The 71753-nt window shown below is 41.2% G+C and overlaps 1 protein-coding gene and 1 long non-coding RNA gene across 10 annotated transcripts in view; both read left to right on the top strand.

Annotated features, from left to right (window-relative positions):
• Positions 1–33467, top strand: part of LOC147011970 (syntaxin-binding protein 6-like) — a 77588-nt gene extending 44121 nt beyond the window's left edge. For 6 of the 7 annotated variants that reach the window (XM_085857856.1, XM_085857857.1, XM_085857855.1 and 3 more), the window contains 3 exons: positions 12050–12201; positions 17266–17313; positions 31756–33467. In XM_085857856.1, the coding sequence (XP_085713982.1) occupies positions 12050–12201; positions 17266–17313; positions 31756–31779 (224 nt within the window). In that variant the 3' untranslated portion in view covers positions 31780–33467. The remainder of the gene's footprint in view (positions 1–12049; positions 12202–17265; positions 17314–31755) is intronic. The other variant, XM_085857853.1, reaches the window with a different exon arrangement.
• A 7943-nt stretch (positions 33468–41410) lies between these two features.
• On the top strand, positions 41411–67237 carry LOC147011969 (uncharacterized). 3 transcript variants are annotated; one of them, XR_015051855.1, is made up of 6 exons: positions 41411–41847; positions 57683–58024; positions 58127–59203; positions 59398–59511; positions 61319–61390; positions 66435–67237. It is a non-coding gene; the product is annotated as an uncharacterized LOC147011969 (long non-coding RNA). The 3 variants fall into 3 exon arrangements; XR_015051856.1 differs by having other exon boundaries at positions 57683–58942; positions 59043–59203; XR_015051854.1 differs by having other exon boundaries at positions 57683–59203.
• Positions 67238–71753: the final 4516 nt, after the last annotated feature.

The raw sequence follows: 71753 nt of genomic DNA, 5'->3' as shown, positions 1-71753 counted from the left end.
CACAGGCATCATCCCAACTGACTGGAAGAGGGGATTGTTGTTGAAGTATTGTCTTCAATACTTCCCTTGTTGTCCCTCTCTGGAAAGGAAAGGGTGATCTTCAAGACTGCAACAGCTACCGAGGGGTGACGCTGCTCTCAGTGCCGGGCAAGGTCTTTGATCGGATAATTATTGATGGGAGTCGCCATCATCTGCTTGAGCACCAGCGCCCAGAGCAGTCAGGCTTTATACCAAGGAGGTCAACAATTGATCATTCTTTTTCTTCGGGTCCTCACCGAACGCAGACATAAGTTTCGGCAGGGGCTGCTTGCAGCCTATGTTGATGTTTATCTCTGTGAAGCATTTGATTCAGTGAATTGGGATGCCCTCCGGAGAATTCTTGGTCTTCGTGGGGTGCCACCAGAACTGATCTGTCTGATTTCTGAACACTACTCTGGAACTGAGAGTGCTGTGAGTTGTGGTGGTACCATCTCTTATATCCAGTTGATGCTGGAGTTCGTCAGGCGTGTGTACTGGCCCCCACACTTTTCAGCGCTTGTATGGACTGGATTCTGGGAAGTATGTCAGAGAGATCAAGCTGCAGTGCATCGTTTGGGAATGTCAAGATCTCTGACCTTGATTTTGCAGATGATGCAGTCATCTTTGCGGAGACTCTAGATATCCCTTTGGGGGCCCTCGAGGTGCTGAATGAGTTGGAGCCGCTGGGATTACTGGTTTCCTGGGTCAAAACTAAGATCCAGGCTTTCAATGACATTTTGTCTGTACCTGTTTGTGGTGAGGATGTTGAGGTCATGGAGAGATTCACTTACCTTGGCATTGATATTCATGTCTCTGCTGGCTGTGAGCCAGAGGTCAACAGATGTCTGGGTCGGGCCTGGGGAGTCTTGGATTCACTGGAACATGGGGTGTGGCGCTGCCGGTACCTGTGTGGAGGACGAAAATCCGAGTCTTCAGGTCCTTGGTGCTTCCAGTCTTGCTCTATGGATGTGAGACTTTGACTCTGACCAGGGATCTGAAATGGAGACTTAATTCCTTTGGGACCAGGTCTCTTCAGAGAAACCTTGGCTATCGCTGGTCGGTTTTTGTGTCCAACGAGCGGTTGCTGAGAGAGACTCAAATGATATTTGTTACTCGCATAGTCCGTGAGCGTCAGCTGCAGCTGCATGGACATGTGGCTCACTTTCCTGATTCTGATCCTGCTCACCAGATTCTTGCACCAGAGGGAGCCTTGTGAGTGGAGGAGGCCAATTGGCCGACCATGTTCCTCGTGGTTGCAGCAGGTTGATCAGCTTCTCAAGGAGATGGGGATGGGAGATGGCCAGACGGAGGCCCCTGGAGTAATGGCGGAAAGTGGATGCAGCTACGCGCTGCTCTGGCACATGCTCCCATATCTGACCTAATCTTCGATCAAGTTTACTCTTACGGCTACGTCCAGGGAGGTTGACTACAGTGCCATGTGCTTTAAACTTCCTGATAACATTGTGTTCAGTGAACACAGGAACATCAAGGTCTCTGGAGATGGACTTGTCTTGAGATTATCCATGCTTGGCTTCAAACTTGTGCTTGACCTCCCCAGAGAATTCTCTTGTTTTCTTTCTTTTCTCCATGCTCATTGCGGTCCACAGTGACACAAAACAGCAGAATGACTCCTCTTCTCTATTCAAACTGGTTAAATGAGTGATTTTTATATTGCAAGCACCTGCAACTCACCACAGGTAAGTTCAATTTCAAAGTAAAGGAGAATCACCTGCCTGAAATCTAATTCTTTCTAACAACTTCTAAAAGGTGCCAATAATATTGTCCGGGCCATTTTAGGGTTTCTGTGTGGAATAAGCTAAGATTTAATTATATTTTTCAGCTTTTTTTATTTTAATATTTTTTTCAGCAAACCAAAGAAATTCAGATGTGGATACCAAAGTATTTTTTAATTTCAAAAACTTTCTGTTAGCAATGGTGCATTATTTGAAAAAAGTGCAAGGGTGCCAATATTTTTGGCCACGACAGTAAATATATTGTTACGAATTTGGAATTCGATTGCACACAACATGCAGGTTCCTTTAGTCAGCTATGTCGATAAGTGCTTGTTCCCGAGATAGCTCACCTTCCATTGTTTAAACGTTCATAAATTGATTAGATGCGCTGCGGATCGATTTAATAGTTAGGGAACGAACAATGGAGACGTCCCTCCCCCTCTTCTGCAAAGAGGAAGAAGAACCCTGCCGTCCCGTGATTCATGATGTCAACAACTCCCTCCCACCCGTGGTTGAGCGGGGTATGGATCACGAGGTCATGAGTCACGCCGGGCATGGGGAGGGGTCGGAGAAGGATAAAGAGGAGATCCTTTCTTGGTTCGTGTTCTGAGTTGGAGAAAGGAGTGGCTGGGAAGTCGTTCAGCAGACCTTCGGGTCCTGTTTGGCTTGGGTTAGGGTTGAGGCTTTCGGAAGCTTTTTGCTTCTGTAGAGGAGTTGTTCAGCAGAGCTTCGGGTCCTGCTTGGCTCGGTAGGCTTTTTGGAGACCTGCTTTGTTTGGAAGAAAGTTGAGCCGGTTGCTCGGCTCAAGCTGCGAATGGTGGCTTCTTCTTCCTCTTCTTCTTCCTCTTCCTCTTCCTCTTCCTCTTCCTCTTCCTCTTCCTCTTCCTCTTCCTCTTCCTCTTCCTCTTCCTCTTCCTCTTCCTCTTCCTCTTCCTCTTCCTCTTCCTCTTCCTCTTCCTCTTCCTCTTCCTCTTCCTCTTCCTCTTTGTTCTCCGTTTGGTTCCCAGCTTGGTGCGTCTTATCGACCTCTTCTTGGAGGTGGTTCCTCGGGGAAGCGGCGCATCGACGGGAAGCATCGGCGCCTCATCTCACCAGCACGTGTTGAGAAGCGCGGGAGGATTCGCGAGAGCTCGGGAAGGATCGCGGCTCACGGCGATTGGATCCAGCTCGCTCTCGCTGGAGCCCGGGTCCGAACAACTTGAAGACCACACGAGGTGGAGAGGTTCGAGATAGGCTCTGGGTTTCAGCTCACCTGGCCTCCGAGCTGGAGCTCGTTATTAAAGGCCTCAGCCACCATTTCTTGGGTGTGTGTTTGTGTTTGTGAATGTGTGTCCGTGGGCCCGTCTTATAAGTAGGAAATTGTTAAGTGCTTTGTGTGCTGTAAATCTTTGCATTGCATTTCGTATAGTCGGAATAGTTCTGCTCTTTCGTGCTCCCTAGTTTCCCATTATTATTAATAAATACCCCAATTGTGAAATGTTTTCAGCTCGTCGCGTCAATTCTTTCATTGACTGAGCATTTCGTGTGTTGGGAGTGAGAAAGCCGTTGGTTTGCCGTAAAAGGGGGACATTTGGACCGACGGTTCTCGGCGATTAAGCCGCTCTGAATCGCGCACGGGACAGGCTCGCCTCAGCGGTTTGTTCCGTACGAATTCCGTCGAGGGTGGAATACCCCGGTAGTTGGATCACGTGGGTAGTTAGGTACATTGAAGATTGGCAATCGACCCTACCCCATGTGATCTGCCCATTGGTGTATTTCAGTTCTTGTACAAGGACCCGTCGCTCGGACCTATCCGGGTGGCGATATATATTCCGGGCGATTGGTCGGGCCGACTCGACCTGCGGCTCCGTTCAGAGCGGTCGGTTGGCGGTCGACGCACCGGCGACCGTAACAATATGATAGTTTTAACTATTGTGGCATTTTCCAGGAACCATACCCCCACTATATTAAAGAGATTACTGTCTTCTTCTTCTTCTTTTGGCTGTTCCCGTTCGGGGTCGCCACAGCGGATCATCCGTATGATCCGCATTGTGATTTGGCACATGTTTTACGCCGGATGCCCTTCCTGACGCAACCCTGGTCGCCTCTTACGACACAGGGATATGGTACACCTATTTTAACCGGGGTATACACCGGCCCAGTATACTGGTACTCATTTCGCCGACCTCGGAAGGATGACAGGCTGAGTCAACCCTCTGGTGTATTAATTCGGTGGCCCAACGGGGCTTGAACTCAGGACCTTTTGGATCCCAAGCCGCTGCCCTAACCACTGCGCCAACACCAGGCTCATTAAAGAGATTACTGTATATAATGTTTTTGTCTCTGTCTCATTGGTGAAGAATCGCTTTAAAAAAAAAAATATATATATATATATATATATATATATATATATATATAAATAATATAATAATTACCTTCTTGTATCTGGATATTTACAAAAAATCGAATCAATTTGTTCCTGTCACACACACACACCTGACCTGTGCATTAAGTTTTGTCAGCAAGTTTGAAGGATAACCTTTCATGGAGGTATTCTATTAATTATCTTCAAAAGGGGTGTTTAAAATGACCCAAATACCCAGTTTTCATTCATGTACTCCCTTTGAGTTCCCTTTGTGTGCATGCAAAGTTTGGGGCCACGCGGTTTCATGATTTTGCAGTTATGGAGGTGGCACACATTGACATTTATTATTGTCGTTATATTTTAAACATTAACAGAGCAGTGTTCTCAGCTCTGGAATGCAAGTTGAGGATCAGTCATCTGAGTTCTGCCTAAGAGCTGACTGAAGCAGAAGAAAAAGCTTCATATAGTCTCTCGTTTCGTCCAAACTTTCTTGAGGCGTGCCATTCTCCACAAGTCGCGATATATATATATATATATATATATATATATATATATATATATATATATATATATATATATATATATATATATATTTCTTTTCAACTGATGATCTTGCCCCCTGGTGTAATGTCATTACTTGAAGCTCTTTTCAAGTGTGCCTTTGCTACAATGCCCTGGTTTCCTTTGTTTTAGTTCCTAATTTGCCAACTCTTAAGATATTTGGGTTATTACCCTCGCCAGAGGAGAGGGTGTTGCACTTGCGTCTGTTTGTCTGCACAGAACTTTTGTGTTTTTCTCCAAAACTGCTTGTCGGATTGAGAAGAAATTTTCACCGTATGTGCGACTACTCATGTGGAATGTTTTAATGATTGACATCATAGGTCACGTGGTGTGGCAACCATGTTGGAAAAACTTTGGACCTCTTTCTCTGAACCCGCACCAAGGAAAAAAATTAAAAATTGAAACTTGGCACACAGCAAGTACTCTTCATGGGGAATAAGTGTTTTTTGGGTAGTCGATCTAGTTGAAAAAAAAAAAAATTCCAAAAATTTTTTTATGAGATTTGTTCTACCCTTATTATCAGTATTTAAAACGGCGATTTCAGTTAATGCAATGGTGATTTTGATGAAACTTGGTTGGTAGGTTCATACCATGACCTAGTTGTGTGCAAATGAGAACCGTTGCTATGGACACCACTGTTGCCTAGCAACGGGACTTTGAAATTTTTGAAAAATCATAAAAAAATTATTTTTTCAAAAATCGGGCCACGAGCGACTGTGGGCAGTACATTCAGCCATATTGTCAAAAATTTCCAGCCGGATCCTATGAAAACTGTCGGAGAAGATAGACTTTGAATGAACCCTGGTCGAAAACAATAAAAAAACGAAGGTCGTTATATCTCAGAAGACTATCAGTCAGATATACATGAAACTGGTATGGTAGGTTCATGGTATACGCTAGTTATGTGTGAGAAAGAACCGTTGCTATGGACCCCTCCGTTGCCTAGCAACGGCCAAAAAACCTCAATGTGGGGATATTTTAACGAAAAAACAATCTGCAGCATTAACCCTTGAAGCTAGAATCATGAATTTTCTTGTGCTTAATCCTCAGGTCATTCCCCCATCGAACGGGCCCATCGCGTCAGGTTATATTGGGTAGGCGACTACCCATGTCCACGTACCGGCTTGTTCCTATTTTTTTTTTTTTTTCTTCTTTCATGACATCATCGGTGCCTTCATTACGACGTCATGCATATGTAGAACACTACATCTGATCAGTATGAAAATTTTTGAGGGTCATTTTGGGATAAAATGGTCCACAGAAAAAAAAAATGACGTCGTTGGTAACGTGATTCGGCAGCCATATTGTTTTAAAAAAAAAACTTCTCTGAAGTGACTGAACAGATCAAGGCAAAACTTTACACGTATAACTGCCTATCCATGAGGAAGGAAAGGTTTACACATGCATCATATGTCACATGCTTTGGCAGTCAATAATGGATTTACCCTAAGACCTATAAAAATCAGATTCTCCAGAACGGCTGGACAGATCAAGGGGAAACTTCACACGAATGTTCCCCAAGACATGGATGCCCAACTTTGTTGAGGAATAATTGATAGGTCACATAGTTTGGCAGCCATATTGGATTGAAGAAAAATTTTAAATATGGTGTTCTCTGGAACTGCTTAATCAATCGATGTCAAACTTCACAATTATGATCTAGTGGTGATGGGGAATACATGTTTTAAATTTCAACTTGATTGGATGCATGGTTGAGCAGGCAGAATTATTTTGTTGATGTGGGTTGTTTTTTTGGTTTTTATTTGTTTACTTATTTTTTAATAAGGCTCACTTGGCTGTGCTTGAATGTATTTCAGAGTAGAGGAGTAGCAGCTGAAATGCTAATCCTATCCAGGTTCCTCCTGATGTCTTTATCTTTGCTTTTTGCTTGTTTGGGTTCTTTCTGATGACTCCAATGCAGGACTGTACCTATTTGGTCTCACATTCGATTTAGATTGAATTTATTTTTATCCCATTCCAAATTCAATTGAATAATAATAAACGTCATGGGTCTGGGTTAGGTGTCCGATCAAAGCAGGACGTCTTTGTATCACTGGTCATCACTGCCAGCAGTTATAAAGTGGCAGTTCTAATTATGTCTCATTTATTACGTAACACACCAGAACATAAATGCCACACAAAATACGTGACACAAACACCACACAAAACCAGTCCTGGCAAGGGTCTGCAATCTCTGCTCTTTTTCTTGTTTTATTTATTTTTGCTTACGTTTGTTATTTTCTTATCCTGAAGTTGACATTTGGCCGCCTTCTATTTCCTCTTTGTTGTTTTTATAGTTTCGTCCTTTTGTCCCTCGTAGATCTCCTGAGTTAGCGCCTGAGGGATAAGCTGTTCACTCATGATGCATGAATAAATAAAATGTAAATCAATCATTCATTGTACGGCAGCTGAAATTCCTCATGCATAGAAAAAGTAAATCTGTTCTTCTCTCTGCCTCGCACTGACACACGCATGCACACCCACGAGACGTTCACGCATAAACTTCTGCAAAGTAATTTACTTTGCATAATCTCTTGTTTAAAATTTCCATCTTGAGCCAAATAATTATAAAGTTGATGAATATGTTTGTTTGTTTGAGAGTAAATTGGTGTATGCATTGAACTCATCCTGCTATTTTGCCTTCCAGAGAATAGTTCTTGTGGAGATAGATTTGTACTATTTTCCAAAGTTGTCTATAATCTTTTGTTTTTTTGTAATCCTTGTTATTTGTGCTAATATACCCCTGTGCTCACAAAATAAGCAGCTTGTGTTTGGAGTTGGCGAAGCCTTTTGTTTTGTTGCCCTCATTGGTGTGGGTTTGATTATTGTTGCTCGTGCTCATGGTGAAAACTTCTGGACTTTGTGATGGATTGGCAACCTGCTCTCAAGATTACTGCTTATGAGGGACATTCAAAATGTATTCAGATCTGCCATATCTGGTTATTTGGCATTCTGAAATCATGTTTTGGTTCTTGGTGTTGATTCTGAAATTTATTGTACTTTTCTTCTACATGTCCTTTGATTCATTAATCTGTTGATTATTTTGAATTTTAATCCATAAGTTTACTGTCTGACAGTGAGGGATCTTGTTACTACTAGGCATTGAGGCATCATCAAATTTGTATACAAAGAGGTGCAGGCTCCAAATATATAAATAAAATGCATGGTGGCCATTTATAGCAAAGTTCCACCTTATATTGTACAGGGAGCCAAAATGGCGAGCTGACAACGTAGACACGAGTCCCTTGAAGGTAAACCCCACGTCAGGATGGCTGGCAGATGTTACCGACCCACAAGTTGTGGCCCAGGTCGAGGCATTAATCATCGAGGATCTTCACATTAAAGTAGCCAAAATAAATATCAATATAACCTGGAATTTTTCAAGGAAGCATTTTCACCATTATCCAGCAACACTGACTTGTCCTGTGTCTCAGCAACATGGCTTCCCCCAAAACTTCAGCACTCACGGTCAACAGCAATGGCTGGCATTATGTTGCAAGTGTGGTGGAATTACTCGAACCTCCCGGAGCGGAATCTTAATTGGGCCACAGACAAACAAACAAAAAACCATAGAGCTAATATTTTAAAAGACATTTTCCACCACACAAGTTTCTTAAACTATTTAACACAGATCCTTGCTGACAACATTATCAGTTGTTTGGTCATTGTTGACCCGCTGGCTTCATTGTGGATCCTGAAACCAAATTTGAGTGCAATATACAAAATTGTGATGCACAAGAGACCGCTGTCACCCAAAACATTTTGTACCCAACCCTCAGCTGGCAAGATTGTGGCCTATTCTCTGGGTTAACAAGGAAATGAGGAAATACAGTTGATTGACTGCCTCACAAAGCAACTATTACAGGGGACTCTTCCACCAACATCATGCAAAATTTTGGGCATGTCGTAAAGGATAAATGCCGCTCGGAATGTTGACCAAAGGTGTGATCTTCCTGCATGATGCTATCGATGCCTGTGCACAATACCCATCTTGTGCAGACTGCCAGCCACGACTGTGGCTTTGAACAGCGGAATCCTCCCTTGTACAGTGTGAACCTGTCGACAGAGACCATTATCTGTGTGGCCACTGATTCTCCACTCACAAGGAACTGACTCGAACAACCGAGATGGAGAAATCTGAAAACTTCCCCTGTCTTGGACAGTTTTTGGTGGATGGTTGGAGGGGAAAAAAAAATGCAGTATGTGCATTTGAGGTTGAGTTACACCATATCGAGAAATATAAAGTAGGCATATCATGAACTATTCAAAGTATCTCTTTCCAACAACCTTTTGAATGACCCTCATAGTTACTGAAACCAGGACTTTGGCGGCACAACATTGCGCTGTCAAGACAATTAGCCTCTACCACCACCACTCATGGCGTGCACATCCAATAGTGATAATTGGTAAGCAACTGGCATGCTGTTCATTTAAAGTTAACCAAGTAATTAAAAAAAAAACATTTTTAAAATGTAAAAGGATGTTGGATGGGATGCCAAAAAGTATGTGAACAAGGTCGGGATGGTCACGATAACTTATCACGCTACTCTATCCCTACATCTTTGAATAATGGTTGTGCCTTCAAATTACACTATCCTGTACATCACTCTTTATTTTGGTTCAAACACCACAAGCTTGAGCTGAAATGTGTGCATGCAATGTCAAGGGCATGGACGTATGCATGTGCATATTAACCGTTTAATATTTCACTGATCAAATTTGTGCATGGAATAATCAACATATGCTATTATTGCAAGTAGATGCAGGGATGAACAGGCATCAACCATTATTCAAACAAAGATGGTTTTACATGATGATTTATTGTGACCATCTCTAACATGTTTACATACATATTTTTTGGCATACCATCTCGACATCCTTTTACATTTTTTACTCACCAACTTTATTTACTGGCGACGAACAGTGCATGCCTGCAACCTTTACAGACAGAGCAAAGTTCCTGCAATAATTAGAATATTTGTACAATATAATTATTGTACGGCTGGCAATGGTTGTTGGGCTGCATGTGATATTCCACCTTTACCACACCTGTCTTTAGAAGTGGGTTTCTGTTGCCACCACTGTCGGACTGTACGTCATACTCCACCGTCAACCACACACGCATTTAGGAGTGATTGGCCCTCATCTCATTGCGGGATTTTCAAAATCATGTAATCTGCCTCAGAATGCTTGGTGCACATGCACTAAACCCTTCAGGCATGTTGATCGTGGTATGCTCACGTATATCATTTGTGTGAGATCAGGATTGTTTCTTAAAATGGCTCTCAGAGCTTCGAAAAGAAGCCTAAAATGCTTTGAAAAGTACTTGAGAGAAAGGGGTGTGCCTCTGCATAATGAACAAGTTGGAGGATTTTCTCAGCTCACCCAAACGGCTGAGATCTTCCAGCTGCACTTGTTCCAAAAATTCCTGAAGATGTGGGCCGGTGCAAGGCTCGAACTGTGCATGGGGTGTATTGTACCCAAACCCCGATGGATTGTTACTGGATTTTGAACCTTGTGGGAGTGCCTCCTGTGAACGTGCCAAGCTTGGTGATCTATCGAATAGACATCTGCAATTGGAAAGACTATGCTCTGTGTCATTACCAACAAAATAATGGAAACCAACTTTTTGACAAAAGACATCTTCATTGCGTGAAAATACAGAAAACTTGTGCCAGTTATTATGTATCTCAGAGTGAGATGTTCCATGTAGCTCTGATGTACCAGTCACGAGAAATTTTGAGATTTCTGCATATATTGCTAAAAGGTGTGTGTGTGTGTGTGTGTGTGTGTGTGTGTGTGTGTGTGTGTGTGTGTGTGTGTGTGTGTGTGTGTGTGTGTGTGTGTGTGTGTGTGTGTGTGTGTGTGTGTGTCGCCCACTTAATTGGATTAACAGGAAATGGGAGGAACTTGACACCTCGCATCCACGGATATTTCTCGTATTTCCTATATTTCTCGTGAGTCCAATTTGCATCCAGGAATCCTATTATGGTTAACCATTTTGAAATTGCCAACTCTTTCAATTAAATGTTGAAAATTTCAAGACTATTTTACACCAGCAATGGCAGGTTAAAAGTGCCCGCACTAGCAGAAGTGAGTTGCTGGAACCTCGCGTGCGCACACACACACACACACACACACACACACACACACACACACACACACACACCGCATGTGCGAAAGGCCTCATATATCGTTCATACTTCATTTTGAAAGTCCTGTATTGTCACCATGGGACGCCCCCCATCAATGCTGATTGACAGGTGTGGTCCCACCCATCCCTCTTGGCCTTTCATTGCCCTAAGTGTAGGTATGCTGCTCTGTTTACTTTGAAATGCTTATTTTGTAGAATCTTATCAAGTTATTAAAACTGAGTAATCATGGTCCTTCCCAGTGTAAAATGCAGAAAGAATATAATTGATAATTGCAGTACGAAATTGGATCGGCACTCGGTAGAGAACTTAAGTCTGCCATGCTGAACCGTTTACATTTTGTATCCCACTGATGGGCCGGATCTGATCTGATCCAAAATTGAATTTTCTTGTTCTTGACATCTATCCAACTCATTCACCAATTTTGTCATCCTGACCCAACTTTGAGATATTGTGCTGTATATCGTTTTTGACCCTGTCTTTCAATGGTGAAGAATTTCTTTTGAAATTAAATAATTCTCGTGTCCCGGTCCGGATTTGGATCTTCACCAAAATCGAATCAATTCGTCCTTGTCACACACACACACAACCTGTCCAGCAAGTTTGGTCCAAATCTGTCCAGAAGTTTGGAAGATATCCTGCTCACAGACAAACAAGCAACAGACAGACGGGTGAAAACATAACCTCAGTCCACCTTCGGTGGCGGAGTAATGAGCAATCTGCATGCAATTGATTGGCAACCTCCTGGATGCTTCCTTAAGCGATTTCCTGGACTTATTTTTCTTTCTTTTTTTTTGTTAATCTCCTTTTGGGAAAAGCCAGCTGGACTCTTAGCCTCAGCATCTGGAATGGAATTGACAAATTAACAAAACAAAAAAAACTTGAAAGTTATACTGTACCATTAACTTGAATGTAAGACTGTGAACTTGTTTCCGGCTTGTGACCCACTGACACCTGGGACACGGCAAAAACATAAAATTTTTCAGCAATTATCTTTCTCCCTGTGACTATCTCTTACCACTGTTCTCCCTAAATGTACAAACTCACAAATTATACTTTAAATTTTAAAAAAGTATAATTTGTGAGTTGGGACCTTTCTTCATAGCTATCAGCAAAAATAAAAATAAAAATTCCATATTTGTTATTCTGGTTTTTGTTTTTTTTTTTGTCAATGTTCAGCAATGTGAATCTTGTTTAACAATTGATGATTGGATATATGCTCATTACTTTTCTCACGATAGGAGCAGCCTTGCCTGCAACTGCTGGGGTGGGCAAGGCAATCAGTGATGCACGCAGAGCCCTGGATGAGCGTGGGGCGATGCTGGGTACGGTGGAGTGCAATACCCAAGAGATGCAACTGAGTGCTCAGAACTTCGCCCGTACAGCGCACAAGGTTGGAATGCTCATTGTCATGTTCTCCAGCAGTCGATCCTCCAAATATCATGGACCTCGCTGGTCTTCAGATGAATATTAAGCAGGCTCTCCTGCCTATGATGAGATTTGTGTGCAAAGGCTTCTATCATAAGGGTAGCTCTTTGCCCGAGTACAATGGCCACTGTCTGCTTGAAGGTTTAAATACAGGATGTGTTTAGATAGAATAAATATATCCTTTCAATTACCAGCCAGAGCTCCAATAGTAAAAGAAAAAATATATTGTTGCAGGGTCAGGTGAGAAGACCACTCGGTGGGGGAAAGCTACATCGATTCCCACCATTCTCCCCGGAATTGTAGGCCGTCGCTCACGGATAATTCCGTGACGAGGCGGGTCGCTTAACCGACGGTGGACGCCAATACCTCAACCTCGTGGCGTAGGGTCCTCCTGTCTAGAATCAAGTTACCGAATTAACCACACTGTTTCGACTACCGGGGAACGACGCCCTCGGTACGCCTTGCCCGAACCGGATCACTCTACTAACTACCGACTACCTTTCCGGATTGGATGCAATCGAGCAGCACTGCCAAGGATGTACCGGCAAGAAGGAACGGATTTTTGGAAATAAAGACCCGGCAAAACTTAGATCCGAACCATGCTGGACCAATGGAGGAAAAAAAGATGAGCTGGGAATATTTCTCCAATTATTTATTTACAATAAGCGGGGAAAAGCATGTGGCACAACAAAAAGGTTTATTCGGTATGTAATGCAGGGAAAGATGAGAGGGGTGTGGTGTGGCAATTTTACAAGCAACTTACAAAAGTGGGCACAGTGCAGACTTGACGCGAGATTAATAAAAGCAACAATTACAACAATGAAGATCCTATACAGGCTTATCTAACGGACAGGCGCCAACACACTCAGACACACACTCAGACAAAATAAACCCAATGAAAAAGAAAAGGACTTTTGCAGCCAGGGAGGGGGGGGGAGGGGAGTTGAGGTCACAGTTTTTGGTACCTGAGCGTTTCGGGGGAAGGGATGCTCCGTGGTGCAGCACCCGACAAAAGCTGTGCAGTTCGGTCCACAGTCGCATGCATGGTAATCGTGTCTGCAGCAGGAGCTTGAGTGGAATCCAAAGAGGTGAGATATGAGCAGTAGGCAGGACCAGACAAGACGTTTGGTCGAGGTCGTGTGGGCGAGGACCAGTACAGTAGGAGGGCCGTCGAGGCGAGACGTAGGCAGAGCCAGGCAGCAGGAACACTTTCACAACAATTCTCTTCAACCTCTCCAACTTGCAATTCTCTTCAATGACCAAACAACTCGCAATTCTAACTCGACCCCTCCAACGACCCGCAAAACCAACTCGACCCAACTCTGAGGATTGCTCCGTACTTTATAGATCACGGAGCTCGGGGGGGGGGGGGGGAGCCATGGCGAAACCGACGTAATCATCCGATCCGAGCATTCCGATTGGACCGGGCCTTCATGTGGTCCACCTTTCTGGGCGGGGTTTCGGCCAGGCGCTAGTTTGGCCCACCCACCTGGGTGCAAAACGAACATGATTCACCGCCCACATCTGGTTTGGAGTAGACTGTGGAATACTCAAAGCGCTGGTCTACTCCATGGTGCACGTTGCGATTTTGCCTCAGAAGCGATCGTTGGGGAGGGTACCGTGGGTTGTCGTGGATTTTGCTTCAGAAATGAAATTGAGTGGGGATAAGATAAAAGGGAAAAATGATTTAATAACCTAACTGAAGGCGCTGTCATACCTTGACGATTTAGCCAGCAATGGCAACGTATAAAAATGTATGTAAAACGTTGACGTACGCTGAAATTTTGATGTTTTTTTTAAGTTTTGGTCGTATTCATACCATGTTGGTTGTATGCATAACATATTAGTAATGGACACAGAGCGTTTCGTTGTCTTATAGATAACTTATACCAACGAATGCTTAGCCTGTTTTCGGCGTTCGCAACCTATGCCCAACGATAGTTTAACTTAGGCATAGCGCGCTGCACATATCGCCGACGAACTCGTGGCGTAGCCTGTTAAAAACCTGCCGCACGCTGATTTAAATCATAACCGCCTGAAAATTGAAAGTGTCAACCACGCAGTCACACCTTGACGATTTAGCCAGCGTATGCCGACCTATGAAAAATGTTTCTAAAACACCGGCACACGTCGAATACGGTATGGGTAAGTTGTGTATACATTAAGAGCACGATGAAGTACGCTGTCATATTTCGTGGTACATCTAGTACGTCGTGAAATTTCAAGCATGCTGTATTTATGACGTACTCGCCGTATGGCTCACACGTTCCGCTACGCTGGGAATAGGTTGTAGGCACGATATGCGATCGTTGACACACGTCGACACAAGTTCCTTGTAAGTTACTCATAAGTCGAAACACGTCGAGGTAATGTTTAGCATACCCAAAACTTATTTTCTCCGTCAAGGCACATTTTCTTTTTTCTCCTTGGCTCCGTGAAGGCACGTGACAAAATATCTGAAGTTGTTGTTGTAGTTGTTGTTTTTTATTATTTTTTTTAGTCTATCACGAATTTTAAAATATATTCGGACATTTGCTTTTAAGTTTCGACGTCAACGTGACAATATCCTCAAACAGAAAATATTCACAGAGGAGGAACTAAGAATAAGACATGAGCAAACTGAAGAGGCAATCGGACGTGACGTAAGGGCACGTGACGAAATATCAGAAGTTATTGTTTTTTTTTTTTGTTTTTTTTTTTAACGCTGCCAATACGCCATTATACGGTAGCTGTAAATTAGAAACTCGTTCAGTAAGTTCTGTGGTCGTCCGGAAGACGTCAATCAAATACGTCAATATACGTTGGAGGTACGTTACACAGGTTCAAAGCATGTTACTCATAGGTTAGAAATAAGTTTTGGGTACGCTAAGCATTACCTTGACGTGTTTCGACTTATGAGTAACTTACAAGTAACGTGCCTCGACGTGTGTCAACGATCGTGTAACGTGCTTACAACACGTTACTCATAGGTTATAAATAAGTTTCGGGTACGCTAATCATTACCTAGACGTGTTTCGACTTATGAGTAACTTACAAGTAACGTGTGTCAATGATCGCATAACGTGACTACAACTTATGGCCAGTGTAGCGGAACGTGTGAGTCATACGCTAGCATACGTCGTATAATTTCAAGCATGCTAAAATTTGAGGACAGCCGCAAAGTACAACGATGAAAGGCAGCATACTACGACATATGGCAGTGTTTTTCAGCATGCTCTTAACGTATACAAACTTACCCATAACGTATTCAACGTTTGCCGGCGTTTTAGCCCAATTTTGCATACGTCAGGCATACGTTGGCTAAATCGTCAAGGTGTGACAGGGCCTTAAAGCCCAGCGCAATGCACCTCCGTGTCTTCCCACTACACAAGGAAGGGATCTTACGACACATATATTAATGGAATAACTGACTCGGGACAACTCTCTGTTGTATGCATACAGTTCCGAGAACCGTAACAATATATATTATTTCTCTCCTTCAAACTTCACCATCACAAAAGCTCAAAATAATCCCACAAATTATTATCGGTGAACAATTTGGTTTCCCAAAAATGAGGCTCGGGCAGACTGCACACAGGCAAGCATATCCTTGGAGGTTTTGCCGATTTATTTTAATTACTCGAGCCATCTCTTAAGTTTCTATAGTCCCCCATGCATTCCCCATTCGTGGAATTATGGCTCGACTCACTGTCTAACTGATGAAACAGATTTCTTCCACATCAGGTCACAGTAACAAAAACATTTACAACCATGTTTTGAGTGCAGCAGAATAATTTTATTTGGCCGTAAAAGTGGTGTGAACCTCCAAATGGTATCTTCACCTGTTTATGTATCATAGGCGAAGTGTGTGCATGAAGCAACAGACTCAACTCAAATTGGTCGCTGTTTAATAACATCGTTTTCATTCTTGAGTTGGGTTTACAAAACTCGAGACAGAATTCTCCGATCTCTGAAACCACCCACCTCTGGCTACGAATCGTTTGTTTTAAAGGTGCCAACCTTCAACAAGCGGCATCCTTGCAGTAATACCCCAAAAATATTTTCTTTGTCTCGCAGCATATCAAGTCATCTGTGTACATGTTGCATATATGTACAAGAGGTCTTGTATCCCAACTGCGGTCTTATTATTGGCCCCTGTTAAACTAAACCGAAACGGTGGCTTATGGATTGGAGTATCGTCCATCCACCGCCATATCGCGGACATGTATGGACCAATCTTTTTGCAAACTTGTCACAAAGACCATACATGATGGAATACATATGTCATTTTGTTTTGCAATTCAATCAAAGATGACTGACAAGCAGCCATTTTAGTTTTAAAACCCCAATGTTGAACACATCTTCAACCATTTCTCGAACATGCATTTACTGATCTTGTTCAAACTTGGCACACAGATAATGAATGATGGTTTACATATGCATGTCATTATTTTTTTGTTGAGGTCAGATCCAAGATGGCTGACTGGCGGCCATTTTGTAACTTAAAAGTGTCCCCAACCATTTCTCGAACATGCATTTACTGATCTTGTTCAAACTTGGCACACAGATAATGAATGATGGTTTACATATGCATGTCATTATTTTTTGTTGAGGTCAGATCCAAGATGGCTGACTGGCGGCCATTTTGTAACTTAAAAGTTTCCCCAACCATTTCTTGAACATGCATGGTGCAATTTTATTCAAACTTGGCACAAGCACAGTACATGATTGTATACACGTGCACCTCACTTTATGTTGTGATTTGATCAAATATGGCCGACTGGTACACTGGTGGCCATTTTAGTTATAGAAACTGGTGAATACATGTCTGAGGACACGTTCGATATCAATCTTGTTCAAACTTGGCATACAAATGACAAATGATAGCTTACATGTGGAAGTCATTTTTTTTTCGAATGTTGATGCAAGATGGCCGACTGGTGGCCTTGTTGTTACTTAACCGTGATAGCCCTTTAACTCCTTACAGCAAAATTACTAAAACGACAGAGGCTATGACATTTTGTATCTTTTTCTCCTTGTTCATCCTCAGCTTTCTCATACCTTTCTCTCACCTTTCAACTGTTACCTGGTCCTGAAGGTAGTTGTATATGTGAAAAGCCCTCTTGAATGTAATTTTTCAATTGCCATAATAATTTATTTTAGCTTTTGATAATGTTCATGATTCTTTTAATCCTTTAACGATTCATCAAAACCTTGCATTTTCTTGGCATTAAACTCCAGCTTTCTGAAAAGATTGTTGCCCTGGTCATTGGGAATTTGAATTTAATATTTTCTGCGTGCACTTGTGGCAAGGTGCTTGCATTATTAACAGGGTTTGCAATTTGTTTAACAGGGTTTGCAAAAAGTTTACCCCAATAACATTTGTTTTGGCCTTTTTAGTCGACTTAAAATGCACTTTATCATGATTTGTGTTTTCTTATAATGGTATGGTTGATGACTCTTTTTCAGTTGTAGCATTCAGGAAGAACACGTTTTATACTGGTTCACAGTTTTCTGAAAGAGAGTTTATTGACCTGAACAGCCAAAGGTTTGAATTGGAAAAATTTGTTTGAGTGCATGAATGGGTTTTTTTTAATTTCTTTAATTTGTTTATTTTGTGTACAAAGTGGATGCTCACGGAAGAGCTAGTCATAGTACACTGAACGGATCAGGACAAAAGGTACAGTTGAGAGAGGGGAAACACCAGCAGCAGAGTTGAAGGCCAAGATAGAGGGAGACTTGGATGATGAATGGGGAGTAGATGATAAATGGGGTTTCTGGGACTCGTATTCAAATGAATGGGGAAAAAGGGGAAAACTTTCTGACTCAAGCCCCAAAAGCCCAAAATATGAGACTGATTTTCTCCCCACCTATCACCTTCCCTCCCATACATGCAAATGTAAAATAGGAGACTGATTTTCTCCCCACCTATCCCCTTCCCTCCCATACATGCAAATGTAAAATAGGAGACTGATTTTCTCCCCACCTATCCCCTTCTCTCCCATACATGCAAATGTAAAATTGAGACTATGAAAGATTGAGACTTGCTGATTAAAGCACTTCTTCCCCCCAACATAATCACAGTCCTTTTATATTTTCATTCCACTCAAAGAGCGAACCAACGAATATTTGTTCATGTTCTACTTTTGGGAATAACTTCATTTTCTTATAACATTCATTTCCATCGAATATATTCACAAAGAATAACTTGGAATTTGGTTCTTGGTTTAAGTGTCTTTGTTGAGCAGAAATGAAATGATAAAGTTCTCTTAATGTTCTTATTTGACCACCTCCTGAGCCACATATCATTTTGAGATTGTAGTAAATTGTTTTTTCCATTGTTCAATTGATAACCATCAAAGTTTTCAGTCCATTCAAGGATATTAATTTTTTTATTATTACATCCTCCAACTTATTTGGAATTAAATTTATCCACTTATTTGTTTTATCTACTTTTACCCCAGTTATTTCTTCAATAAGACTTATTTGATATTTGTCACATTCTTTGTTTCCCATTTAAATACCAAGGCTGATTACATCTCCACTCTTTGGTTTGGTTATTGCTTGGTTCTATCATTTATAAATCAGTAAAAAGACGGCGGTAAAAAAGTAAAAAGAAGGGCATACAAAATCCAACCTTGAGAGAAAAAGTTGATAAGTTCATCGTGAGGAAGATGATCAGTGCTAAATTGAAACTTGGGCTTGGAAATTCAAAAAACTTATAGGCTATAATGATATCATTAAGATTGAAGAGCAATTAGCTGATGAATTACATAAACCAACAATCACAAAGTTTCATCGAAGGAAGGTTTATTCCAAGGAAGTCAATTATATCTCATCCACTGATTTAATTGAACTCAATAATGATAAGGGGTACAAGTATGCTTTAATCGTTATTGATTTGAGGAATAGATATGCGTGGGCTGTTCCTTTGAAAAACAAAACAGGTAATACTTTTATGTTAGCTTTCCAACAGATATTCAATAAAAGCAAGAGAAAAACCTAAAAAATTGTGGACTGATGAGGGTACAGAGTTCTACAACAAAACATTTATGAATTTTCTTAAAAATAACAACATTACATGATACAGCACCTTTTAATGAAGGAAAAGCGGTTGTTATTGAGCATTTTAATCGCACTTTAAAAGAGAGACCTATATAAAAAATTCACTCAACTCAGTTCTCAACAATGGTTAAGGCCCGGTCACACCTTGACGTTTTAGCCAGCGATGGCAACGTATTAAAATGTATGTAAAACGCTGGCTTACGTTGAACTTTTGATGTTTTTTTTTAAAGATTTGGACGTATTCATAGCGACTTGGTCTTATGTATAACGCATTGATAATGGACACAGAACGTTTCGTTGTGTTATAGATAACTTATACCAACGAATGCTGAACCTGTTGTCGGCCTACACAACCGATGCCCAACGATAGTCTAACTTAGGCATAGCGCGTTGCACGCATCGCCGACAATGTCGTGACATAGCCTATTAAAAGGCTGACGCACAACGATTCGAATCATAACTGCCGTAGAAATGGAAGTGTCAACATTGCGGTCACACCTTGGCGATCTTGCCAGCGTATGCCGACCTAAGAAAAATCTGTCTAAAACGTTGTGGCACGTCAAATACGGTATGAGTAAGTTTGGTATACGTGAGTACAACGCTAAAGTACGCTATCATACGTCGTAGTAAGTAGAGTACGTCAAGAAATTTTAAACATGTTCAAAATTTTACGACGTACACGGCGTATGACACACGTTCCGCATGCGATGGGGATAGGTTTTACACACGATATGTGGACGCTTACACACGTCCACAAAGGCTACTTATAAGCTACTCATAAGTCGAAACACGTCGCGGTAATGTCTTTTTTACGCGAAACTTATTTCTAACTTATGTTTGACGTGCTTTGAACCAATTCTTTACGTAGTCCCAACACACATCGACGTATGTAGACGTATTCCAATGATGTCTTCCGGTCGACAAAAAAAAAAAATTAACGTGTTTCTAGCTTACAACTGCCATATAAAGACGTGTTCCCAGCGGTTTTGGGAATTGGTATATAAAAATGCTGCTCATAAAATGGGAACCCAACAGTGTTTTCGAGTCCTTTTTGAGTCGATGTCCATGTCAGCAGTAACAGTATCAGTATCAGTATTAGTATTAGTATTAGTATTAGTAGTAGTTTGTTCATGTTGGCAGTAGTAGGTGAGTGTGAGGGGGAGGGTGTGGGTTATGATGGATCGTCCTTGCGTTTAACGATTTAACGATTTAAATGATAAACTCAACGATTTAAATGGCTGCATCTCCACTATTGAAAGTAGACGCTTGCGCTCAACAATTGGATTTTTTTACACTCAACGACTTTTAAATGGTACCACTCACCTATTTTCATTGTTTACAATGAACGATTTAAATTGCTGTCACTTGCCTTTGTTTTTTGACGCTGGCGCTCGGAAATTTTAATCGTTTCTATTGAACGTGCTAAATCGCTCAAACCCCACTATTGAAAGTAGACGCTTGTGCTCAACAATTGGATTTTTTTTTACACTCAACGACTTTTAAACGGTACCACTCAACTATTTTCATTGTTTACAATGAACGATTTAAACTGCTGTCACTCGCCTTTGTTTTTTGACGCTGGGGTTTTGAAATTTGAAGCGTTTCTTCTGAACGTGTTAAAACGCTCAAACTCGACTATTTTAAATAGACGCTGCCGATGGACAATTGGAATCATAGCCAAGCTAGACATGGAAGTGTGAACATCCTCGTCATGCCGAAGAAAAGTTTGAAGAATGCTGCAAATAAGTGTCCTGGCCGTGGCCGTGGACGCTGACGCAAGGACGATCCATTATACCGACGTCTTTCAGCCTATGAGTAACTTAAAATTAACGTCTGTCGATGTGTGGCAACGATCGCGTAACGTGCCAACAACACGTTAATCATAGGTTAGAAATAAGTTTCGGGTACGCTAAACATTACCTCGGCGTGTCTCAACTTATGATTAACTTACAAGTAGCATGTGTTGACGTCTGTCAACGATCGCAGACCGTGCATACAACCTGTGGCCAGCGTAGCGGAACGTGTGAGTCATACGCCGGCATACGTCGTGAAATTTCAAGCATGAAAAAATTTGAGGACAACCAAAAAGTACAACGTTTAAAGCCAACGTACAACGACGTATGGCAGTGTTTTTCAGCGTGCTCTCAATGTTATCAAAACTTACCCATAACGTATTCAACGTGTGCCAGCATTTTAGAAAAAAAATTCAAAAATCGGCATACGTTGGCTAAAACGTCAAGGTGTGATCGGGCCTTTATCTTTAATTCAGAACATTGAAGATAAGTACAATGACACGATTCACACCTCAACGAAAACTAAGCCATCAGAAACATTTACTTAGAATATGAAAAAGAGATTGTCAGAAAGCCTAAGTTCAAAGTTGGTGATATAGTCAGAATATACAGGTGGAAATCTCATTTTGAAAAAGGTTATACCAAGCGATGGACAAGTGAACTTTTTAAAATTGTTGATGTCGTCGTTACAGTTCCTTGGACTTACAAATTATGTGATTTAAAGGGGGAAGAGATTTTAGGTTCATTTTATCCACAGGTATTACAAAAGACAGACAAATTGAATTTTTTGACTCCGCCCCTTTTTGGCTCCGCCCACACAAGCCACAGCCACGCAAATCCCACTCACAAAAGCCACATCCACACAAGCCCCACTCACAAAAGCCACATCCACACAAGCTCCACTCACAAAAGCCCCACCCACATAAGCCACACCCACATAAGCCCCACCCACATAAGCCACACCCACATAAGCCACACCCACATAAGCCACACCCACATAAGCCACATCCACATAAGCCACATCCACATCCATCATGTCCACATAATTAGTGATTAGTTTATTAGTTCCCACACACAACATGTTTATTTAATTTTAAAAAATAGCTCCACCCACATAAGCGACACCCACACAAGCCCCACCCAACTGTGCACCCCCACCTTTGACCAACCACTCCCCTCATCCCACCCCCACCCTTCCCCACACACACACAGGGAGGGGAGAGGGATGAGGGGGGTGGTGGGTCGTTGGGGGAGCGCAACTACCCCCCAACCCTAACCCTCCCCCAACCAGACCTGCCTCCCCTTTACATCTCTTTTATTCTTTTCTTGTAATTCAAAGTCAGATAATTATAAGGAAAGCATTTATAATTTAACAAAAGTAATAACATTGAACAAAATCTTCTTTCGCAGCAGTCTGATGGTTTGTTTTGGTCTTGAAACTCGATCAACATATTCTGTTCAAAACAAAGGGTAAAGAACAATTAGGGTATATAAAGATGATTATATTATGATATTAATAAAATAATAAATATAACATTTACCTCCCAAAGATAGTGTCATGTCAGATTCCTGCAGAAGATTAAGTTGTGTGTTTGGTTCATCCAGACAGGTGTTTAAACTGAAAAATAAAAAAATAATGACTCAAAGACACACACACACACACACACACACACACACACACACACACACACACACACACACACACACACACACACACACACACACACACACACACACACACACACACACACACACACACACACAATTTCTCACCTTTGACTCGACTCATTCAAGGTTAGAGGACGTGAGAGAATTTCTTGCCAGCCGAGAAAAATGCCATTCAATTATTTTCGAAACGAACGAATGTCTTCAAGGAAGTCATTCATTTTTAGCCACTCATGTAATTCAAATAACTCATTTTCAAGATGAAATATCAATGATGTTCTTATTGGGGACAACCTGTTAGAAAAAGACACACAATAATTATTGGTTTTATAGTGATTTGATTCTGTATTAAACAACAAATAATGAATTGGGTTAAGGATCTCACCTGTCATCTTGTGAAAACGATTGATCTGCAAGGTCAGAGTTCTCTTATAAATACTCCATTCTCTGAATAAAACATACGAATCCCGAGCATACGAAGCAATAAATAGGGGAAGTTGATGACGTCAATGAAATGTGAAAACAATGGGTTTTTCAGGGAAATTAAATGTGTCTCAAAGGAAATGAGTCGCATTTTTGCTTCGGGCGAGGGAACTCGGTTCCCAAGCAGTCTGACTCATTTTAACCCGAAAATGAAACTGCTTGCTTTGAATGATTTTGAGAAAACCTTACGTTTAAAATATATTCTTTTTTTTTTTTATTAAAGTTGCTTTTGCTTGCTTTTAGCTAAACTTTGTTCTGATGATTTAAAATATAACCATGAGAGACATGGGCACAGAATACTTCCTCATTTTCACAGCACGACTGTGCTCTTAAAAGCACTTCCCCATTTTACAAAACCGAACGAGGGATAGCCCTTTCTTTCGTGCTTGAAAAGATAAAGTGAATGTACTCGATGGAAATAAATGTTATAAGAAAATTAAGTTATTCCCTAAAGTAGAACATGAACAAATATTTGTTGGTTTGCTCTTTGAGTGGAATGAAAATATAAAAGGACTGTGATTATGTTGGGGGGAAGAAGTGCTTTAATCAGTAAGTCTCAATCTTGCATAGTCTCAATTTTACATTTGCTTGTATGGGAGGGAAGGGGATAGATGGGGAGAAAAATCAGTCTCCTATTTTGGGCTTTTGGGGCTTGAGTGAGAAAGTTTTTATCCCTTTTCCCCCATTCATTTGAAATGGAGTCCCAGAAACCCCATTTATCATCTACTATGGGGGGGCAGGAGAGAATGCATGGGGTGGACAAGATGGATACAGGAGGGAAAACTGGAAAACTAAAAGCTCGGTATTTACTGGGGTTTTTTGTTGTTGTGGTTTTTTTGCCTATGCTCGGGCAGTAAGATATGGTGATCAAAGTTAATCGGTTTAACAGAAGCTTTCTCGCTCAATAACTCTTCGTGTCCCCTCCCCTCCATCTCATGCCAAAACCACAAGTAAGTGAAGTCGATGGTGAAAAGGAACTTGAAGGTTGGTTTTATCTTCCTAGTTGGATTATCCATCAGCCTCATCTTTGTGTGGTGCTGTTTATCCCAAAAAAAGAATAGACTATAAGCTTCATTACAAAGTCAAATGTAATTTAATTTTTTTTAATGGGGTCTAAGACTCCTGGAGAGGCTGTTACACAAATCATACCTGCAATCAGACTTTGGACAACACTCCACGTGACTTGATTTAAGACAAATGCAGATGTTGACTTGAGGAGAAGTGACATAACTTGCCTGAGCACTCCGGCTGTCAGCGACGCCACCTTCTGACGTTGCTTTTCTCTCTGCAGTCATCTGGGGAGTTGAGGAGAAATTTCACCCCCCCCCCCTGGGGGCATGTAAACCCATAGGGTTTATGTGTTGTATCCTCTAAATGCTGAGCATTAAGCGAATACCATTATTGTAGTCTTTGGTGTGGCTCAGTCAGGATCAGGAATCGGACTCAGAGTGGATGCTTGAACTTCAATGCACAATGCCATTAACTCTGCTGTTATGCATTTAAAATATGTTGTAAATGGAGCATATCCTCCACATAATTGATTATTGGATATAAAGCGACAACCGTTGGGTTTTTATTGTTGTTTTTTTTAACAAGGCAATATAATATTTAATAAGCCCCTAGCTTTATATTGAACAATCATGAAATTATTGGTGTAGTTAAGATTTGCATTTCTCCCATTTTGATCCTTCTCTTGTGTATTTCATCAAATAGCCAAACATTGTGAGATGCATTTTCCTTTTCTTATTTTTTTCATTTGTGGCATCTTGATGTAAACTTGTAACTAAGTAATTAACACATGCTCTGACTAAATTGTTGTGGTTAGTTTTTTTTCAAACTTGTGTTATTGAACATATAATATTAAACATTTCCCCCCACATCGAAAATGTATCAATGGAAATTGATCTGGATCCTGAACACATCATACATCGACTTATTTATCAATGGACAGGTACTTTTGAAAGTGTCAAGGACCATCTTTCTCAAATGTCTAGACTTTGTGGACAGAACATCTAATGCTGAAAATATATCTTGCCAAGGGTTATGGTGAGTGTGTTGCCATTGCCTTCCCAGCAGTTGATGAGGGAAGAAATTTGGAATTGGGACTTGGTTCCAATGATAACTTGCCTACTTTATGACAAAAGACTTGAGGCTCTTTAACGTCCACCAGCTCATGCAAGCAGATTGTTTCCAAGCTTGGCGTCCATTCCAGGGTTGGTGCTGTTTGTGATGCAATCTGTCCTGCGTGTGAGGCATCAATTTGACGGTTTCTCGTCATGTCAACAATCAAACCTTGACTCTGCAACTCAAACGTAAATGTGATTTTTAGAATTTAACAAAAATGGCAGAAACTGGCCTTTGAATGAATTACCTGATTTTTATCCTGGGTAATATTCCTTCCTGCAGTGCCACTAGTGTTCTCCATATCTCCGCACCGTCCTGTTGGATTGGAGAACCTTGCATACCATAATTAACTTTTACTGCCACATATTATTGCATCAAAATTGCCAAGTCTTTTTTGATCCGATTCAACCACTAATTAATGGGTAATGTAATACTTTCAGGTTTGCTTCCTTTGTCTCTTGAGAATTGTTACAAATCAAAGGATTACCTTGGATTATGTTGCACTTGTCTTGTTTTCTGTGTTTCTGTCTTCAAGTGAATACTGTATGTGAAATACAAATTGATATGTGTTTGGACAGGTAGAATGACGGATGAAATTGATGGAACGTTGATCGAGGTATGCTAGCACCTCTGCGGGAACCAAGGAGAGTCTGAAGTTTCAGGCGTAGCAGCAAAAGAGGGTTAATGCCAGAAATGTCAGATTCTCCTTACTAACCATGGTGACGAGCATACATCTGAACATTCTGTTGATTTCATCCATTGTAATTTAAAAAGCAATTTCAGTAGATTTTATTATCTGTGCTTTGTATACAATTACCTATTGTGAAATATGCCGAGTTCCTAAAGGCCCTGAGTTTAATTCCTGATCCTGTTGTTCAAAACGATGTGCCTGCTAAGCTTTGTTTCTCATGAATGGTGCAACCTTCCTCCAAGCAACCATTTTCACTTTGCTGGAGATCTCAAGAAATGGATAAGAAATGGGTTGAAGTGAAAATAAATTGGATCCTGAAGAATTTTGTACTGTTTGTGGAAGGGAAGGTGTGAGGAGTGGAGACACAGGTTGCTTTACCTATGTTATGGGATTCTTCACCAAACTCCAGCCAATGGTTACAACCATTCAAATAACGAAGACAAAGTAGCAATTTGTCACATATGGAGGGTAGATGTTATTACTTGCATATAAGATATTGAGTGGTCCATTCTTTGTGCCACTGTCGACCAAACTCTATTTCTCCTCTCAATAGCAACGGCATGGTTTTTTTTTTCTTTAATACTTTCATTTTTATATCCTGTATATTAGTGCAGTTCTGGTAACTGAAACCCCAAGGCAGTGGCAGACAAGTATACAGTACATCCTGAGTTAGTTATTTCTTTATTCCATGTTCCAGAATAGTCCTCCCTTATGAATAGTGGGTTTACAGGGGGATATGGATTGTGAAGGGTTAGTTTCCCCCCCCCCCCACCTTCTCCCCATTTATTACCAAGCCATCACCATTGGTACGTGATTCGCTACCACACCAAGCAACAACAGCACAACCTCACTGGCGAGTTCATTACCATATCCCACCAACACACATTTGAATTTACGCGCAAGAACACAAATGCCATTTTAACCAATAGAGGCACTCGACCATGATTTGGGACACCACTAGAAATAACCACCCGCGGAACGTTGGCCTACAAGGCTGAGCGTTCAGGAGGAACCCCAGTGCTTCCCCTTGTGGTAATCCCCAAACCCGTTATGTAACACTGTGTTCTCCTGGCGTATTGTTGTTCTGGGACATTAGTGTAACCAGGCCTGTGGAATACTACATTTGGATCTCTAGTTCCTGCGATGAAAGCACAGGAATGGCAACAAATGGAGTAATGTTGATGATTTTAAGATGACGTAATGTCTTTATCTACCCATGCATGTTGCACATTATCCATGCATATGAGTTGTTTGGTTTTTTTGTTTTTTTATGAACAATAAGGGAGGTTTGCTGGTTATTGTATGGGAGCTGTATCGATTCTGTACTGAACAAAATAATTTGTCATCAATTACTATCAAATATTATAGTTTCCACATATATTCTGTGTCTATAGTTAATCAGCTTGTTACCTTCGCATTCTGCGAAAGGTTATGTATTGGTCGCTGTGTATTTATTTATTTATTTATTTGTGAATGTGTGTGTGTGTGTGTGTGTGTGTGTGTGTGTGTGTGTGTGTGTGTGTGTGTGTGTGTGTGTGTGTGTGTGTGTGTGTGTTATTCGCATAACTCAGAAAGTATTAAACCAAATCGCTTGAAATTTGGTGGGATGATGGGTTATTATCCAAGGAACATTTAATTAGATTTTGGGAGCGATCGGGTCAAAGGTCAAGGTCACGGAAAGGTCAAATTCGTATTTTTACCATAGCGCGGTCAATTTTGATCTAATTGGCATGCAACCGATGCCAAAATGTTCAGAATTCATTGCCCAATCTTGTGATGGGTGACATGACACAATTACGTCATTACCCTTGTTAGCGGTTGGGGGTCAAAGGTCAGTGGGGTCACGACCTTTCAAAATATGCGGTTTTTGTCATAACACGGTCAAATCAAAACCGATTTGCATGAAACCAACACCAAAATGTTCACTGTTCTGTTCCCCCCACTCTCATGCTAAGAACAAAAAAGTAGCGGAGGTGAAGGTATGCGCTCTACCGAGTGCCCATTCTAGTTTTTATATGTTTCACATAGGTTTAGCATGACGAATCAAAATGTTATGCACAGCTTCAGACGAAGCTTTGTGGAAAGGACAAAATTATTAAATTTTGGTGAAGATCTGGATATGAATTTTTTTTAAAGTGATTCTTCACCATTGTGAGATGGAGCCAAAAAGTAAATATATACATGTAATGCACCTGTACTTCCTCAGATCCTGAATATTGCCCTTCCCCTTCCATATTGGAACAATTAACCCTGTCCTCCTCTCCTTCGGAATTGAACCCCTCTCATACATACATTCAACAGCCTCTTCGTCCAACTGATTCAGACTACTTCCGCTGTAATTATCATCTCTGTACACACCTCACTGCCTGGCACTCTTCTCTCCTTCATCCTTTTCAATGCCATCTGCACTTCCTCCTTTGTGATCTCCACAAACTCCACTTTCCCCTCTACATAACACAGTAGCTCTAGCTCACTATTGCTTCCTTCCCAGTTCAATAGCTCTTTGACATATCCTTCCCACACCTTCAATACTTCCCCCCCCTCCCCCGTCTCTTGTCACGAGCCTCCCGCCACCATCCTTGATCACTGTCACCCCCACCCATACCCCATTCATGTTCCTACCATCCTCATCCCTGTAACGAGCCAATTTATACATCACCTTCCTCCCACCATACTCTTCCAGTTTGTTGTACACCACCTCTTCCATATCATTCCTCGCTTTATCACACAGCTTTCCTTGCTGCTTTCTTCTTCTACTCTTACAGGTGCAGCAACCCTGCATCCGGCTGCCACCCCCCCCCAATCCTTGATCTTCTCTATCCTCTTCCAAACCTCCTTTTCACCAACTGCCCTCGCTACCTCCTCCGTCCACCATACCTGGTTTTTATCTCTTGACGATGCACCCTTTCCTGATGTCTTTCCACACAAAACATCTGCAGTTCCCCCTAAACGCCTCTCCGTACATCTTGGGCTTTTTAAAGTTGCTCATACCTGGCCCTCATCCTCTCCTTGTCCTCCATGAAGATGTTTCCCCTACACTTCCCTCACCTAATAATCTTCTGACCCCTGCTCTTAACCTCCCTATTTTTCTTCATTCGTATCAGACACCACAGGCTTGTGCTCGGTGGTAACATGCTCTCCCTCCACTGCCTTACAATTCTTAACCCTCCACAACTGTCGCTTCCTCCACACCACCAAATCCAGTTCTGTTCTATGTTGTCCACTCTTATCGATAAATCTTGTGGCTCTCCCACTTTTGAAAGAAGGAACCAGCCATGGCCACCCCATTACTTGTTCCCCACCCAAATTTACCAACACATTCCTTTTCACCCGGCTCCGCTACTCCCACTTGGGCGTTGGTCTCCTGCCTTGCACAGCATCACCTGCAGCTCAACCATTCCAATCATCCTCTCCAGTGCTTCCATGAATTCCTGCTTCTCACCCCCCTATGCCCCCCTCCCCAGTCCTTCCCGTTTGTGGCTCATATACCAGTAATGTAGGATTTGACTCCACTTTTTGGTGGACTTGGACTCCCATTTGACTCTTCAGGATTTGGACTGATTGCCAAAAACTCGGACTTGGCTTGATTACGGCTCGAGTCGGCTAAATTTAGTGTACAGTAAAGATTTTAGTGTACAGCAGCAAGAACCCACATGTGCAGTAACCAGGCTTAATTGGTTTCCCATGAAAATGCTCATATCATGCAACCATGAAGAAGGTGATTTATAAAGGATTAACAGACAGAATTAAACAATCCTGCGCAGAGGAAAATGAAAATGAAAATAACTCCGACCGATGTTCCAGATTTTCGGAGATATTAAACACGAACATTGTACCTTCGTGTAATGGCACGCAATCCAAAGAGCGCCTTTAATGATTCGCTGAATCGCTTTAAACCTAAACACAAAATGGCTTAACTTTAAATGCTATCAACAATTTAGTTTTATGTGCTGCACAAAAATAAGGTACATTTTCTGTATAGTAATAAGAATGAGGTTTTGGAGTGTAAAAAGAAACTGGGAACCAGTCATCTATTTTTACACTGGTTTAAGCGACCTTTCATGAAGTGAATTTTGTTGAAGGAATTTTTTTTTGTTTTTAGCAGTGTCTCGCGTAGCGAATGCTGCTCATAGAGAGCTCGGCATTGTTCTTCTTCTCCTTGTTCTTGTTCTTGTTCTTCTTCTTCTTGTGAAGACAAAACCTTAACCTCAAGGACTCGGCTCTTGTATATACAAGATCCGGATCTCCTTAAATACTAAGCACATGTACACATCCTCGCATTGACGGTGCCTTTTGAGAGCGTCTATCATGAACTTTTAAATATATTTTGACATTTGCTTTAAAGTTTCAAAAAGTTCACGTTACTATTTAAAGATTATTCCATTTATCGTATTGTAATTTCGTAAATACATTATTTATTTCGTAAATACACCATATATCGTAAATACGTAAATACATTATGACGGGTCTCGCTTTTGGCTTAATCAAGGCATGTGATGAAATATCAGAAGTTGTTGTTTTATTTATTTTTTGTTTTTTTTAGCCGAGAAAACCTTTAGGACGCTGCTCTTGGACACATTTGTCCTTGTTTTTTATCGCAATCTTGTCCGAAGGAAGTGGCTCAGTTTGGCATTTTAAAATATGAAATAGGTAAAGCCTAGAAACGAACGATACCCTTAATGGAATACCCTTAATTGGAATACCCTTAATTGGAATACCCTCAATTGGAATACCCTTAATTGGAATACCCTTAAAAGAAATACCCTTCAGGTAATGCTCTTAATATAATACCCTTCATGAAATACCCTTAATAAAATACACTTTAGAATTGCCCTTTCGTGGTGGAGGTAAGAATTTTTTTTTTTGTTTTTTTTTTAATGAAGTGACAGCATTATGAACCAATCACTCATTCCCTAGTTTGTAGGGACCACTTTAGTTTGATTTTAATTGCTGCACTGTTGACCAAAGTCAAGTAAATATTGTCACTCTTTTGTCTATTTTAATAATTTCTGTTCAGTTGTGCATTTCTTACTTTTCACATCTTTTAAATTTATATCCTTAACACTTATTGTGAACAGATATAGCTTGTACAAAACCTTTTGTTACTTCTGTGAACATCTCCAGCTCACACCATGCCACAGTCGTGGTTGTAGCAATTGGTGTGCAACCCATCACCTGATCCTTCCACTGGGTTCAATACTTCTGTGACTTGCAATTCAAGGAGTCACTGGATGATATTTTCATCATAATACATTCCTATGAAGCTTTTTCATTGGTTTTGGGTATCTGTAATAAACATTTTCAAAAATTTTATTTTTGAAGAGCATCTTCCTCGATGTCGGTGAATAAAATTTTATTAGACAATCAAGCATGTTTTCTGTTTCAAAAGCATGGTGGCAAACATCCATGGTAGATGATGGACTGAGCTGAAAAATCCTGAAGGGGTTGCGGGACTGCCGTCCTTGATGGGATGTGGTGCCTTTATAAATCTCCCTTTTAATGGCATATTATGATGGGGGCCTGTTTGCCGTTTGTTGTTGTTTATAATAACATTCAAAACCATCTCTCATCTTCTTGTGCTTGCTTTAAAAGAAAAAGTTTCATGTGCATGCACTCCGACACAAACATTTACTTTTCAACAAAAACGGAAAGCCTTTTCAGTCTGACATATCTTTGCTTGTTTCCTTTTCTCACCCTTGGATCTTTCCTCCCTGAACAGCTTGCCCAAACGCACCGGAATTGAAGGATTCCTCGAGCTCTGAAGTCCCCGGATACCCTTGTTGACTTGGCTTGTGTTGTTGTGCCTGGGATGTCTAATTGTTAATACAGTTCGTGTTTTAAGTTCACGTGTGCAAATGCTTTATTTTACATTGCAATTCCTTAATTCCTTAAGCACCAAGGTTACTTTGAAAATCTGGCATAAAATCACATGGAAGCATAAACCCGAGAGTTGAATGCCAATGCCATTCCTGCAGCACTTTCAAATGGTAATAGGAAACACTAAAGTTATTGGCTACATTCTTACCCGGGATTTGCAGGGAACAGTATCATGGAAAGCTCTCTGCCATGGTTTGTTTTTAACGATCCGAAAAGACACGGATTTTTTTTATAACCCTCCTACAGCTTGCCATTTTCGTAAAAAAAGAAAGAAACCAATCTTGAGACGTGTTTTTTTTTTTTTTAAAGAATGATGTCGTTTGCATTCGGATCAAATTTTGGACATGCTGTTCGGATTCGTAACATGGACAAGAAACCCGATTGCCTATGCATTAGATGATGTCTGTCGTCAATACCAAGAAAGGTTTTCATCCTCCATCCAGCTCCTGGCCTTGTGCCAAGCTTATCAAAACTCATTAACGATGAAGCATAAGGATGAAAGGCCTTATCACTACCAAGGGTACCCTGCAGGGGATTTCTCAAGATTGTCTCTGCTTTTGAAAACTCATTACCACATGTACTTGGGATGGCTTGAGGCAAGGAAGTATTTCAGTCAAGTCCCCAGCATGTTCAGAAATAGAGCTAGGTGGGGTGGGGGAGGGGAGGGGGGCACCTAATTTGCTCCTTTATTTTATGTTTTATTTGTTTGCATTTTGTAGTTTTCACAAGCGAAAGAGCTCCATTTATGTGTGAAATGAAATTCCATATGAAGCATGGTTAGTGTGTCCCCCTCCCCTTTCCACCACCTTCCTTCATTATTTGAATCCTGTGCTCGCTCTTTATATTCTCGCTATCAATCCAGAAACTTTGTAGACCTTTGCCACGGATGTCGTTTGTGTAGTTTTCCGATTCCACTTTCCATCAGGCGCTCTTTCATCGTCCTCTCATCTTGCACCTCATTCTCTTTGATGCTGTATAATATCTGTCTATCTTTTTCTGTTCAAAATAGTTCAAATGATGATGAAAGTACGGTGAGGGGTGCTATATTCTCTTTACCGGGAAATATCCCTGTAATATGTCCCAGTGAAGAAAAGCTTCATGGGATCCATCGCTTCTTTCCTGCTTCGTGGAACTCAAAGCTGTCGAACTATAAACCAGCACACATCAGCTGCCAGATGGCTCTGTGTGGCTTTCACCGCAGCTTTCCTGACCGGTGCTAAATGGAAACGCTTGAAGAACTAATTTGGAACACTGGCAATTTGTATCTACTTTGGAAATAGCTCGGACAGGTGGCCTTCTGAGAACACCCTCAAGTGTTGATGTTGCCCTGTGTCAGCTGATCCTCTTGTGCTTCAAAATGGCTCCTCTTTCATGTGGGGTAATGTTGTTTATTTTGTTGTTCTCTTCTTTTCGTTTTTATTTTTTTTTGTTAATTTTTTTTGTTTTTTACTGTGTTGTGGAAAACTGTGTACCCCCTGTGTATTTGGAGACCTGCATTGTAATTTGCTTCTTGTTTGAACCTGCTGTGAAATAAAATTGATGTGATTAATAATGTACCGTGACTTCTCCTTTTTCATTGATCTCACCCTCATGGTGGAACTTGTACATGGATCGCACGTGGAACAGACGTCGGTAGCAGTCGGTGTACTAATTCAAGGCTGGTAAGTCGACCTTGCGTAAAATGGTTTGTGGTACATGCTGTCCAGGATTTAAACATGGGATCATGAGCCGAGGCTTGAGATGAAACTTTGCAAATTAATTTAATGGGGATGTACAAATGTAGGACGTTGTTACCATCATGTCTTTGTTGTTCCAACATCACGTTCGGTGTTTTGTTACAATTTATCTCCATCCAGTTAGACTTGCACATCACATCCACATCTCATTATACTTGATCTAAATATCCAGTATTCCTACATTTACTCACAGGGTCTAATCCAGGGAGTTGAATTTAAGCCAAAGAACATAGCTGGCACAGATGGGGTAGAGCGTAGGGATAATAAGTAGATTCCATGAATAGCTCGATTAAGCTGTGAGGAGCGGCTGAAGGATACAGGACTTTATACAGTGCATTAGAAAGAAGGTGGTTATGAGGAGATTTGATTGAGATGTTTAAGATAATTAAGGGTGTAGACAGAATAGATAATTATGATAGGAGCAGGGACCATAGACTGTAAGTAAAGAAGTTAGGACAGTAATAAGGCAGGGGTCTTTCCATCAGTTGTTAATGCATGGAATGGTCTCCCTGGAAAGGTAGTTGCAGCGAAAGTAAATAGGTTTAAATTGGAATATGGATATGGACTTGGATACATTGGAGATAGAGGGTTATCAGGTATTGGGATATTGTCAGGACTTCAAGGTAGTTTGTGTGTGGATGGGTGATGATGGTATCTGGTGTTGTTGGTGTAGCGCAGACATGATTGGCTGAATGGCTTCCTCCTGCAACAAAGTTCCTCATATATCCTTGTAAACCAGCCTTCGCTTCCAAAGGAAACCGGATACTCATGCACAATGGAAAGGAGTGTGACACGAGCTGGACATTACATGGAAAAGGACGTAATGACATCTGTACTTATTGGTACAGGACCATTCCTTTATGAATGAGGGAAAAATCCTTTGATTCTTCTTCATGACTGCTACCACAAAAATAGCCTCATCACAAATGCCTTGAAATATTTTATGTCCATGTGATTTCACGTGGGACAGCTCTCCTCGTCTCTATTCCTGGAATCATTACCCAGCTTGTTTCCATTTGTTGTCTCACTGTCACTACATTGCCTTTTTACCCACTTCTGTTGCTCTTCCATGAGCGACGAATGACAAATAATAGGACTTTGTAATGTGGGTTTCAGAAGGTGAAACGGAGTCCTCCGAGGACTCGAAGTATCCATCTCCGTTTCAGTGAAGGATCACGATTCATGGATCAATCTGAATATATTACCGGTTTGGCTGCTGGAGGTTGTGAAGGGAGTTTCTCGGACCCACTCCCTGGTCGATGACCCTGAAGCCGATGAGCCGCAGATAACTCCTAAGCACCACAGGTTGCTAAGCCACCACAGATATCTGAGATGCTTAATTTAGGGAGGGTGGAGTGTCCAAATCCCACTTTACCTTCTTGGAAAATTTAATCACCGCAGGTAAGGACGGTCTTCGCAGCATTCCACTGTTGCCAATCAGAATGGTCGAGCGATACCATTTGTGGGATGCTGGCAAGTCTAACCATACCGAAAAGGAGGGGCAGAAGTCCCTGTTACTAATTACACACGATTGTCCAACCAATGGAAAGAAGATGATCGGGCAGTTTGGAAAGCAGTTTATCAGGAATTAGCAAAGGCAGGTATTTACAAGGCAAAAATGGTCAAGAAAAACCTCTTACCCCAAGCACATAATCCCACTTAGTCATCTTATCACAATCCCCACACATAGGCACCTAAATCATTCTGGGGGAAACGAGATAAGAAAGGGTGAGAGACAGGAGGGAAGAAGATGGGGCGTATTGGCGGCCCATCGCTCACCCGCTGCAAGCCGGTGGGCTTATGTCGATCCCAACGAAAGAGAGGGGAGGGGGGGTGGTGAAAGGAGGAGGGTAGAGGATGTAGTGCACAGTGTATGGAGAGGTGCAGATGAATGCCTGTAGTGCTTAAGAGGAAGGTGCGAGTCAGTAACCCAGCCCTAAACCGGACAAGGGCTTATTGTCGAATACTCTTGTGCATGCAAAGTGAACGAATTAGAAGTAGGGTAAGCCAGAGACAGATTGTGTAAATCAGTGTTTTATAATTTTCCTTTGTCTTTGCAATCATTGGGGCTGTATTTGCTGATGTTTATATTTCCAGTGCAGCATCTATTCACATATTCCTAGTATTGGCTTAATGGTTAGGGTGGTGGGCTTGGGATCCTAGGATCCTGAGTTCAAATCTCACTCAGCTGTTGAATTAATACCAGGTGGGGTTTACTCTGCCTGTCATCCTTCTGAGGTCAGCAAAATGAGAGCCAGCTTGCTTTGCTGATATCCTGTGTCGGAGTGGCAACCCGTCCAGGATTGTGTCCAATAGCCAAGGAGATTGCTTAGGCAGCACCAATGCTCAGCACAGAGTATGGTACCAATGGATGGATGGATGGATGGATCTATTCGCACCTGTTCTTGCAAATTTTTTTGCAAGGTGTTAGGGATACCTTTTCTGGCTGATCTTCGTGTTTGCATACAAATTTGGTTCGGTAGTCTGAACTTTTCACATACTCAGCCAGTCCTGCAGCCGTCATTCTGTGCACTTGAATGAGCAACATTATGTCTTCGCAGGTAAATTCTCAGGATGCATTGGTATTTGGAGAACATTTTGTGTATCGTGAGGAGTTCACTTGTTTTGATATCTCGTTGATTTTTGGATTGTGGCCAGTTTATTATTCCGCTGCTGTATTAAAACACAAGTATTGCAAGTTGGGTTATGGCTTTGATTTTGTTTCTTGGGGAGAGGTATATTTTCAGGATTGGCATCGTTCTACATCGGTATTCTTTGTTAATTGTTTTGTGCATTTGTTTGTGACATATGTTGTGGCCCTCTTCTACTCCGATATGTGTGTAACTTTTTTTTGGCCTCCCCTTATAGCATAGGGGAAGGCTTATTGCTGTTGTAGGGTTTGTTTCTACAATTGGTGCCCCCAATTTTAATGGTACCACAGAGTTTTTTTTAGACTCCGAGGTATACTGAACCACCATTTAGAACTTTTTTTCCAGCACTCTCAACACTCCAAATTTCCAAGCTGTACCAATTTCTGAGCTGCATCTCAGAGCCGGCTGGGACTTTAGCATTGACATTTTGCATCAATAATGCCAATATAAATTATGCGAGGTTGACCTAATTTTTATGGTCATGACCTAAATATAGACATATTTTCCATTTTTCACCATAACGTGACTAAAGTTTGTCCAATTGGAAAGAAATTGCTCTCTAGATAGCTTTGACCAAGCTGCATTTGAGCTTTATTTTCATCATACCCCTCTGGGTTAAAGGTCAAGGTCTTTCACCCATAGGAGTACTAAACCACCATTTCGGTTTTTCTCCGTTTTTTTTTTTTCTGCCAAATTCCGAGCTGCATCTCAGATCCAGCTGGGACTTTCAAAATACAAACTTCCATCAATAATGGGAATCAAAAATATGCAGGATTAAAAATTTTGATCTTGACCTAATTTTTAGTCATGACCGAATGAGACATTTTAACATTTTTCGCCATAACTCAACTAAGGTTTGTCCGATCAAAACGAAATTGCCCTCTCTGGATAGCCTAGAGCGATGCACATTTACAGTTCATTTACAGTATACCTTTCCGAGTTAAAGGCCAAGGTCCAATGGTGCTCTGAAAAAAACAAACAAATTAAAAAAAAACGCCCTTTTTGCCAATGTGGCATCTCAGATTGCTTTTCCTACCAATATGTTCTTGCAACATAATGGCGTACCTGCACTGTTGTTGTGCACCTGATATTTGATTTTGTGTGCTTTATCTACCTTTTTTGGATTGTGACCTAATTAACAAAAAACACCTTTTTGATCATAATTTGTATAATTTTCTGCTGATTTTCATGATGTTCAGATTTTTTTGGATTTTAGATGGGACAAATTTTATTAAATTACACTCTACCCCTAAATGTTGAAGATCATGGTCATATGATGGTCCAAAAAATATGACCATCATTGGATCGTGGGCCAAGGGTAAGTCGCGGGTAAGCCTCCCCCATCCATGTGAGGCCTCCCCTTGGCGATCGCTTTGCGATCACAGATATTTCATACTATTTGACATTTTCTCATCAAACTTTCAACAAACCTTTATTATGAGAATATGAAGAAGGATTAATTATCGAGTCAAAGGTCAAGGTCAGAAAATAATTTTAATTTGATTGACTTGAAATTTTAACAGAATTTGCATATTGGGTCACTAAATTGACCGATCAAAAGCTCAAAGCCTATAGTTTGTGAGGTCCGAAGGTAAAGGTTGCAGCTACTGATTTTGCAAATACCTACTGATTTCTTTCTCGGCATTTACTTGCATTGTATGTACTTGGATGTAGCTACTGATTTCTTTGTCTTCTCACATCTCCTCTCTGGTCTCGCCCTCCCCTGCTCTGTCTGCGATATGTCGTCGTCGTCCCCCCTCCCCCCCATATTTCTGCAGGTCACTCAAGGTCTGCCAGCGACCCCCTTCTGGTAAAACTACCAAAATCACGAATCACTGCTCACCTTCACTCTTTCATTCCTCTTTTTTTTCCTGCCTTTGGTACAAACTCCCACACTCTCTTCAATCCCATTATTCTCGCCAGTCCTTCAAAACAGCTGTTCACCACCACCTCTTATCTTCCCCCATCAAAAACCACAATTATTTCTTCCCCCGTTAATCTACCTCAAACCCACCCCCTTCAAATTCCCTTCTTTCCTTCCTTGAAATTTCCTATAATGTCCATCTTGTATTCCCCATGTTCCTCACCCCATCCCTCTCCCTTCCACAGATCTCATAATGTCTCTGTTCTCCACTGTTTTGTCCTTCTCTCTCCCGTCCCTCTTGTCTCCTGCCCTCCTTGCTGTGCATTGTGTTAGCTCTCATACGAGCCTCGACAACGTATATAAAAAAAGAAGTTCCGGTCGGTCTGACTGACTGCTTCGCTGTCTGTCTGTCTGTCTGTCTTTGGCCAGGCCATGACTTTTTCACCATTTGAGCTTTTGTCATTAAATTTTCAACAAACTTTTATTATGAAAATATGGAGAACGCCAATTAATTAATGTTTACATTTATTTTATTTTATTGCTGTCATTTTCGTCAACTTTAGTTTGAGTTCAAAGCGGACAGCTGGAGCATTTTGGGATTCTTTCAAGTATTGTTGATCAACTTCATGTTATCCAATGTTTTTACCTGCTGTGAATGTGCATTTGGCATGTTAACGTCATCCAAATTCCATTTCCATATCTTTGGAGTCACATTTTTTTTTTTTGTCCCTGTTGGACTTGGTCTGAAATGGGGGATTCTGGATTTGGTGTCTGTTCGTGTCCATGTGTGTGTCCGCAACCATATCTCAGACATGTATGGACCAATTTTATTTGTTATCGGCACAAAGCCAACACATGATGGTATACATATGCACATTTTGTTTCATGATGCAATCAAAGATGACCGACTTTTAGCCATTTTAGTTGTTTAAAAAAATAGATAAAAAAACCCCGATGTTGAACACTGCCTCAACCATTTCTCGGACATGCATTTACTGAACTTGTTCAAACTGGGCACACAGGTAATGAGTGATGGCTTACATATGCACGTCATTTGTTTTCGAGATCAGATCCAAGATGGCCAACTGGTTTTTACCTGTTTTGCTGTGTAAACGACTTGAATCCTGTTCAAGATTTTGTTTTCAATTACCCTTTTAACACCAAGCCATGCAATTGGGCTGCAGCTTGCCTTTGTGTCGCCAAGCCGTGTTGCACAAAAAATGAGCTGGAACGGTTTCAGTCATGACCTACCACTCAAAAGGGGCACCGTACGGTGTGTGAAGATAACAGAACCTTACCTCCTTGTACTTATATTTACACTGCTCTGAGTGGGAGCTTCCTTTGATTCAAAATGCAAGACTAATAAAAGTAAATGTGAAGACATGTGCACAAATAGCTATTGGAACGTCCCTCTTCACAAATCAATGTGAATAAATAACCAACAAAAGAAAAGGTCAAAATAGGGTATCGGTGAGTCAATACTCCAAATGACATAAAACAAGGTCGGGTGGAAGAGTTGTAAATATGTTAAATAGGTAAAGGAATGAGTATCTAGTATTACCATTTGCTGGAAGCTTTACATGTACCTGGCATATTGAAGCAACACTTGCAACTGCTTTTCATGGTAAATATTATTTTATGGATGAAGAGATAAGTCCTGGTAACCTTTGTGAATAATTTATTTGTATCTAATTATTCACTCTTCCCCTCCCAACTATTGTACTATTCTTGGAGATAATTTCCATCAGTTAGTCTGTCATGCTTCCGCTGCCACTAAAGAGGAGAATTTAAATGGATTTTAACCGGAAAACTCCGTGGATGTTGAGGTTTATTGATGACCTCCACCACCGAACATGGTGGGAGGTTGTTTTCACCACTGTCTTTTGTTTGTTTGTTTCTTGTGAAAATCAAAGATTTTTCAAGTACAGTATATTGGTTGGTTTTGTTTGTATATCAATTGCCTGCGGGTCACAATTTTAAACCGATCTTCATGAAACTTCACCACCCTTGTGGAGTTCATCATAAGCAAAAAGCCTATTGTTTTGAGGTCAAAAGGTCAACAACTTCAGGTTTCAGGTCAACAACTTTATCAAATTTCTAAAATCCTCAATTTCCATATGATTGACTTTAAATATCAGGTCACAGATGTTTCGCATATCAGGTCACTGAATTCAAGCACACATTATTTTTGAGTACAACTTTGGCTAAATTTCTAAAATTGTCAATTTCCATCTGATTGACTTGACATTTGAAGAGCATTTGCATGTTATTGAATTGTTATTCGCAATTAAGTGATGGTCATTGAATTGAACCACCAATTGTTTTTTTAAGGTCAACTTTGTTTGATGGATTTTGCACGTTTTCTGCTATGCATGACGTCTTGTTTGTTTGTGTGCAGGATATCTCATAGTGGAGGGGTTCGGACAAAACTTGGTGGATAGATTGGGTGTGCGACAAGGCCGAATTGATTCGATTTTAAGATCCGAATCCAGATACGAAAAAAAAAAATTAAATTTGAAAGTGATTGTTCACCATTCACAGATTAAGGCCAAAAACGAGAAATAGTGTGATATTTAAAAAATGTATAGGGCCCGATATGTTTAACCGTATCAGGCATTGCGTGGCAGAGGCATGCACTCCATACCGACTGCCCTTGTGTTTTGTATGTATTCATCCCATCCCATCCCTCGAGTGCTGAGGACTGCCAAAGCAACTTTCTGGGCAAGTAAATAAAAAATACATTAGGTGGTTTGCCATTGCCTCGTCAGCAGTAGTTGAAAGAGCAGTGTTTTGGAATTTGTTCAGGGTGGTGACGCTCATCTTGTCTTGGGTGAGAGACTTGGATCTTTGAAGTCCACCAGCAACCACGTCCCTCTGATCCTTTCTGAAGGATGTCAGTCGTTGATGTTGATGGAAATCCCTTTTCGTGTCATGAGCAATTCTGAGTCGACCAGTGGGCCCGTTGTCCATTGGACCAAATTTTCATCGGTCTTCACGGCCTTGTACCATACCTGCCTGCCGTACCCATACTGCTTTGAGAATTCGCTTGTTTTTCACCAAACCTCAATGTGTTTGGTCCGCAGGGGGATGATGATGATGATGATGATTGGGGGGGGATTATTTGTTCGTTATTATGATTGCCAAATTATAATACTATTATTCGTAGTCTGAATTACTATATGCTTTCTTACAGTGTTATCATTATTTTTGTTGTTATTTTGTAAACAGAAGCCATGCCGTGGAAGGACCGATTAAGCTGTTCTATACATCTTAATATGGCGTGCGTTTATATGATGGGAATTCTTCCAGATTCTTTGTAGTTAATTACTCTAATCATGCCCGCTGATGTAGTTCGTTTTGAACACGCGTCGCGGATGTAGTTCGTTTTGAACACGCGTCGCGGATGTAGTTCGTTTTGAACACGCGTCGCGGATGTAGTTCGTTTTGAACACGCGTCGCGGATGTAGTTCGTTTTGAACACGCGTCGCGGATGTAGTTCGTTTTGAACACGCGTCGCGGATGTAGTTCGTTTTGAACACGCGTCGCGGATGTAGTTCGTTTTGAACACGTCCCACATTGTAAAAACCAAGTAAATGTTAAAACGCCATTTTGTGGGCCCATTTTGTGGGCCCATAAACTGCTCCACTCGGTTTACGCGAAGGTTGTGGAAAGACGTTTCACAGGTATTTTTTTTTACATGTTAATGAATAGGAAGTTATTTTACTCTGAATTCATTAAATATCACCAGAGAATTGCAGCTTTCATGTGGTGTTCATCACGTGAAGCCCTGTTCGTAAATCGATGTTTGTTGGTCGTAAGTTGGTTTAAAACAGTATGTATATATATATATATATATATATATATATATATATATATATAGATATATAGATATATAGATATATAGATATATAGATATATAGAGATATATAGATATATAGATATATAGATATATAGATATATAGATATATATATATATATATATATATATATATATATATATATATATATATATATATATATATATATATATATATATATATATATATATAGAGATATATAGAGATATATATATATATAGAGATATATATATATATATATATATATATATATATATATATATATATATATATATATATATATATATAGAGATATATAGAGATATATAGAGATATATAGATATATATATATATAGATATATATAGATATATATATATATATATAGAGATATATAGAGATATATATATATATATATATATATAGAGAGATATATATATATATAGATATATATATATATAGATATATATATATATATATATATATATATATATAGAGATATATAGAGATATATATATATATAGAGATATATATATATATATATATATATAGAGATATATATATATAGATATAGAGATATATATATATAGATATAGAGATATATATATATATATATATATATATATATATATATATATATATATATATATATATATATATATATATATATATATATATATAGAGATATATATATAGATATATAGAGATATATATATAGATATATAGAGATATATATATAGATATATAGAGATATATATAGATATATAGATATGTATATATGTATGTAAGGAAGATGATTAACGAGTGTATTTATGTAAACGGCCGCCATGAATCTTCTCGTCGGGTCAGCTGAGGGAAGCTTGACCCAAGTCTTTCACGAACCGGATGGTGCCGACGATAGCTGGAGAGGTTAGAGGCGATTGTGCGATGGGACGTCCAGCTTAACGTCCATCCGAGGGACGGCACAGACACACACACACACACACACACGCACACGCACACGCACACGCACACACATTCATTAATCACCGTGCCTGTGAAACACCAGGACGGCAGTTTTATGCCTCCGCACCAAAGGTGCCGGAGGCAGTATGTTTCCGTCCGTCCGGATTTTCGTTTACGCGATAACTCAGGAAGCAAATTGTAGAATTCCATCAAACTTGGTATAAAGGTAAAGTTAGACAGGGCAATTAAGTGATTCGATTTTGGGCCAGATGTGATAAAAGTCAAGGGTCAAAGGTCAAGGTCAAACTCTGAAATTTCACTGTTTACGCCCTAACTCAAGAAGTATTGGACATAATTGCATCAAACTTGGTAAAAAGGTAAAGTAAGACAGGACAATTAAGTGATTAGATTTTGGGCAAGATGTGATAAAGGTCAAGGGTCAAACTGAAATTTTACTGTTTACACCCTAACTCAAGAAGTATTGGACATAATTTCATCAAACTTGGTAAAAAGGTAAAGTAAGACGGGGCAATTAAGTGATTCGATTTTGGGCCAGATGTGATAAAAGTCAAGGGTCAAAGGTCAAGGTCAAACTCTGAAATTTCACTGTTTACGCCCTAACTCAAGAAGTATTTGACATAATTGCATCAAACTTGGTAAAAAGGTAAAGTAAGACAGGACAATTAAGTGATTAGATTTTGGGCAAGATGTGATAAAGGTCAAGGGTCAAAGGTCAAGGTCAAACTGAAATTTTACTGTTTACACCCTAACTCAAGAAGTATTGGACATAATTTCATCAAACTTGATACAAAGGTAAAGTAAGACGGGGCAATTAACTGATTAGATTTTGGACAAGATGTGATAAAGGTCAAGGGTTAAGGTCAAACTCTGAAATTTCACTGTTTACACCTTAACTCAAGAAATAAAAGACAATTTCATTAAACTTTTTACAAATGTAAAGAAAGATGGGTCAATTAAGTGATTAGATTTTGGGCCAGATGTGGTAAAGGTCAAGGTCAAACTGAAATTTTACTGTTTATGCCCAAATTCAAGAAATATTGGACAGAATTTCATCAAACTTGGTACAAAGGTAAAGTTACACAGGGCAATTAACTGATTTGATTTTGTGCCAGATGTGGTAAAGGTCAAGGTCAAACACTGAAATTTTACTGTTTATGCCCCAACTCAAGAAGTATTGGACATAATTTCTTCAAACTTGGTACAAAGGTAAAGTTAGACGGGGCAATTTACTGATTAGATTTTGGGCAAGATGTGATAAAGGTCAAGGGTTAAGGTCAAACTCTGAAATTTCACTGTTTACACCTTAACTCAAGAAATAAAAGACAATTTCATTAAACTTTTTACAAATGTAAAGTAAGATGGGTCAATTAAGTGATTAGATTTTGGGCCAGATGTGGTAAAGGTCAAGGTCAAACTGAAATTTTACTGTTTATGCCCAAATTCAAGAAATATTGGACAGAATTTCATCAAACTTGGTACAAAGGTAAAGTTACACAGGGCAATTAACTGATTAGATTTTGGGCCAGATATGGTAAAGGTCAAGGTCAAACTCTGAAATTTTACTGTTTACGCCCTAACTCAAGAAATATTGGACAGAATTTCATCAATCTTGGTACAAAAGTAAAGTTACACAGGGCAATTAACTGATTTGATTTTGTGCCAGATGTGGTAAAGGTCAAGGTCAAACACTGAAATTTTACTGTTTATGCCCCAACTCAAGAAGTATTGGACATAATTTCTTCAAACTTGGTACAAAGGTAAAGTTAGACGGGGCAATTTACTGATTAGATTTTGGGCAAGATGTGATAAAGGTCAAGGGTTAAGGTCAAACTCTGAAATTTCACTGTTTACACCTTAACTCAAGAAATAAAAGACAGAATTTCATTGAACTTTTTACAAATGTAAAGTAAGACGGGTCAATTAAGTGATTAGATTTTGGGCCAGATGTGGTAAAGGTCAAGGTCAAACTGAAATTTTACTGTTTATGCCCAAAGTCAAGAAATATTGGACAGAATTTCATCAAACTTGGTACAATGGTAAAGTTACACAGGGCAATTAACTGATTAGATTTTGTGCCAGATGTGGTAAAGGTCAAGGTCAAACTCTGAAATTTTACTGTTTACGCCCCAACTCAAGAAGTATTGGACATAATTTCTTCAAACTTGGTACAAAGGTAAAGTTAGACGGGGCAATTTACTGATTAGATTTTGGACAATATGTGATAAAGGTCAAGGGTTAAGGTCAAACTCTGAAATTTCACTGTTTACACCTTAACTCAAGAAATAAAAGACAGAATTTCATTAAACTTTTTACAAATGTAAAGTAAGATGGGTCAATTAAGTGATTAGATTTTGGGCCAGATGTGGTAAAGGTCAAGGTCAAACTGAAATTTTACTGTTTATGCCCAAAGTCAAGAAATATTGGACAGAATTTCATCAAACTTGGTACAAAGATAAAGTTAGATGGGGCAATTTACTGATTAGATTTTGGGCAAGATGTGATAAAGGTCAAGGGTTAAGGTCAAACTCTGAAATTTCACTGTTTACACCTTAACTCAAGAAATAAAAGACAGAATTTCATTAAACTTTTTACAAATGTAAAGTAAGATGGGTCAATTAAGTGATTAGATTTTGTGCCAGATGTGGTAAAGGTCAAGGTCAAACTCTGAAATTTTACTGTTTATGCCCAAATTCAAGAAATATTGGACAGAATTTCATCATACTTGGTACAAAGGTAAAGTTAGACGGGTCAATTAAGTGATTAGATTTTGGGCCAGATGTGATAAAGGTCAAGGGTCAAATATGTCAACACTCAAGTGTTTGTGCGGGAGAGCGGAGGCATACCCGTCGACTGCGCGCAGTTGAATTACTCTAGTTGTGAAATATAAAACAGGCAGATTTGATGTTGGTAAGTTTCATGAAAACGGTCCGAGTTCGTCACGCTCCCTAATGAACAATATTTGTTCTCAAACTTTATTGTGAAAAGGAAAGTGTTGTAGTTACTATGCTGACTTTACTATAAATAAATAAAAAACTATCACACAAAAGGTGAAAAAAATGCGATCGTTTCTTGTTCTTAATTGCATGCAAACGCATCATGGAGATCGCCTTCGCCCATCAAGTGCCAACCAAGATGGCGCCCTGTCGCTACATCATGCTCTGTGTGTTGTGAATGGCAATGAGCATTCTATGTATTTTCAGTTCAGTGATCACGCTCTTCATTAGAAAGCTCCGGTGGAACTCCAAAAAAGTGCGCACACACCTCGTCCATTTATAGTTCCCAAATGTGTGCTGCCTTTTTGGCTGCCGGTTCCATTATTGGTTAGCTTTGCTACTGAAGCAGTGCCCCTATTACCAGTACACTGGTGCTCATTTCACCGACCTCAGAAGAATGATGGGCTGAGTCAACCCCCTGGTGTTAATTCATCAGAAAACAGGCCCGGAACTCAGGAACCCTAGGATCCCCAAGCACACCACCCTAACCGCTCAGCCAACATCAGGCTCCACAAATAAGAAATCCCATCAGTGGTTGATACAAAGCCATTGTGACGTCATAAGCAGTGAAATTCCTTCATTGTATCCCACGAGTCGTTTTTCGAATGAAAAAGAAAATGAAAGCACACAAAGTATGATTGTGTGTGCCAAGTGGGAGGCAGGGCAGGAGGGTGGTTGTGTTTTATAACGTTGAAGGAGACACGTGGGTATGAATTTGGACATGATGCACAGCCATTAACGAGTCGGAGAGAGACACTCCGAAATGCTAATTGTAATCGAATGCAATTCCCTGCTGCTTTGCCAACTGCCTGTGATTTTGAACGGCTACTGCTGAGTTGGTCAGATGCCTGATTCAAAAACACCGTCACCATGCCAATCCAAGTTCCCCACGTGTTGACGAGCAGCGGCGTGGCAGGGCAGAGATCGGTGAGCTTGAAAATGATTCAGACAGCCGCTGATGGCAGGTCGCAGGTGGTGTTCGCTGAAGGGAGCTTTTGTCCAATCTTCAGCTTTTCGGTTGAGAAATGATGCAGAGCCAATGGAGACGACTGTTCTTCCGATTTTATTCGAGCTCTGCAGGCCACTGGCAGGGGAGAGGCGAGCGCAGAGATAGCCCTGTTGGTCATGGGGCTTGTGCCAAGAGGGGTGATGGATGGACGAAACCCATGGAGCTTGCAGGGTTATATCGGTGACAAATCATAGACGAACCACTTCTTTGAAGGCGCCAATTATTCGCACCTTTGGGGGGGGGTCGGCTAAGAATCTTTTTGGCAGAAGTCTTTCACGAACCAGTTGACCAAGCCCCACTTTTTAAACTTAAAAGGTCCACAGAATCAGAATTTTTTTATTGGATTATATAGATTTTTAAGGAACTATTACGTGCCGGTACGTGCAAAAAAACAAACAAAAAAAAAACTTTCAAACCGTGTGCCACAAACAACCACACAGGCCGTTCATTCGCTCTCGCGTGCCCGTACGTGCGTGGCCGTACGTGAAACCCCCGTACGTGTGTGCTATTAATGCTAGAGGGGGAGGGGGGCGGGGCACCAAATAACATTAAAAAATTTAAATCTTCCTATCAAGATATTTATTCAAGAAAAGAACAACGGTTAAGTGTTAAGTGAAGCCATATCTATTGATTTATTAAACCAACATGATTTTCTGATTCCATGGACCTTTAAGCTGATTCGGGATTAGAATTTGGGATTTAGCCAGAGTGCCAGAGATAATTCGCCTGCTCTTTGCGAAAGACACCGTGGAATCTTGAAACCCAACCAACTAATGCTTGCAGAAGGGACCCCGGGCCAGTTTAGCCCTGCCTGTGAAACACCAGCATGGCAGTTTATAGCCTGGTCGAGATTCGAACCCAAGCCATGACAGCTCAGAGGTAAGTAGTGTGTATCTGTCGGCCACCGTGGCAGCACTACGAGGTGAATACGACACTGAATTGCAAGATTGCTCAGCTCTCTTGTGGACAGCGCATAAAATCGCTTTTTAAATTGTTATGTCCATGGTAAGTGTTTCACGGCAGGAAGTTCCTTCCACCAGGAATACAAACAGTGGGACATTTTCACACTTCTTTACCATTTGCTTTCTTCTCAATGCTTGGTATGAATAGAGATCTTTATACACTAGGTGTGTGTGTGTGTGTGTGTGTGTGTGTGTGTGTGTGTGTGTGTGTGTGTGTGTGTGTGTGTGTGTGTGTGTGTGTGTGTGTGTGTCACCCTCCTGTTCAGCAATTACTTCCTACATGACCCTTGTAATCTGTATTGAGATATGTTATGTAGTGTAGCATGGTTCATGATGCAACACCCTTCCGACGCAGCACCAGGATGGCATTTCAGAGTCATCCATGAGATCCAGTACCTGCGTTCTCTATGCATGCTGTGAATGAGTCATGTCATCGTTTCCCGTTCAATGGACGGCTCAGTTTGGGGACCGGCTCAAAACACAGGTGTCGTCCTGCGTCGTCTTCAGCGAGTGTTTACAAGACCGGGATTTCATGACCATTTTGGCATGCTGTGCTTGTTTGCATTGTGACCGTAGCGCAACGTTGCCTGCACATATCAGGGTATATTCAATTGGGATTTGGTGAGGAGGGTACCTTACACAACTACCTCCGCACCATTCTCTCCAACAGCATCCTGCAAATCTGCTTGGCCCGTGGTACACCGCACACAGGTGCCATGTTACTGCTGATGATCAATACGAAGTATCATTGTTGTGTTAGTGATCACTTATTTTCGTGCTCCTCAGTACATCAACCTCTGCACAAGCTGCTTGTGATTGCTCTGATGGGTTCTACAATCGATGAGATGCCTCTCCCTCGATTGTCCAACAAGTGCTTTGTTTGAACTCCTACAGAGAGTTTAAATGGCTGTGATGGATCTTTTTCTTCCCCAACCAGTTTCACCGGAGGGGACGACAGGCTTGTTCTCCATCCATCCTCCGTGGGGTTTTTCAGCCTTTTTCCCCAAACCCTGTAACATATTTAACTGAAACTTAGTACACGGCTTTATTATGATAAGTTACAGAAAAAATTTCAAGTTTCATGGCATTTCGTCAATTTTTCACAGTTACAGTTATGCCCTTTTTATTATTAGACCGAGAAAACATCACATCGGTTAGGGTTAGGGTTAGGGTTAGGGTTAGGGTCTATTTTTTGAACTGGACACCGATCGGTCATGTGAGCATATTGATCATTGTACGCTTTGCATGGTCGTTATAGGGATGGTCCAGCGGTTTAATATTATTACAGCTTGACCAAAACACCGTGTTCACTCCCTCGGGAAAGTCGAGATTTAATAAACTACAGGAAAAACAAACTAGCTCAAAGGGTGCAAACCAGTCGATATCTATCCCCAGCTATCTGTTTGCATTTAATTGCATACATTGTTTCGATGTATGGCCATGAATGTGGGTTCTCCATTCTGCAGAAAGGATCGGAGACGTCGATTTTTGTGTTCTACAAAGGTGCAAGGTGTGAAGGATATTGAAGGAAGGTTTGGTGACGTCGTGTCACGGGAGAAAGACGTTCCATCTATCCATTGGGACCATACTCTGTGCAGAGTGTTAGTGCTGCCTAAGCAGTCTCCTTGGCTATTGGGCACCATCCTGGACAGGTCGCCACTCCGACACAGGATACCAGCAATTTGGCACTCATTTTGCCCACCTCGGAAGGATGAACAGGAAGAGTCAATCCCACCTGGTATTAATTCAACAGCCAGGCAGGATTTTCACTCAGGATCATAGGATCCAAAGCCCACCACCCTTACCATTAAGCCAACACCAGGCATATGGAGTATATAGGGTGATAAAAATGATGTCATCGGTGAAGTGGTATTCCAGTCATAATTGCTTGAATTGAAATCCTTCTCCAAACAATCCGAAACTTCTTATAATATCTGATCTCTGACCCTGTGTGAGTGAAAAATAAATTGATGATGCTCATAACCAATGTCAAGAAACTGTGAAATAATGGGATGCACATGGGTATATGGGCCATAATCGTGGCGTGTTCAGTCAACGATGATATTTTTGTTTAGAATGAACGAGTGAAGTGAGACTTTGCGCTCTACGAGTGTCATCATAGTTTTTATGTGGAATGTTTTAATTCATCGTCCATGTTTTAATGTGTATGCAATGTCTTGGAAATGTTAAGGCCAGTGTGCAATTAAAATAATTGACATGGCAAAGTGGTTTTGTCACCGAGTTGTGAATTTTGAGAACTATTCAGCAAGGTTTGAGAGATGGCAGGATACCTTAGAGGTATGTGCCTTTGCCTTTGGGCTGTCTCACCGTGGATCGAATCTGACCGATCAATGTGACCACAGTCTATTGGAATGATGGTAAGCCCGGGGACCCGTCTGCCAGAACTGGGGGCGTTGGTGGATATTAAAGATCTCATAGCTTGTATCACGAAGATTCAGTGAGTTATCACAGTCACCCTGAACAAATTTCAAATTTCCACACTTTAAATCGAACTTCAAGCCTGACCAGCTAATTCGTGAAAGACTTTGGCCAGAACCATTTCCCTCAGCTGATTACACGAGCTGGAATGTTTGGGACCATTCAAGGATCTGAATAAAAAGCAAGGTTTGACAAAGTCATCGATAATCATCCAACTTTATTAGCCTTGCCTGAAAGGGATAAGAGGTTGTGTGTGTGTGTGTGTGTGTGTGTGTGTGTGTGTGTGTGTGTGTGTGTGTGTGTGTGTGTGTGTGTGTGTGTGTGTGTGTGTGTGTGTTTTCACATGCACATCAACTTTGACCAACACTCCATGTGGCCGACTTTAATATAGCACCAGGTGTGTGAAAGGGCTCACCTGTAAACAAATACTCTAGTTTAGGTTCTGCATTGTTAAATGCTCTTGTCTTGTAATAGTTTTTATTCAAATGTACTTCTGCAGGTGTTTTCAAATGAATGCTTTTGGTCTATATTTGTATTCACAACTGTGCCAGGGAAGACAAAAATGTAATAAGAGTCCTGTGTTTCCATTGTCCATCTGTCATCAGTGAAATTGTGCAATTTTTCTCAAACCCCATACATTTGAATCACCTGAATTGATTTGGTAATTAATGCAAGGCCAAGAGAGGCAACAATGTAAGTGAATGAAACTGCCATGCATGCATTTGCTTACATTGTTGTTAGACAGTTGCTACAAATGCATTCACTTACATTGTTGTTAGACAATTGCCACAAATGCATTCGCTTTCATTGTTGTTCGACAATTGCCACAAATGCATTCGCTTTCATTGTTGTTCGACAATTGCTACAAATGCATTCGCTTACATTGCTGTTCGACATTTGCTGCGCATGCATACACTTTCATTGTTGTTCGACAATTGCCACAAATGCATTCGCTTACATTGTTGTTAGACAATTGCCACAAATGCATTCACTTACATTGTTGTTCGACAATTGCTACAAATGCATTCACTTACATTGTTGTTAGACAATTGCCACAAATGCGTTCGCTTACATTGTTGTTCGACAATTGCCACAAATGCATTCACTTACATTGTTGTTAGACAATTGCCACAAATGCATTCACTTACATTGTTGTTAGACAATTGCCACAAATGCATTCGCTTACATTGTTGTTAGACAATTGCTACAAATGCATTCGCTTACATTGTTGTTAGACAATTGCCACAAATGCATTCGCTTACATTGTTGTTCGACAATTGCTGCAAATGCATTCGCTTACATTGTTGTTCGACAATTGCCGCAAATGCATTCGCTTACATTGTTGTTAGACAATTGCTACAAATGCATTCACTTACATTGTTGTTAGACAATTGCCACAAATGCATTCGCTTTCATTGTTGTTCGACAATTGCTGCAAATGCATTCGCTTACATTGTTGTTAGACAATTGCTACAAATGCATTGACTTACATTGTTGTTAGACAATTGCTACAAATGCATTCACTTACATTGTTGTTAGACAATTGCTACAAATGCATTCACTTACATTGTTGTTAGACAATTGCCACAAATGCATTCACTTACATTGTTGTTAGACAATTGCCACAAATGCATTCACTTACATTGTTGTTCGACAATTGCCACAAATGCATTCACTTACATTGTTGTTCGACAATTTCCACAAATGTATTCGCTTACATTGTTGTTAGACAATTGCCACAAATGCATTCGCTTTCATTGTTGTTCGACAATTGCTGCAAATGCATTCGCTTACATTGTTGTTAGACAATTGCTACAAATGCATTCACTTACATTGTTGTTAGACAATTGCTACAAATGCATTCACTTACATTGTTGTTAGACAATTGCTACAAATGCATTCACTTACATTGTTGTTAGACAATTGCCACAAATGCATTCGCTTACATTGTTGTTCGACAATTGCCACAAATGCATTCACTTACATTGTTGTTCGACAATTGCCACAAATGCATTCGCTTTCATTGTTGTTCGACAATTGCCACAAATGCATTCGCTTTCATTGTTGTTCGACAATTGCTACAAATGCATTCGCTTACATTGTTGTTAGACAATTGCCACAAATGCATTCACTTACATTGTTGTTAGACAATTGCTACAAATGCATTCACTTACATTGTTGTTAGACAATTGCCACAAATGCATTCGCTTACATTGTTGTTCGACAATTGCCACAAATGCATTCACTTACATTGTTGTTCGACAATTGCCACAAATGCATTCGCTTTCATTGTTGTTCGACAATTGCCACAAATGCATTCGCTTTCATTGTTGTTCGACAATTGCTACAAATGCATTCGCTTACATTGCTGTTCGACATTTGCTGCGCATGCATACACTTTCATTGTTGTTCGACAATTGCTACAAATGCATACACTTACATTGTTGTTCGACATTTGCTGCGGATGCATACACTTACATTGTTATTAGACAATTGCCACAAATGCATTCGCTTACATTGTTGTTCGACAATTGCCACAAATGCATTCGCTTTCATTGTTGTTTGGCAATTGTCGCGCATTCATTCGCTTACATTGTTGTGAGACATTTGTCGCATATGCATTCAATCACATTGTTGTCTCTGCATTGCCTTTTGGGAGGAAAAGCTGTTGATTTTTTTTTCTTTTCTTCTGGGTTTTTTCCTTGATTATTTTGGTTCCCTGCTTGCAAAAGAATTAAATGAATGAACCAAGCTGAACAGTTTACATTTTGTATCCCACTGATCGACCGGATCTCCATCTGGACCTTAAAGCTTGTTCTTGTCACCTACCAACTCATCCATAACATTTTGAGATATTGTGCAATATATCCTTTTGGCCCCATCTCTCAATAGTGAAAAACCACTTACAAGATTCTCCGATCCGGATCTGGATCCTGATCTTCACCAAAATAGAACCAATTATTCCTTGTTACACACCCAACCTGCCCACCAAGTTTCTTCCGAATCTGTCCACAACTTTTTGGGATATCGTGCACTATATCATTTTTAGCCCAATGAGACAATGGACGGTGCAAAGTACAGGAGAATCCTTGATGAAAACCTGCTTGACTTGGCCATTGATCTGAACCTGGGTCGGAGATTCACATTTCAGCAGGACAATGATCTGAAGCACAAAACTAAAGCCACACTTGAGTTGCTGAATAAGAGGAAAAGAAATGTTCTTGAGTGGCCCAGTCAAAGTCTCAACTTGAACCCAATTGAACATTTGTGGCAAGACTTGAACATTGCAGTCCATTGATGATCCCCATCAAACTTGGCAGAACTAGAGCAATTTTCACGTGAAGAATGGACAAACATTTCACCATCTCACTGTGCAAAGCTGGTGGACATCTACTCAGAAACACTTATAGCAGTCATTGCTGTAAAAGGTGCTTCCACCAAGTACTGACCTAAGGGGCTGAATACCTTTACAACCAGTGAATTTTGATTTGTACACGTTGTTTCCAGGTATTCCTGACATGTAACCTCCTTAAACTATAAGTGTTTCGATTGATCTCTTCAGTTACGAATTAAAAAAATTCATTTGGAAAAAATTGTTTCCACATAATTCGTAATTCATCGAAATGTAGCATTATTGGTAGGGGGTGAATACTTTTGCAGGCCACTGTTCCAGTACTTGTAAACAGGGGCTTTTCTTTTGTGACCAGAGCTTAAGGGCCTAAAACACTTCTTGCTGACCCCACAACTTCATTCCTGCTGTAAGTGTATGATCACAAAAGATTATTGTGAAGATCATTGGCCTGCAGGACTGTCAACAATATTCCAAGTGCAAGTAATGATGAAGAGAGAAACATTTAGATTTTTCAACGAACTCGTACCACATTGACTCTGTCTTTGTGTAATATAACTATTTCTTGTTACTTGAATCGAAGGGATTCATCCATTCAGAAAAGTGTAATCAAGCAGCTGGAGGGTTTGTGTACGAAATTAGCTGTTCGGGATAATGTCCAAAAGGTTAATTTGCCATCTGGATGTTTTTGTGCCAAAACAATGCCAACATTGCTACCTATTCATGACAACCAACATTGCTTGCTTTGGTAAGCAAATTCCACTATATTTCGACATGAATGTATCATTGTTTATGAGTCATTCAAAAAAGTTCCATCAACCTGTATCCCTCCTTCAAATCCTGGTGGCATCGAGTTAAGTCTGTTTCTGGTGTACGTTCCCCCTCCATCCCCTCCCTTACCTCAAATGGCCACACAGCTAGCTGACACTGCACGTGAAAAGGCTGAATGTCTAAACTCCATGTTTGCTTCTAAATCGTGTGTCCCAAACCCGTCGCGTTCTCTACCCACCTTACCCAGTCACACTCAGCTGTCCCTGGACTCTGTGTCCTTTTCATCTGAAAAAGTGGAGAGTTTGCTGTCAAACCTCGACTCAGATTCTGCAACCAGTCCAGACAGCATCAGCCCACATGTCCTAAAAACCTGCTCCTCTGCTCTTGCACACCCTCTCCCTGTTCTATTCACCCTCTCATTTGCTCAAGGTCATCTGCCATCTCCTTGGAAATCAGCAAACATGACCGCCCTGCATAAAAATGTGCAAAAACAGATCCCCACAACTCTAGACCAATCAGCCTTCTCACAATCATCAGCAAGGTTATGGAATCCAACATCGCTTCAAACATGAAATCCTTCATCTTCTCCAATGGCCTGATTTCCGATCATCAATTTGGATTCAGACCAGGTCACTCTACCCTAGATATGCTGCTTCTGCTCTTCCAACAATGGATGGATATCCTCAATGCCAGACATGAAATCAGAGCCATCTCCCTCGACATATCGCGTGCTTTTGACACGGTCTGGCACCCTGCTTTGCTCACCAAACGCTCTTCCTATGATATCCAAGGCCATCTCCACTCATGGCTCGCAGACTTCAAATTCCCTGCTTTCCTTTCTGAAAGTCCCTGTGGTGCCCATCTTCTTTACCCCGTGTACCCCGCCCCATCCCTCTCCCTTCCACAGATCTCATTTCTCTGTTCCCCACTATTTTTTCCTTCCCTCTCCCACCCCTCTTGTCTCCTGCTCCCCTTGTTGTACATTCTTTGTGTTAGCTCTCATACGAGCCTCGACAATGTGAACAAAAAATACAAAAACCAGAGCGGACATTAGTTACACTTAGAATATAAAGAAGTTAAGCAGGATAGTCATCCTCTGACATCATCTATGCAACAACGATTTGTTTATAAAACATTTCATTTATTCATAAAAACATTTTTATTATATCTTGTGTCACCGCAGTAACTCTACCTCCAATTTTTATACTACAATTAAAAGATAACCCACATGGTGAAATTGGATGTGTCAATGACAACAACTGGTAAATGGATAATTACAATTTTCGAGGAAGATTTCTTCGCTGCATTGCAGACAAACATCGACTGGAGCTGATTGCATGATTATCCGCAATGCCGGTATTTGCCAGAGGTAGTAAATAAGACAAAACTGTTGAATATTTTGCTCTTGGTCACCTGCCCGACTGTCTTTGACCTGAAAATGAAATGAATGATTGAAGGACAAAATACAGGGAGACTTTGACAAAAAGGGGAGTGGCGAAGAGAGAGGGGTTGGGGAGGATGCATGGGCAGACAAGATGGACACAGAAGTAAAGTAAAACCTGGAAATTTGGAAGGAGGCAGGATTTGGGTGGGGTTAATGAGGGTAGAAAAGATCATGGTTCTGGATTGGGGACGATCTGAGATGGTGGTGAACAGCTGTCTTGAAGACTTGGAGAGAAGAATGGGATTGAAGAGGATGTGGAAGTTGATTCCACAGGTGGGAAAAAGAGGAACAAATGAGTGGAGGTGAGCAGTGATCCTGTATTTTGGTAGTTTCATCAGAAGGGGGTTGATGGTGGACCACGTGTGTCCTGCAGAAACCTGGGGGTGGGAGGGGGGAGGCGTGGTGGGGGGGGTGGGTACGGACAAAGCACAGAAAGAGCAGAGGGTGCAAGACCAGGAAGGAGACGATAGAAGACAGAGAGACCACCGGCAAAGTGATAGGCAGACTCACCTTCATCGTGGGAGATTCCATAACGTAATCATAAATAACGTAATCCATAACGTATTGCTTTGGGGTACTCCAGCCTTGACAGGGAGAGGAGATTTTAGGATTCTGTTGAGAGCCGCTCGTTTGCTACGAGAGGAGAGGAAGTCAGTAAGCCATGTGTGGAGTTGGCCTTGGATGCCATAGGCAGAGAGTTTGGAGATCAAGGCAGGATGCCAGACTATCAAAAGCATATGTCCAAGTGAGGCGCATCTACGCTTAATTTACATCAGGCTCCTCCGCATTAAAAGTCAACGTCAAATGGCGGTCTGAAAAAATAAAATGCGTTTCTTGTCATCGCTCAATTTTGCCAATCTCAAAGACTGCTTGCCTTCAAGATGTTCTTACATCATAATAATGGACCTTCACTGAAGTTGTGCACCTGATATTTGTCTTGTGTGCTTGAACGACTTTTTCTTGGATTGTGACCTAATTCACAAAAATCATAACTTAAATAATTTTCTTCCGATATTCATGATGTTAAGTTTTTTTTGATAGATTGTAGATGGGGACACATTTTCTTTATTTACATTCTATCCCTAAATGTTGAAGGTCAAGGTCATCTGGTGGTCCACAAAAAACAAGGCCATCATTGGATCACGGGCCAAGGGTAAATCGCAGGATATCGCCAAGGGTAAACCTCCCCTGGTCGAGGGAGGTTTACCTTTGGCGATCACTTTGTGATTGCAGATATCTAGTTTCTTTTTGAAATAATTCTTTCATGAAATTTTTTTTTTTTTACATTAAAGGCTCCACTGTTGGACCGTATAGTCGTCATCAAGTCCAGGCCTTCAATAGAACAAAAAACAACTGAAGAGATAGAGAAGTGAAGAAAAGGAAGAATAATCAGAGTTTTTGAGGAGGTGGAAAAACCTGCCTTTTGAAAATCTGTTCGGAAAGCTGTTGCTCCCAGCAATAATGCAACCAGCAGCCACAGGCTGCATATGAAATGAAAGGAAATGACTACTTTTACCATTTCTTCAGTTACAGTTGCCTTCTGAGAGCCAATTCAGCAGCTGCTCTTTCTACTCAATCATATGCTTTTTTGTTTCAGTTAACCAAAAACAGGATAGTTTCCTTTTGTTTGCCAAATACCTCTCTTGGCATTGGCTCAAAATAAGTGTTGCTCATGTTGTTTATCTTTCTGGCATAAAACCAAACTGGTTGTTGTCTATGTTTATCATTTTTCTTCGCCTTCTTTCAACCAGGTTTTCAAAAACGTCAATGCCTGCTCAATAAGTTTAACTCCTCTGTAAGATGAACAGAATAAATGGTCTCCCTTCATCTTGAACAATTGCACAATCTTCAGGGATCGCTCCTTCTTCCCAGAGCTTTCTACACAACTCCATCATTTCATTTGATTCTCACATCTCTGGCCACATCTATCATTTCAACTGGAGTCCAGTTCGATCCGCTGCCTTTCATTTCTTGAAACTCTTCACAGCTGATCCAACTTCTCCTTCTTCACATATCTCTTCTTCTGGAACTTCAACTTTAATACATTCGAGCTTGTTCTCCCATTTTTTTCCTTCACTCAAGAGCTTCTCAAAGTAAATTTTCCATTCCTTACCAATATCACCTTTTGTCATTGAATGTTCACTTTTGTTTTTCAAACAATTAACTTCCACCACAACTCTTGTATCCTTTACCAGATGCTTGGATATTTTCAAAATTGGATTCTTGCCCTGGATTGGGATTGAGCCTTTTCCCCATTCTTCATACACTCTGTTCTTTACTATCGTGCCATTTCCTTCTTTGCTTTCTTCTTCAAACGTTTATAATCTTCTTCATAAAATGTTTATAATTATCTTGAGGGTCTTTACTATTTGTCCGTTAGAAGCTATGTATTGTGGTATTTGTAAGCATTAGTAAATGCCTTTAAATGTAGGATTAAAATTGACGGTTACATGTTATAAGTTTCGTTTAGCACGGATCGGTGAATTGTAATATTAATTGCTTGATGTAATGAGATAATTTTGACTGTAGGTGGCAGTATTGTACTGTAAACTGCCTGGTGAGTTTGTGAAGGTGCTGGAATGTTCTCAGACGAAACTTTCAGTATGGACTAGAATCGCATCTGCTGGAATGCATGGGATTGTTCTGTGGTACTATATAAACCCGCGAGAGGGAGATGTAGCAAGACGGGTGATATTTGATGAGATGTGTGTATCCATCGTCCCCGTGCTCAATTTAACTCTGAGTAAACGAGGTGTTAATGTCCAGAGTGGTTGTTAACGCGTGGAGCCGATTATAATGGGGTTGTTTAAAACTCATTAGGATTGTGTATCGGGAAAATTCCTTTGAGCTCTTTAATCATCCTGAACGGGCCAGTGTACGAGAGGACACTGTGATGGGAATCAAAGGATCGACAGCCCCGAAGGACGAGGTGAACATGCGTGAGTTGTGCTGGCAGGACTGGGACACTGGGTGGTGGAAACGACTCAATACGGGAATCGGAGTTGGACATTGTATGTGATGGTGAACTTCCTCATTTGACTTTGTATCTGGTTATTTGAAATACAAGTTACAGTGTTACGCTGTTGATGTGGTTCCTGTAACGCCACTCAGAAGAAACACACCAACTGACAAAGATCCATTCAAGTGGTAGCTGTCCTGTACGTTCATTCAGACTTGTGAAGCTCAAAGCTTGGATTGCAGTCATGAGAGAACGCGCTGAGTCCGGCACCACGAAAAAACATATGTACACCAAAGGGAGGGAAACCCCGAAGGTGTGTACGCATATCTCCATTCAGCCCGACACTCTTTTTGTCACTTTTTCTCAGTTAATGTTTCTGTTTGAGCGATTCTTAAACCCCAGTTTTGCACCCTCTTCAGGAACCAACTATGATCAAGGGCCAGATAGATAAAAGTCTGGGGCAAAGTGCACTCCATTCTCTTCTCACAATTTTATCTTCTCCTGCAGCTTCCCTGCACCTGCCTGTAGTGCCAAGCACTGCTTTCATCCTGTGCCTGGTTTTTCATCAACTGCCCAGTTCAGGTTGAATGACGGATGTGTGTGTGTGGTGTCATCGCTGGGGTGAGTTTCTTACTTGTTATTTAACTGTGCTTAAAAAAATTCTGTTCCTCATGCTTCATTATTCAGGATTCTGTGTCTTCTGTCCCTGTGTGTAATAAATTGTTTCTTCCTTTCTTGAAGGTAGCATTGCATTTGTGGTTCCTGGCATTTTGCTTTGCCAATGATTGGGCTTATTGATTGATGACCCTTGGAGGGATGAAATTGTTATTCACTTAATTGAATTAACTGTGCTTGTTTGGACACTCATGGGATTAATGACGTGGCACACAACCTCTCAGGTGTCACGTCAGATAAATTGGCATCGTGCTCAGTTATCCGTGGAGTGTTAGCTCCAACATGTAAGGTTTTCACCAATAATCGCTTGCAGTTCTGGGAGGGGCCATCAATGTGACTATTTCATTCCGACTTTTATTTTTTAAACATTTTGAATAATAGGATTTTTAAACATTCTTCACAAAATATTTTAGTTTGTATATTGTCCATTTATATCAGAACTTTTCAAAATTGAGATATGTAAATTACAAACATTGGCATGAAATTAGGACAAATGCTTTTGAAATCGATTTTAGATACGATTATTCTTTGTTTGCCATCTCAGTTCTGTAATCATATCGGATAATTACTTTTATAATAGTTTTGTAAAAGAGTCATTTTCCTTTTATGTTTGTTTGTTTGTTTTCAAATGTTCTCCTAAATGTCTTTTTACAAAATCAGTATTACTGAGACAAGCAAGTTGCCCATGCCCACACAGGGTTCCAAACAGGGTGGGGTTTGAGGGGGCAAAAATGCAAGGGGAATCTTCTGTCATCGAGACGGCAAGCTTGGAGCAACAATTCGCATTTATTGCCACATTTGATTGAATTCAAATGCTCTAATGGTGGCGAGGTGCTCCATTTGGGACTGCTTGTTCGATATATGTGGCTTGTTGATGCCTCGGGTCCATAATAACAATTTGTATTGGTGTCAAAGCCAGTGACCAATTGCAAAATAGAAGCAGGATTAATGTGCTCATTCCTCCGATTAATGATCACCAAGAGGAAGGTGTGTTTTCTTATGTTGAGGGAAAGTTTGATATGATAAACTTATCACAAGTCTCATAATTTCCTCTCCATAGTCATTTATAGAGAGAAATAACTTTAAACTTAAGTATTGTGAAAAATGAGGGTATGAGAGCATTTGGAATTGTGAAGAAGTGTGCAGTTTCAGACTATCATCAGGAGAGGAAAGAAAATGCACTCCCATTTTGGCAGGTCCACTTTTGGTGTGAGTTTAATATGTTGTACAACATGACTAGTGTTTTCAGTGGGTGGAGCAGGCATAGTAGTATATAGATGTTGGTTGCTTGTGGTTAGACTTGACTGAGTGCACAGACATCTATGAACACAACCTAGACTTGGCTGAGTGCACGGAAGCTTTGTGTTTTCAGGTTGCTCATCAATTAGTCCTCTTTTCACAGAGTGCGGCTGTGTGCCGTCTGAGTCAAAACTCCGCTTCATTTAGATTCATTTTTATCCATAAGATGAAATATGCACCAGTTTCTTCTTTGTTAAAATTTCTGTTGCAGTGGCAATTTTCCCAAAAATTTCAATTTTCCCATTGCTGGGAAACCAGCCAGCTTGGTGCCAGGTTTTGGGGCTTTGCTAGCAGGTTGATAGCTTATTAGAATATTCTACTATCTTATGGTCATCAGGTTATTAGAATTTTATTCTTCGGTTTTAATTATTAGATTATTAGAATTCGGTTATTTAAACTTTATGATTAGAAATTAATTATTAGCTTACAAGAGTGGTACCTTTGCTATGCACAGGAGGTGTTGGACAGCTGCTTCGTGAAGGACTCGGGCAAAAAATTTACTGCAGTTGAACCCAACAGAAGTAAGGTGGGTAATATTTCAATGATGTCACAATGGTGGAACTGCAAATGACCACTCCACGAATGTCATGGGTGCAAGCACACCTTCACATAACTTCCTGATTCTCTTTTAAACTCAATCTCTCTCTATATTTTCATTGCAAAAAGCATCATTCCAATTACAAATCAATACTACACCATTATTAGAACAAAATACGAATACTCGTGAGGTTAATAAATATAGACACTTCATAAAAACACCCACGAGATAAATAGTATAGAGGGCATTCTCACGTGACACCCAACACAGACATACCTGCCGGTGAGAAAGGGCGGACACAAAACACTTCATACGGATCGAAAATTAAAATCATGATTGAATATTGTCAAACCAGAGAATGTTTCCACCGAATCCGTGATTGTGTTTACTTCCGGATCAAGAGCAGTTTTGTACAGATCAAAAGTCAAAATCATAATTGTATTGAGGTATTTATGAAACCTTCCTCCCAACTTAGGACATCCGAAGGGACCCCAAAATGTTCCACAGAAGGTTTGGCAGAGATAGCCTCAAAACTGAGGGAGTAGTTCAGGGACGCACGGACGGACAGACACTCCTGCTTTATAATATACTGTAGATTAATTAATTTATTATTAGAAATTAGTTGTTAGCCCCACCAGACCTCAACCTTCCAGCTGTGCCCAACAGTGAATTAGCTGCTCCGGTGGTTCTCTCGGAAAATTCCGTCCAGACTTCGGTTAATGTATTTCCATCCAGGTCAGCTGCGAGCCCTGGCTCAGACCAGGCCACCTTCAGGCTTTTCTGGGCAAGGAATCTGCCAAATTGTCAAGTCAGGCCAGATCAGATCTGTGACTTGCTATCAGTACCATGTTAACCTGTACTAACCTGTTTCATAGTCGGGTTGTCAGCGACTAAACCGTCTCCCCCACCAGGCTTCCTCGTGAGGAGGGTGTATGGACATGGACACCCAGCAGGATTAAAAGCAAAACCTGTCAAAGGGTGGAAAAGCTCCATGTGAGCCAACGTACATCCATATCTGGTGCCCAACTGTGTCGATGGACGTCCTGCATTTGGGGACCTCTTTCTAGGACGATGGCAGAATTTGCACTCCGGCCACCATAAAACACTTCATTCCGCAAAAAACATTTTTAAAAACGCAAAGAAAACTGAAAACACATTCTGTGGGAGTACCTCAATCCCCTTCCTAAGTATCTGGAAAAGGTTTTTACCGTCACATTTGGAATGTTTTAAATTAAAGAAAAAGTGATTTAAACCTCGAAGTGTTGATAAATTGCCTGGAGTATTCTTTAGTCAAATAATCTGAACACATAAACTGTTCCAGGATATTCCTCCCCTTTCTCTCCATTTATACAAGTTCTTTAAATGACAACTTCTCACAATCATTTCCAAATGTCTTTCTCCAATACTGCTTCCTCATCTTACCTTCTTTGCTGTTTCACTCCTGGACAGCTTGCAAACTCGTATGCCATCTCCCATAACCTTCACACAGCACTCTCTTTCTTCATGCCCTAAATCATCCTTCCTGCCACCCCAATCATGAAGTTTGTCTTCGACTTTTCACCTTTCAAATTATCAAACCAAATTAGTTTTGTCGCAAGTGTGGGATTGCAGTGTTCAATCACTTCACATCCATACTCTCCCCCACATTATCTCCTTCATGCCCACATCCCCCTAGACCTTCTCGATATCTCCCAATTCAACGTTTCTCCACCCCATTCCCCGCTCCTCCTGATGACCCTCATGTTCCACCCCCCCCTACATCCGCTGCCCCCCTACATCCCCCGCACCATCCACATTCCCCACCCGTCACAGCTTCCCCTTAGCCTGCCCCTCACCCAACCCCTCCCAAATCCCTCTCCCTGCTTCCCCTTTGCCTCACCCCCTCCCAGATTTCCCTTAGCCTTCCCCTCACCCCACCCCTCCCAAATCCCCCTCCCTGCTTCCCCTTTGCCTCACCCCCTCCCAGATTCCCCTTTGCCTCACCATCTTCCAGCTTCTCCCTCACTCCACCCCTCACAGATCCCCCTTAATCCACTCTCTCCCAGCTACCATTGTCCTGCCTTCTCCCAGCTTACCCCTCACTTTTCCCCTTCCCAGCTTACCTCTCGCCCCTCCCCTCCCAGGTTACCTCTCGCTCCTCCCCCTCCCAGCTTACCTCTCGTCTTGCTCCCTCACACCTCACCTCTTTCCCCGCTCCCTCCCAGTTTACCTCTTGCTCTACCCCATCCCAGTTCCCGCCTCTCCCTGCCCCCTTTCCCCAACTCATCCCACCTTTTCCCCCCTGCTCTTACCCCTCCCAGCTTTCCCCTCACCCCAACACCCCCTTGCCCCATTCCTCCTACCTTCTGTCTCGTCCCATCCCTTGCCAACTTCGCTCTTACCCTACCCCTTCCCAGATTCCTTCTTTCTCTGCCCCCTCCCAGCTTACCCCTTGCCAAGCCCTCCAGTTTCCTCGCTGCCCCGGCTTCTCTCAGCTTCAGCCTCATTCCGCCCCTTCCCAGCTTCTGCCTGGTGCCTCTTAAGATCCTCATCTTGTCAGTTGTCACTGGTACTTTGGTGCATTTTCAAAGTTGCTTGAATATGTATGTGAGTTATGTTACATTTCCCTTGCCACTGCACGTGCGGTATGTCGGTTGACTCTAAGGAAATGCCATTACAAGCAACAACTGTAACCAGATTAAATTACAAGTCATAAATTGGAGTGCAATGTTGTATCGAAATGTATTCAGTCAAATAAAATATGACCCAGAGGAAAATACACCACAGATTGTTTTACCCTCAATTGACTCTTTGGCATGACGTGTTTTGCTTGCATGATCAATGGAGAGTGCAAAACAGACTCCCATGAAGGCAATTAAAAAGTACAGACTGAAACAAGAAACTGCATGGATCATAGCAGAAGCTGTGAGGGTTGAACGTGCCTCATGGGCTTTTAGTCAACACATTCAGGTAATCAAATTCAACCAAAACAAAAGTTTGTTTGTCCGTTTGTTTTTCAGATTAGACAGAGCACTTTCAAGGGAGATTCTTGGCAAGTTTCGTTAGTTGGGCCTGCTTGTGAACTCCCCTGGCTCATGATGCAAGGAACCCGATTCTTTTGGAACTGAGAACTGACCGTGAATACTTGCATCAGCTCCTTGAACTGATCTTGACATCATGAAACTGAATCTCTGGATCACGATGCTATAGGAACTCCATTGCTTCCGGTTCCAGGTCTGAGACCACAAACTATTAAGACTTCAGGTTATGCAGCAGACTTCGACATAAAACATTGTCAAGAGCAACAACCCTAGTGTCACGCCAGTGATCTCAAGCCTTATCAAAGTGCTCAGTAAGAGATCATCAGTTGAGTGAGAGTAGCAAAAATCATACTGGAAGTCAGTGAGAAGAGTGTAATCATTTAAATCGAATTAGCTTGTTAACATTGCCATGTGAATTCCTGATCACAACGTAGGGATACGCAGGTTCAAGTCCCACATACCGTACGTGTTTTATCCACTTTATACCAATGTCTTTGTAATTTATGCTAATGTACACTGATGTTGACTACCGTCTTTGTCTTGCACGCAATTTAAGTACAAGCTCCATTCTGAGCATCAGATGAATGTAAAATGAATGCTTTAAGAGTCTCTAATTGATTAAACTTTCAAGCACCTTACTCATAATGGAAAGTCGGCTAATGGGACATTATGGATGAAATCAACAAGACGTTGATTGAGGTATGCTAACTGCCGTGTGAAGCAAGGAGAAGCTGACATTTTAGGTATTAACCCTTCACCTTATTTTGCTCCGATGAAGGATTAACGCCTGAACCATCAGCTTACCCTTGCTGTCCCAAGGCGGTTAGCATCCTAATCAACTGGCGATTGTATCCATTGTTCCACCTGTCCGCTGACGCAGACCGACACTAGCCTTTGCCAGCAAGACCAGTTCATGATTCTAATAAGACAGTAGTTGTTGGAGTTTGACCTCTCACTTGTAGTCTGGTATCCAGCCATGACTGAAGCGAGCTTCAAGCAAAAAGGAAAGACTGATTTTTGACAAGCACCTATTGAGGAGTTTTCATCGGACTGAAATTTTTCAGGACAACACTTCAAATTCACATCAGCCAGAATACAATCTGGTCCATTGTTTTTAGAAACCTCAAGTATGTATATTTATAATATATGAAACTTTCTTTAAAGTTCTAACAAGTGTGGAGATGACAGCATCAGTCCTTACAGACAAAGCCTGATTAGGATGCTCTTTGTCTTCAACAGTGGAATTGGTGTTGATCCAATTGGCAAAAGGTTTAACTTGTCAACATGAGTAAGGACATCAATTCCATTGAAGAGAGGAAGTATAGTTCATTTACTTTGATTTATACTATTTGTTATAGATCGGGAAGTCCTTAAATACATGTTGCTGTAAATAAATAGGGATAGAAGAGATACTCATTGCTGCTTCACAATCTACTGTTGTATGCAAATGATGCATCAACAGTGGAATTTTATATAACACCCCCCAATTTTGCCCTCATAAATTGTGGAAGCTTCCACTACCACCCTCTTCCCCCAACTCCGAAGTACCTGGGATACTATGAGGTCATAATTCAACTAATGCAACCCACACATTCATACTTCAATACAAGCCAATTGTCTTTCACATAGAAACCATATTGATCATTGTCCTGATTGGAGTGTGCTCCCTTTCACATGTATGGGGACACCAGCAGATTCCCTTCAGATATACTGTTGCAAGTCAGAAAGGAAGTGAGTGTAGTTGGGATGCGGAATTTAAATGAGGCAGAGTTTGAAAAATGGCAAAAACTCCAAGAGCACAAGGAAACATATTTTATATATTAAAAATATTTTTCTGCTTATAAATTCCTTACTTCCTTCCTTTCATATTTGATTCACCATGATATTTAAATGTACAAGTTGTCTACAAATTCAAACTGTAATAAAATAATGAAATGGGCTGCAACAATGCAGTTTGCTGCATGTGAAAGAACATTTCTCAAAGTTTTATTGACTGTTTTTTTCATTTACAGGTATCTCCTGTGACACGTGACGTCACGGTTACTGCAAGTGACAACCCCATAAGAAGTGGCTCGTGGAAGAGCTAGAAGTGTGTTACCTGGTTTATAGACACCGAATGAGCTACACAGGTGAAATGAAGCTTCAGAGTTATGGTACCTATGGAAGGCAGCCACCACTGAGAAAAGCGACTTGTGAGTGACACAAAAAGTTTATAGACACTGATAGCATCTGGCAAAAGAAGGGGGCAGGCTGGCCACGCACAATGGGTGAAGGTGTTGCACATGTTTGTGAGTCTTTCGAACACAGTCCTCAGATGTCCAGTCAGATTTGGATGATGATCTTGATAAATCATGGCAAAACTTTGAGAAATGGTCTTTCACATGCAGCAAACCACATCGTTATATCCCGTTTCATTATGTTTTTATAATCATGGTTTGAATTTGAAACGCTAATTTGTGGGCACTGTATATCTAAGCATTGCACTATGTCTACAAGGTATGATGGCAGGATGAAAGTACATGATCCAGGCCTACTGGATGAGAAGGTGTAGCACTACATGCTGGAATTGGTATAGTTTCGGTTTAGAAAAGCTGTTGAGCCAACACTCTATTACCTTCATATTCTCCAAGTTCAGATCCACCGAATCTTGATAGCTCACTCTTGCCTTCATGGTATTACATGGCTGAGCGAAAGGCCCAACTGCTCACCCTTTGTCATTTGTTCAGATTGCTTCTCAGAAATTTTGGAAAACCCAAATTCCATGTTGAAATTCCATGCAAGTTGCTATGAATTAAAATTGTGTTTTCGAATATTATTCCATCGGTAGAGTGATCAGCAACTTTATTATAATGACCTTTAATTTTACAAACATCTTGAATCCCACATTCTATCATCTAAATTTCACATTGAGCTGTCTAATCTGGGTTTGATTCTGTTGGGTTGGTCAACCCTCACCCAACTATACAAATGGTATGGGTTGGTCACCTTGCTTGCCAACACCCAACTATATTATGGGTTGTATGGGTTGGTCACCCAACTATAAACTGTCATTTTGGTGCTTCACACGAAGGTTGTTCCATCACAAAGTGTGCCATCACTCAGATAGACGTTATGCTGATCATCACGTCTGCTGGCATGAGTTACTTATCCTCGTCGTGTCTTTCAGCACATAATGCCACTTGCAGTTTCTGGAGCAAAACTTTTCTTTTACTGGAAACCGGTTGCTAAACAGGTTGCTGGAGACCCAGAGGCAATTTTGTTTTTTTATTAGCCGCATGTCCTTGCTGTCATTTAACCGCAGTTAAAGGCAGTGGGACTTACATTTGATCAGCCAAAACCTTGCTGGCAAGGCAACAAATAGATGTAGATGTGTTGATTAAATAAATCATTCAATTCATCCACATTCTGATGGCATTTCCCACATAAAGGGTTCCACTACCCTCCCCAGGTGCTCATCCACCTGAGGCAGTTAGTACTTCCTGAGTTTGCCGAGTTATTTTAACCACCGCTGAGCTTTTGACTTTACTCTGTTAAGATTAGTAGAAGCAGGGCCGCCAAGAGTATTGTCATGGACCTGGTGTCGCAGGATTACAACGAGGGAGGAGATATCCCTGGTTTCTCCCTGGACTCACCGGGAATCGCAGGCCATCGCACACAAATAAGTTTGTGTCGCAACGGGTCGCTAATCGACCGCGAAAGCCAATAACTTGACCACGTGATCCAGTGTCCTCCGTCTGACAACCGTTTAACTTGGAACATGTTGTCGCCTTATCGGGGAATCACGTCCTCATTGTGTACTTGCGTTACTTACCATATTAGGTACAGCCAAGCGGAGCTGCCAAGTACGCACCAGCTAAAAGCAGATTTTGGAGTATAACTTCCCATCTATGCTAAGGTGCGGACTATGCTGGACCAATGGAGGAAAAGTCAAAAATGAACTGGGTACATTTATATTAGAGCAAATTAATTTTAACAAAGCGAAGAAAGTTATGTGGCATAGTATGGGATTTATTCACAAATGTACAGCAGGGGAAAGCAAGGAAGGAAGTCATTGGTGCGGCAAAAGAAATGCAATATTTACAAAAGAAGACAGTGCAGATTTACCCCCAAACAAACTTAGACAATCTTAAATTACATGATACATGACAGACGTCATCACACACACACACACACACGGAAAATTAGAAATAGCCCAGAGAGATAATTTGAGGCAGTTGAGGACTAGCGACCTCTTAGTACCTGGCATGCTCGGCGGACCGGCACAACCCAAATGCTAAGAAAGGGGGAAGGAGGGAAGAAAACTGAAAGTGTCTATGGTGTGGGAGTGAGAGGTGCGAGTGTAGTGCAGCTTGTCGTGCGGTGTGTTGTAAGAGGAAAGTGTGAGAGGTGCGAGTCAGTAAGGTCGCTCTGAAAAGAACGGTTGTTCGGAACTTGCCTTCGCCGATTGCTCGTGTGTCAACGGTGGACGAGAAATAGATGGGAGAGAAGATGTGTAAGCAAAAGACCATAACGGAATTGTGTAAGAGTCTGTAAGTGTAAATGTTGGCTGCTGGATGTAGCCAAACACTGAACGTCGATGACCCGGGGGTGGTCACGGCCCATTCTGGCAATCTCTTGGCTCACCACGATCTCGCATGACTGCGCCTCACTCTCCTGTCAGTCACGCTGATCTGTGGCGAGATCCGCTCGGGCACTGGATAGCTCTTGTCTGACCGCCGCGAGAGGTGAAGTGAAGCCTGCCCAGTCTGCCTCGATTGGAACCTGAGTTGCTCCTTTTAAGGGTCCTGAGTGAGGGAGGAGCAAAAAATCGGATCAAACGATGCTGTAGGTGTTTCTGAGCCCCCCAATTGGTGCACAGCAGTCACCTCATGCCGTAGCCATGCCACGCCAGGCCTTGGACTCGAAAATGGCTTTATTCGACCTTACGCCAGGCCGTGTGTCGGAGCTCTGAGATTAACACTGGGCGAGAGTTTTCGGGAGTGCTCTCCGGCCCTGAACGTGCATTGGACTCCATTTAAGCGTGGTTATTTAGGGAAATCCCAGCACTATCCGTACGTCTTCGAATGTACCCCAGCACATGCTTGCGCTTCAAGTTACACGCTGAAACAACCTGACTCTCATTCCCTCGGCATCTTTGGAATCTTTCGAGACTGTGTTGAGCGTCCCAGGGGTTGATGGTAGTTGTGGTGGTTGTAGGAAGGTGAGAGAACGTTGTGGCATTGTGATGAAGAGGTTGGAGGAGGTGTTTGTAACTGTGGCGTTTGTGGTGAAGGCGTGGACGTAGGTTGTTGTGGGGATTTTTAGAAGGCGTGTGGAGTGGTTATGGTGAGCATAATGAGGGTTTGAGGTGAGATGGCAGTTGGATTTTGGCGTGCAGATGTAAATGAGCTTCCGCTGTGTCTCCTCATTCCTGGCACCGTTGCTGTTCTGTATGCATGCGTGCTTGCGTGGTTTGTGTAAGAGGTGAAGTAAGTAAAGGAATGAAATAAAAGAAAGAATAGAGGATTGAAGACCTAACTAAAAGCTCTACACAACACATCTTTCCCATTTACCCACTAAACATATGGGAAGGGCCAACTAAACAAATACTAATGAAATAATAGCCATTGCCTTGGCGGAGTGCTGGTTTCACTGAACCACAACAGTACGTTTCAGAGCATCAGCCCTGCCAGCATTAGTTGGTGGATGTTGAAGATCCCACAGTGACCTTCATGAAGGGTAGACAAGTTTTCCCTGCCATCCTAGCCAATTTTTCATCACAAAAATCTTCAATCTCACAATCTGCTCATGTTTAGTCTTTGAAAGGTTAGTTGCACCTCATGTAGTTTTGTTTCTTTCTCACGACCATTGTATAAAAGCTCATACATTAATTATTGTTACTTTTTATTAAAGTGAGTTCGTTATCAGAACGAATGCAAAATGGCGTCAGCAAAGAATTACATTGTGCTGCTTGCCTTTCTGAACTCTTCATCACCTCCTAACCTCCACCACCGAAGATGAAGGATGTTATGTTTTCACCCCCCTCTGTCTGTTTGTCTGTATGCAGGATATCTCAAAAAGTTGTGGATGGACCTGGATGAAATTTTGTGGACAGGTTTGGTGTGTGACAATGACGAATTAATTAAATCTTGGTGAAGATCCCGATCCGAATCTGACGACTGGAATTTTTAAAGTGATTCTTCACCTTTGAGAGATAGGGCCAAAAAGGATATATAGCATGATATCTAAAAAGCTGGAGACAGATTCAGATGAAACTTGGTGGACACTTTGGTTGTGTGACAAGGAACAATTGATTCAATTTCGGTGAAGATCTGGATCCGGATCCAGATCTGATAATTGTTTCAGTGATTCTTCACCATTGAGGGATAGTGATAAACCGATATATAGCACGATATCTCAAAAAGTTGTGGATGGATTCAAACGAAACTTGGTGGACAGGTTGGGTGTGTCGCAAGGACGAATTGATTCAATTTTGGTGACGATCCGAATCCGGATCTGGATACGAGAATCATTTCATTTTTAAAGTGATTCTTCACCATTTTTTTTATTTTATTTTTTTTGTATACCTTGGTCGAGGCTCGTATGAGAGCTAACACACAACTCACAGCAAGGAGGCATGAGACAAGAGGGGCGGGAGTGGAAGGGACAAAACAGTGGGGAACAGACACATTAGGTGAACTGTGGAAGGGAGAGGGATGGGGATGGGACGGGGAACATGGCGAAGAGAAGATGGACATTTCGGGGACTTTCAGGAAGGAAAGCAGGAGAAATGAAGGAAGTGGGCTTGGGTGGATTATCGGGGGTAGAAAAGATCGAGGATTTGGATGGGGGAAGATAAGAGGTGGTGGTGAACAGCTGTTTTGAAAGCCTGGAGGGAAGAATGGGAAAGAATAGAGTGAGGAAGTTTATTCCAAAGGCGGGAAAAAAGAGGAATGAAAGAGTGAAGATGAGCAGTGATTCGTGATTTTGGTAGTTTTACCAGAAGGGGGTTGTTGGCGGACCTTGAGCACCCTGTGGAAATGTGGTGAGGACAAATCGCAGAGAGAGCAGGGGGGGCAAGGCTGGAGAGGAGTCGGTAGAAGACAGAAAGACCACCGACCAACCTGCGGTGATTGAGTGAGAGGCCCAAAGACTCAGCTTCATTGCGGGAGATGCCGATGATCTTAAATGCCCTGGTTTCGACAGCGTGAAGCCGAGAAAGGTGGGAGGCAGGAGCACCAGCCCAGAGGGGAGAGCAGTACTCCATCAGGCTACAGACAAAAGCTTTGTAAGTGGTCAGGAGCTCAAGAGGGCCGAGGAAGGACTTAGCACGACGGAGGATTCCCAGTCGG

This window comes from Eptatretus burgeri, chromosome 15 (assembly GCF_056783735.1).
Source record: "Eptatretus burgeri isolate ZD-2024b chromosome 15, Ebu_testis_v1, whole genome shotgun sequence".
NCBI classification, from domain to species: Eukaryota; Metazoa; Chordata; class Myxini; order Myxiniformes; family Myxinidae; genus Eptatretus; species Eptatretus burgeri.
The sequence above is the reverse complement of the archived record's forward strand: the minus strand, read 5'-3'. Positions and strand labels throughout refer to the sequence as shown.